This window comes from Dipodomys merriami, unplaced genomic scaffold (assembly GCF_024711535.1).
Source record: "Dipodomys merriami isolate MVZ:Mamm:240054 unplaced genomic scaffold, mDipMer1.0.p SCAF_670, whole genome shotgun sequence".
Classification (NCBI taxonomy): Eukaryota; Metazoa; Chordata; class Mammalia; order Rodentia; family Heteromyidae; genus Dipodomys; species Dipodomys merriami.
The window spans coordinates 56744-128832 of record NW_027206258.1 but is presented as its reverse complement, the minus strand read 5'-3'; the positions used below and the strand labels follow the sequence as shown (position 1 = coordinate 128832).

Here is a 72089-nt window from a genome sequence, read left to right as displayed (position 1 = left end):
CTCTCCTAACAACCCTTAATCATTTTGCTAAGTTTCCCAAGCCTGGAGACAATGGCTTAGGGTGAGTTTATTGCCCCAAGCATGGTTTAGGGGTCTTATTATTGCCCCAATCACTGAGTTTACCCTTGTAAACTTGCTATTATTAAAAACAGAGTAGGTGTGTCATTCCCCTCTGGTTAAAGAATCCATTTTGGGGCATGCACAACACCCTCTCCACATTTGAAAACATTTAAAAGTGTATGTGAATGCCATCATTTCTGAATCAGGTCTAAGTTCACCTCCCCACCTCTGTGGTTTCTAATTCACTTGTTACCTCATCTGTTCTTCTATCATGCCTCAGTGATAAGCATTGCTGCAAATAAACATCCCTTATCCTACCTCTGAGGAAAAATTCTGGCAAGTGAAGTTTCTGACTCAGCTATTGCCTAATGATCAGAATGTTCAAGCCAATTTCATGTTACCTGCCAACTGAGGATGAATATGGTGATTCTTCTTACTGATACCAGCTATTTTCAATTTTTATGCATTTGCCAATATATGATGTGGAAAACATTTTTCAAAAATGTTTATTTAGGTCTAAATGAGGTAAGGAGTATTTTTATAGCTTTACTGGCCATTTGTGTGTGTGGTGTTTATGTGCATGCATGTATATGTATGTGCTTATATGTATATGTTAGTATGAGTACATGTATGTATGGGTATATGTGTATATGCATATATGTATGTATGTGTATATGTGTGTGTGCTGCCTATTCATATTTATTTACCTTGTTAAAATCATTGTTCATTTTGATCTGAGCTAATTGTTGAAGAAATTGTTCTTCAATCTATTTTCTGTGTTACAGTGTTGTACTCCTCCTTTTTTTGACTTGATAGTTTGTTAGATGGAAGTTTAATACTCACAGGTAAACTTGTTTTCTTTATATTTCTAGATTCTATATCATACTAGAAAGTCTTTTCTACTCAGTAATATTTTTTTGTAAAGTCCCTGAAAGGATGCTTCACGTCCATCCCAGGGTCCCACCCAGGACCCACCGGGGAACAAGTCACTTACACTGCCCTGCCTTGCCCAGCACAGACTGGAACCCTAAAGACCCCAGCTCAGGAACTCCTTGATGCCCCCGGAAAAGCAGGAAGTAGTCAAAGGAGCCCATGACACCTGTTGGCTCTGGTACCTTTAAATGCTTTCCTCCAGAAAAGTTCCATTTGGAGCATAAACTCAGTTGTGGCCCATTACAGGGAAGGAGGAATAACTGGACTCAGGGCAGGAAGGGGGTGTGTAGGGTCTTTTGGGCAACTGGGTAGGGGAGAGCGTAATGGACTGGTTGGGAGTACCAGTCAGAGGCTGCTATAAATACAAATAGCAGGTAACAAAGGCAAGACTGTAGCTTTCTGTCCAGTTAGAAGGTAGACAGGTATGGACAGTAGGTGGGCAAGCAACTATTTCTCTTGATCTCCTGGCTCTGATTAATTTTGAAAGGGCAAGTGTAAAGTGACTCCATTTAGGATGTTACGTCCTCTTACTCCTCTCCATGATTTTTCATTGTCAAGACTGACTTCATCTTGGGGGCAGCATCCTCAGCGTCCATTGCTGGGATAGCTTGTCCCATTTGGCATTTGCTGGGTTTGGACTCAAGACCTGGACACTGTCCTTGAGCACTTTTGCTCAAGGCTAGTGCTTTACCACTTAGAGTCTCACAATGTCACTTTTAGCCTTTGGCTGGATACTTAAGAGGTGAAAGTTTGGAGCCATGCCTCCAGCCTGGCTCTTTGCTGACTAGCTTAGAGATGGAGTTTTAGAGGGATTTTTTTTGTGTCTTTCAACTGTGGCAAAAAGGAGTTTTGTCACAGAAACTCTTTTTATTACCAATTAAAGCAACAAGGAGATCAATGGAGATAGAGCTTACCTATAACTTGTTAACAATTGACTAACAATTACTTGTCAGAGTTTTGTAATAGCAAAACCCAGTAGATGTTTTTAAACTGCAACTGATTGGCACTCTAAGTACCACCCATTGCCTCTGGGCATCCTGTTTAAAGTGGCTTACACATATATCACTTTGAACAAATGTACAGACCTTTTCTTGGGCTATAGCAGTATAGTCTGTTAAGCACTCTGGTAGGTACATAATCTCAGTTCTACAAACTTTTTTCCTTAGCAGGTGAATTTATGTGGCTACTGTCAGCTCAAGTCACTGCCAATTAGGATTTTGAGCAGATATGGGATTTAAATTATCCCTCACATTTTACAACTTTAGTTTTTACCACCCGCTATCACAGATGACTGGCAAGTTCCTGCCCAGTTAGACAGACATGGGCATTAGGCATGCTTACAAACTACCTTCCCATGACCTCCTGGCTCTGATCAATGTTTGAAGGGCGAAGCACAAGTGACTCCAGGATCTGACACCATTTTGCCATCCAAGCAGTTGCTTATAACTGCCTCTGGATGTTCCATTATTACCAGGCCCCCAGAGGGCCTTTCTCCATGCTGGGATAAATGCATCTTTGGCATTGTCCTTGGTCAGTCCTTGGTCTTGAGCTCAGGGTTTGAGCATTGTCCCTCAGCTCTCCAGCTCAAGGCTAGCACTCTGGCACTTTGAACTCCAAGGCAACTCCGCTTTTGAGTACTCTGCTGGCAGATTAGAGATGACAATCTCACAGGGAATTTTCTCTGCCTGGTCTGGCTTCAAACCAGTTTTCAGATCAATGAATCTTTACTTATGGGCCACTTTTACTCCAATTAAAAGCAACAAATATGGCTATTGGAAGTAGTTTATAAGCATAGTCTTACCTGGAACTTATTAAGGGCCAAGGTTACATCTGACAAATTTGTCCTGTCCTTTACTGTGGGCCTGCTGGAAACTGTTACAAAAACCTATAAAGGCAAACAAGAATAAAAATCATTTTGCTAATCCTATTTTTTCTTATTTTGAAACAAACATTTAGGACAATTTTACCTTTTAAACTTTTCTTTGCCTGGGAGGCCAGCTACTCTCCACTACTTCCCAAAAGTTTTTACAAAGGGGACACCATTTTTAATCCCTTTTTTCTAAAGTCACTTTAATTTGCATTTAGATGTCCCATTGAAACACTGGGAAATACCCATTACCTCTTGGCTGAAGGCTTCAACTAGCCACTTTTTTTTTTTTTTTTTTTTTGCAGTCTGAGTTACCTATAGGAAATTAGCAGTTTTTTAAAACGCACTAGCACTGTACCAAGAAACTAGACTTAGTATCTCTTTTCCTTTAGAAATACATCCAATTGTAAAATAGCATAGAAGTCAACTTACATCCTTTGCTTACACACCCTTATGGTCTAAGTTGTAGGGATTAACATTACAGAGACAAATATCTGAAGTGGCTTCTGTTTTTTTCTTTTTTTCCCTAAATTATCAGGGTTTTGGTCATGTGTGATGGAGCAAGGCCAGAGTCTGGGTGAGGCTGTGGCATCTCCAAGTATGTATGGACTGTCACACCTCCCGCTGGTTACCTGCAAAATTCTATATAACTGGTTAAATACCCTGTTCACACTGGCTTTTGCAGGCTGGTGCCACTGGTTTAGGCAGTCGTGAAAACTTGGTTCTGTTTCCTGGGCATTTCTCATGCACAAGAACAAACTGCATCTTGAGTCACTCTGGTCCCTTGATCTTAAAGGGAGTTGATCAGTGCAGAGGGAAGAAAATGGAGAAACAAAATCTTAGCCTTAGTTTACCAGCTGTTGTCAGAGGTATAATATTTAACTCTTAGCATAGATAGGAATCAGGAATAAGGAATGACATAAATCAGAGCCAACTTAATTACCAACTTTATTTACCTTGCAAAGGAAACCATCTTTTCTAACTCCTTTTCCAAGGCCCTTTAAAGCTTTGGCTTGTAGTCAGGTCTCAAAAAATTTTTTTTAAAACAACTCAGATTAAATCACAGCTTCCATTGATGTGGGGAGCCAGGGCGAACGCAATTAGACTCTGCCCACTCCCTTGCAGCTTTGAGGTCCATATTAGGCAGTGCTTGGCGGGACGGTGGGTCCTGGGCTTTGCGCATGCGCGAGCCACGTAGAGTCCCCAGCCAATCCCGTGGCACCTGGTGACGGTGAAAGGCAGACGACCAATGATAGAACGACCCATGTTCCTATTCCCTATATAAGCGGCCATGTTTTGGGTGCACGCTCTATCGCGCTCAAGCTCTCCTACAAGTAAAAAGGCTCTCCAATAAAGTGTGATCTGAGAAGACTCCTGGTGTGGTGGTCGTTCTTCCTCGCTGGTCGAGAAGGCGTTCGCCGCACATTGACAACGATTTTTTTTTTTAAGCAAGCAGAATACATAACCGTTTACATATAGACAAATAGACAGACATGTTTGTGCACAGATCATAGAGAGCACTTAGATTTTAAAGTCAGCAGTTTAAAATTTTTGGAATTTTAGCAGTATTACTTTGCCTAATTATGATGTAACCATATGGTCAGTTTAAAACACAAAACTTTGCTAACAACAAGAAACCTTTTAGTAAAGAGGAGACAAAACGTGAACAGACTTGTGGCATGGCATAATGGTGCTTGGGCTGGTCAGGCCAGGGTGGAGGGTGACAGAATCAAATCGAGTTGGTACGAAACTGAGTTGGCTCAAAACAGCAGCTGAGCTGCCACGATGCCAAGATGGTGCATCCGCCACATGGTCAATGCCAGAGAGAAGACTGAACAGAATTTAATCATCTCCATGCTTAATAAGACCCAAAAACCTTTTAGCTAAAGTTTTTCCTTAAAACAATGTAATAATTGTTTTACACTTTTGATAATATCCAAACTTGTTGACCTTTTTTGGGAGTTTAGGGTTAAACTCATTCATTTTTTAAAAAATCTCAATGAGTATAAACAAATTATTGCTGGGCTACATTTTTCCAGGCCTTGCTTTTAGCATTTAGCATATTAAATACTTGTATTGAAAAATGCTGAGTGGGGTTTGCCTGGAGTCCAAATTTGACCGACCTAGTACTCAAATCTAGTTTTGTCCCAATTGTCTAGAGAATTTTACTTATCAATTGACCTTTTGAGTACCTTTAGTAGGAAGAAGGAAGAGGTTACCAGAAGCTATTATTTAGCCCTTACATGACAGAGTTTAAGGGTGGGGGAGGAGGGGGAGAGGAGAGAGAGAATTTTACCTGCCCGAGCTCTCACAGAAGTGAAATTTTAAATTTGGGGCCAAATTTGATTCTGATGGGGGCTCAGCAGCCCACCAAGGCCCATGTGGCCTTAATGTAAAGAAATTTAGTCGTGTCCTTTCCATGGTAAGTGACCTGGAACCAAAAGCTTACTGCGGAGAGTCTTCAGCAGTGGAATTTGGCTCATATCAGTGAGGAGCCCCCACCAGTGGGAAATGTCATCGTGTTTTCTCCACGGGGGCCCTTGGCCAAGGTAGGCCCTAGTGGTGAATTCTGGGCACTTGGCCAAGATTTCAGTCAGACTAGGGGAAGGGGTGGTGGTGGCTCGGTTAGCCCATGAAGGTCTAGGTGGACTTACTACAGGAATCCGGAAATCAGAAACCTGGAATTCTGGTCAACTGGTCACTTACCTGGGGTAGGACTTAATTAGCCAGTGTTGGATGGGCAGCAGGTAGAGTGCTCAGTCAGGAGAAAGTTACCTTTGGTGGTCCTCTGGTGACAGGCTAGGTCCTGGGGCAGTTGGTTGGACCCCCATCTGAAGTGGAGGAGGGAGCAAATCCACCGGGGAACCTATTCCCATATGGGCCACCAATGAAAGGATCCTTCACATCCATCCTAAGGGACCACCCAGAAGCAAGCAGGCACAGGAGAAAGATTATTGTAAGAGGAGCCATATTTTTTCCCAGAGGGAGCACATGACATCTGTCCCTATCCAGGTAGCAGGAGGGCCTGAGGACCAGAAGTGAGTTAGGTGGGTGCTCAGGTGGGTCTGGGCAGAGAGAGGGAGTGGCGGGTTGTAGGGCAGAAACTCCAGGGCAGGGAGGAGCTCAGGTCTGGGTGGAGCTGAGGAACAAAGTGGGCATAATGTTAATGGTCCCTCTTGTTGAAGTACTTTCAAAGTTCCTTTTCTCATTTTGAATCTTAGACATATCTGAAAGCTGTTTTATGTCATGTGTGACTTCTCTCACTTTCTGCTTGTTCACTATTGACTGTGCGGGGATTGCTTGCTTACTTGTTTTGAATTTTCAGCAACATTTTCCCAAAGCTGTGTTAATGACAGTGTTTGAATTTCACTTTAGGGGTAGTCGTTAGCAATTCATTCTGCATATTGTTTTCCCACAAACACCAGCTGACTGGAATGAGAAAACAGTTCTTAAGGAGAACAAACTGCTGTTTGCATGTGATCCACAACACACAGGACGGGATTTATTTTGTTGTTGTTGTTCTGAAGCATATGGGAAGGGTAAAACCTCTCTTTTCATCTATCTCTCCCCAGGGCATAATCCACAAGCTGTGGTTGGATTTCTTTGTGTCAGAAAAGTTAAAGGAAATTGAAGGTCAGATGCTGACAGCTAGAAAAAGTAGGGGTTGAAAGAGAGATCTTTGGAAGATGGCGAGAAACCTGAGTTGGGGGACAATAGAAACTGCCTGCCAGGGACGTGGGGAGTAGCTTCTTAGCCTGGTGATGTTTAATATATATTCTACTTAAAACTATTGCCAACATTTTTGTTTTATTTACACATTTATTTTATAATTGTTTTTATTAGCATTAGGTGGTACAAGAAGGATTCATTGTGATATTTCCATTGAACATATAATGTCACCCCATCTTTTTTCTCCCAATTTTCCCCTGTAAGGTCCGCTCCTGGATGGCTAGCAGACTCCACCCTCCCAGTACCTGCGTTACCTAGGCAACTGGCACACCTGGAAGAGGTCACATCTGCATCCGCTGAGGTCACTTCTGAATTTGATGTGGCCACACCTTTCTCCGCCCATACCCTAGATAAGGACTAGCCCAGGCCCAGAAGCCCTCTCTCTGCTCTCTTCTCTCTCTCTCTGCTCTTTTCTAGCTCTTTCTCAGCTCTCTCCTTCTCTTCTCTTTCCCAGCCTTCTCTGCTCTTTTCTAGCTCTTCTCTAGCTCTTCTCTTTTCTAGCTATTTTCTCTCTTTTCTAGCTCTCTCTTAGCTCTTTTTCCCAGCTCTCTCTCTTTCTCTCTCTTTCCCAGCTCTCTCTTTCCCAGGCCTTTCCCCACCGCGTGGAGGACCAAGATGGCCTGGTGCCAGCCTGAACGATGAATAAACCTACCCCTTACCTGAATACGATGTGCGTGGTGCTGTTCTTACTCGGCTATCTCTTTTAAAAAACCTAACATCTCCCTTCTAAAAACAATTTCAACGTGTTTCTTTTTGCTATTTTCTTTCTAGTTTTATCTTTTTACTTATTTTTTGTTGGTTGTGGAGCTTGAATCTGGGGCCCCGGTACTGTCCCTGAGCTCTTTTGCTCAAGGTTAGTGCTCTGTCACTTTGAGCCACAGGGAAACTTCTGTTTTTTTTGGTGGTTAATTGGAGATAAGAGTCTCAAGGACTTTCCTGCCTGGGCTGGCTTTGAACTGTGATTCTCAGATCTCAGCTTCCTGAGTAACTAGGATTGTAAGTGAAGTAGGATAACATGAAAACTGAGGCCTGGTATAGGCAACTCAGAAATACGGTATCTAGAAACTTAGAAATGCTATCTTTGCTTCAAAGAGAGGCAACTTAATGCATTCTTTCCTAAGGGAAGCATTTCTCGCCCAAGAATTCACAACTGCCTGACAGAATGCCCCAAAATGCAGATAGCAGGGTGTCTCCTTGTTTCAAGGATAAGGATCTGTTTTATGGCAGGATGCATTCTTACCTGGAACTCAGAGAATAACACCAGGTGTAGTTAAAGCAAAGGCAAAACACCTAACTTAAAGCCGGACCCCCTGCCTTTACTTTATAAATACTCAACAGCTCAAGGAGCTGTATGTCCTTGTGCGTGCGTGCGTGCGTGCGTGTGTGTGTGTGTGTGTGTGTGTGTGTATCTGTTTGTGTCCTTATGAGAGCACCCACACTCTGCTAGAGTGTGCTCCTGCCCTTCTGTTGGTCTGCTTTTTTTTGTCTGTTTCCTTGCTTGTTTACTTAATAAAGCTCTGCCAAGTTTTCTTACGATTGTGACTTGTCCAGAAATTCTTATTCTGTGATCGAAGTCAAGAACCCTAAGTGAAGAGTTCCTATATTTAAGGGGGAGCTTCACTAAACCTCACCTCTGTCCGGTGACACTGTTACCCATCCCTCAGTAAACCCTGTGAAATATATATTTTTTATTCATTGTCTTTCAGAGGGTTCACTGTAGTATTTCACACATGCATCTATTATACTTTACAAGATGACCACTGATTCGTAGTCTACTATCTCTATTACTCTCTCCATATCCCTCTATTATTCCATAGCTTTCTGTGAGTTTCTTTATGTCATCTTCATACACAGACACAGTTCATTTCATTATGTACTCTCTGACATTCTTTTTTGTTTCGTTTTTGTTTTTCAATTGTGAAAATACAGAGGGGTTACAATTACATGGACAAGATAATGAGTACATTTCTTATCTCTGACATTCTTGCACCCTTCCTTCTCCCCCCCTCCCTTCACATAGTCCCCCAGTTACAATCATGTTTTGTATGTATACTATCGATGTAAACATCTAAAGAGTAGTATCACTGGGTCATATGGAATTCTATTTTAATTTTTTTCCATGGGGGAGGGGCCTCCACACTGTTTTCCACAGTGGCTGCATCAGCCCTGTATTAGGATTCCTTTCCCCTCTCATCCTCCTCAGCCTTTGTTGTTGTTTGTGTGCTCGATGGTGGCCATCTGACTGGAGTGAGATGAAATCTCAATGTTGTTTTGATTTACACTTTCTTTAGATTTACACTTTCTTTATTGCTAGGGATGTTGAGCATTTCTTCATATATTTATTGGCCATTTGATCTTCTTTTGAGAATTGTTTAGTTCATTTACCCCTTTAGGAATTACATTGTTGATTCTTTGAGAGTTTAGGTTTTAGGGTTTCTTTTTTAAGTTTTAAAAACATTTGTTTTGGATGGTACTGGAGTTTGACTCACAGCTTTGAACTTGTTAGTTAGGCTCTCTACCACTTGAGCCATGCCTCTCTCCCTGTTATGCCTTGGTGTGTGTGTGTGTTTACAAGTTGGTATCAAACTTGGCCTCATGTTGTACCTGGGCTTTTTTTCATCATTCTCGTTGCTTTACTTCTTGAGCCATACCTCCAGACCAGTGTTTTTGCTAGTTAATTGGAGATGAAGTCTTACAGACTTTTTTTCTGCCTAGGCTGGTTTTGAACTATGATCCTGTGATCTAAGTCTCCTGAGTTGATAGTATCATACACATGGCCTGCCACTGCCTGGCATGCCTTGGTTATTTTTCAGGTAGGTCTTCTAGATGTAACCCCCCCAGGCTGGTCTGGGCTGTGATCCATCTACCTGTGCTTCTTCAAGTTTCTGGGAATGATAGGCTGGTAAACACTGTACCAGACCATCGTACTTCCCCAGTAATGGATTAAAAGGCACATGCCACTGTGACAAGCTATTGAGTTAGAATCTTATGAATTTTTATGCCTTGCCTACCTTGGAACCACGATCCTCTAATTCCCACCTCCCAAGTACCTCACAAGCTTGACTCATCAAACAGCTTATTTTTTATTTTTAAATGTGTAGCTGAGAAAGATCTTTTGCCCCATTCTGTAGGCTTCTTTCCATCTAGCAACTGTTCACTTGCTGTGTAGAAGCTTTTTAATTTGATGCAATCCCATTTGTCAATCCCTGCTTTTATTAGCTGAGCTAATGGAGTTCCATTCGGGAAGTTATTGCCTATGCCTACCTGTTCTATTGTTTTCCTTATGAGTTCTTATAGGAGTTTCAAAGTTTCAAGTCTTCCATAGGTCTTTGATCCACTTTGGATTGGTATTAGCATACAACATGAGGCAGGGATCTAGTTTTAGTCTTGTATACATGGATACCGAGTTTTCAGAGGCTTAGTGAAGAGGCTATCTTTTTTCCAATGTATGTTTTTGGTGCCTTTGTCAAAAAGCAGGTGGCCGTGGATTGTGTGAGCTTTATTTCTGGGCCCTGTATTCTGTTCTATCGGTCTACGTGCATGATTTCTCTTATAGTACCATGCTGTTTTTGTTAATATTGTTCTGTAATATAGTTTGAAGTCCAGTATTCTGATACCTGCAGTATTGCCACTTTTGCTCAGGATTGCTTTGTTATTTGAGGTGTCTTGCACTTCCATACAAACTTTAGGATTAATTTTTGTGTCTCTGTGAAGAATGTCCTTTTTCGAATTGTGATGGGGAATGAATGTATAGATTACTTTCATTAGTATGGCCATTTGTACAGTATTGACTCTCTTGACCCATGCTCATGGGAAGTTTTTCCATCATCTTGTGGCTTCTTCAATTTCTTCCTTCAGTGATGTAATTTTTCTTGTAGAGGTTTTTCTGTAGTTAATTCCCAGGTTTTTATACTTTAGGCTATTGTGAATGTTTTGCTTATTTCTTTCCCAGTCTGCTCAGTGTTGATGCATAGAATGACTACTGAATTTTATATATTGGCTTTATATCCTGCTGCACTGACAAAAATGTTTACCAGCTGTAGGAGTTTTGAATGGAATTTTCAGGGTCTTTTATGTATAGAATCATATCAGCTGTATAAAGGGATAATTTTACTTCTTTCTTCTCTATTCCAATCCCCTTAATTAATTAATTAATTAAAATGTTTTTTGGTTGGCCTGGGAGCTGTCCCTCAGTTCTTCAGCTCAAGGCTAGCACTTGAGCCACAGCACCACTTCCAGTTTTCTGGTGGTTTATTGGAGATAAGAGTCTTATGGACTTTATTGCCTGGGCTGGCTTTGAACTGAGATCTTCAGATCTCAGCCTCCTTAGTAGTTAGGATGACAGGCATAAGCTACTGGCACTTGGCTCTTTGTTTTTATTGCCTTATTTCTCTGGCTAGGAATTCCAAGGGTAGAGAGAATAGACATTTGGCACATTCCTGATTTTAGAGGAAATTGTTTCAGTTTTCTTCCATTCAGTACAATGTTAGTTATAGACTTGTTGTATATAGTCTTTATTATGTTGAGGCATGTTGTTTCAATTCCTAATTTCTTCAAAGCTTTTATCATAAGAGGTTGCTGAATTTTGTCAGACTTCTTCTGCATTAGTTGAGATGATCATATGTTTTATGTCCTTAATTTGGTTATGTGAAGCATTATGTTGATTTATTTGTATATGTTGAATCATCCTTACATCTGTGGAATGAAACCAACTTGATAATAGTATATGAATGCTCTAAGGCATTGTTGGATTTGATTTGAAACTATTTTATTAAGAACTTTGCATCTGTATTGATCAAGGAAATTGGTTAATAACTTTCTTTTTTTCTGTTCCATTATTACCCAGTTTTGCTATTAGGGTAGTACTGGCTTCATAGAATTGGTTTGCTAGTATTTCTTCCAAATTGCTCAGATTTTATCAGGTAATGATGTCCCTCTGATATTCTTTGTCTTCTAGGAAAGCCTGTGACATGTATCAACTTGTGAGGCTGGTGATTCTCAATGATTTGGCAAAGCTATGATTGTTCTGCATTGAGATGATAAAGTGTGAAAGACATCTGTGAAAATATTCTACTAAGATTAGAAAATTGCAGTCAACTTGGTGGGGCTCAGAGTGGGGGCTTTTATTCCAAGATGGCTAATATTTTGAGGATGATTAACTACATAGAGAAGATAGGTCATCTAGATTCTTGGCCTCTGATTCTTTGAGCACACATATCTTTAGATACATTAAGTGCCCATGAGGCTGTCCATAAAATGGAAGTATAATATCTACTATATTGGATAGGTATAGGTGAAGTTTAGAGATTATCTATAATTACTAGCTCTGTACTAGACACACAACAAACACTGAATAAATAGTAACTATTAAAATCACACGTTTTTCAGATATGCTTAGAAATTATATCTAGACAATCATTATACAAGTAGATAGTTCAAGACAGTCTAGAGAGGAAGATTATTAACATATCAACATAGAATTGATATATGTAGTAAATGATATATTTGATATATATATATGATATGTCATATATGATATTAACATATCAACGTGATTGGGACTTGTCCTCTCTTCTCTTATAATGAAGCCAGGCAAGAGGCTGTTCATTCTTGCATTAGAGATATACTAGATACAGAATGAAGGGTGCACCCTTCTCCAAACTGCCCCCTGTCCAATCCCAAGAGGCAGCTCAGCTGGTGGGGCTTGACGCCCCACCCCCTACAGCAGCAAGCCCCACCCCTTTCGGCAGCATGCCCCGCCCCTCCAGCGGCACTCCCTGTGGGGTCATGACGTCAGCCTGGATGCCCCGCCCCTCGGGTGGCCTGGTCTGTGGAGCAGCAAGCCTCACCTCTTGATGCCCCGCCCCTTCCAGCAGGCGGGGCCTCAGGGTCACGCTGATTATCGGCCCCGGTGGTTGTTAGGTCTTCCTATACTTGTAAGTATTTCACAGTTATCCATCTCCATCACAGATATTGCGATGGCTAAAATGCAGATTTATAATCTCTATAGCAATCTGAGACTACTATTACATTGCCAATCTTAAAGAAAACATTCACACAGTGTTCTTGAATTCAGTAATTCCTTATGGTTAACAGTTTACTCTGTTTACTATAGGTTAAGCCATCCATTGTTGATTTTTAGCCATCCATTGTTGATTTTTTCCCCTATAATAAATGGTAGGTTTGTCTGCCATCTACTTTTATGATTTTATTTTGGGTTTCATTGTGATAGTTTCATAAATGCATATAATGTACTTGAATCAAATTCATCCCCTTATTAGTCTTGTTCCTCCTCTCTCCTGTTAACCAATTTTGAATGGGTTTCATATATGCATACAAACCACGATAATCTTAGTTGTTCTCATTATTCTCTTTTATACTCCCCTGAAGTGTGTGTGTGTGTGTGTGTGTGTGTGTGTGTGTGTGTGTGTGTGTGTGTGTGTATACATACACATATATGCCAGTGGATATGTGTATCTTTTAGAACAATGTGATATTTGGGTTTTTGAACTTGGGTTAACTCAATATGAGAATCTCTAGTTTCATCCATTTTTTTTTTACTGGTTTTATTTTTTTTATTATTTTTATTTTTCTTTCTGTTTGCACTTTCCTTCTACTTTTGTGCTCATGGCTGGTGCTCTACCACTTGAGCCACATCTCAGCCCAGCATTTTGCTGCTTAATCAGACTTAGTCTAGTGGATCTTCCTTCTTGGGCTGGCTCCAAACTGTGATAATTCAATCTCAGTCTTCTGAGTAGCTAGGATTATAGACATGAGATGCCAGCACCTGGATCATTTCATTTTTCCTCTTCTTTATGTTCTTTTTCTTTTCTTTTTTTTTTTTTTTTTTTTTGTCGGTCGTGGGGCTTGAACTCTGGGCCTGGGCGTTGTCCCTCAACTCTTCAGCTCAAGGCAAGCACTCTACCACTTGAGCTACAGCGCCACTTCCTATGGTCTTTTTCTTAAAAAAAAGAACTTCAAAAAATTTAATGTAAAGAATTAAAAAGTTGTTATTGTAAGGGTGATGTACTGAGATGTTACAGTTATATAAGTCAAGTAACAAGCACATTTCTTGTTTTGTTTTTGTTTTTGGGTCCGGTCGTGGGGCCTGAACTCTTGGCCTGGGCGCTGTCCCTCAGCTCTTCAGCTCAAGGCTAGCGCTCTACCACTTGAGCCACAGCGCCACTTCTGGCTTTTTTCTTTTTGCTTATGTGGTGCTGAGGAATCGAACTCAGGGCCTCATGCATGCAAGGCAAGCACTCTACCACTGAGCCACCTTCCCAGCCCCGAGCACATTTCTTTTTGAACAGTATTACCCCTTCCCTCTCTTTCTCTGTTTTTCCCTCCCATCCCACCCACAAGTTGCATAGTTCATTTTCAACATATTGTCTAGTCAGTATCACTACTGCACTTATTCAGCCTTTGTCCTACTATTTCTGTGCTCCCCCTTATCCTCTCCAAAACAGATAAACCTACAATCAATACAAAATGTAAAGAAAACAAAGACAGCAACAAAGGAAAAAAAAATCACCAAAACCTCCTGTTTCCCTTTCTTGGAGTTCATTTTGATAAATATACAGTTTATATGACCATAAGGATGAAGAAACGTCCAACATCTCTGCTCATAAAAGAAATGCAAATCAACATTGAGATTCTATATCACCCTAGTTAGCATGGCCATTATCAAGAAAACTAATAACAGGTGCTGGTGGTGATGTGGCAAAAGGGAACTCTACTACACTGTTGGTGGGAATGTAAACTTATTTTTCTTTATACTTGTGCAATATTCCGTGAAATGTGCATATACACATATAATATATGCTTATATCAAATATACATACAACCACACACATGTATATATGTATATGCATATATTTACACATATATACACATATAGTGTATGAATGCACATACATATAATCATATACATATACACACAATATACATATACACATATGTATACACACATACATGTATATATGTGTGTTTATATACATATATGGTCACATATACATATGTGTCTATATGTCTATATATGTTTATATGTATAGACAATATATATACATATAAGTATACATGTATTATATACATGTATATATGTGCTATATACAGATATACATATCACATACAATTATATAATACATATTATATATGTGTGTATATATTTATATACATGGATTATATACACATATATACTTATGCATTATATATCTATGTATATATATTATAGACATATGTATACATAATGTATATATACATATATCATTATAATGTATATATAAACATATATGACATATATATGTATTTCTGTATATTAATATACATATATAATAAGTATATAAACAATTAATAAAGTCATTGGTTGCTTGATAATTTGGCTGATTCCAGTTTGGCTACTGTGAGCAGAACTACAATAGATATGGATATGCAAGTGTCTTTTTTGTATATTGATTTGGATGCCCTTGGTTATATTCCTAAGAGTGATATGGTGGATTCATAGGTAGGTATATTTTTACTTTTCTGAAGAGTTTCCATACTCGTTTCCATAATGTTTGCACTACTTTACATTCCCATGAAGAGTATATAAGGAATCCTAGCTTCTGCGATTCTGATCAATATTTGTTTTCTTGATAATTGCCATTCTGACTGCTGTGAGAATCTTAATGTTAGTTTTGACTTCAAGCAAAAGATGTTGAATATTTCTTCATGTTTCCAGTAGCAGTTTATATTTCTTTTTCTGAGTACTGTTCAAGCTATTTTCCCAGCTATCAGTTGGGCTATTCTTTTACTGTTCAGTTTTTTGAATTCTATATATTATAGATATTAATCCTTTGTCAGTTGAATAGCTATCTAAGATTTGCTTCTATTTTCTGGGTTGTCACTTGATTCTGGCATTTTTTTTTTTTTATGTTCAGAGGACTTTTTAAGATGCCGAAATTCCTATTTGTCAAATATAGGTCTTCTTTGCTAAGAAATTAGGATCTTTTCCCCAAAATAATTACCTGGGGCAATATCTAGAGTTTTTCCACAGTAGTTGCACGTCTACAATAAGATCTCCGATAGATTTAGAGTTGATTTTTGTCATGGTGAGAAACAGTGGTCTAGTTTCAGTCTTCTTTATGTAGATAACTAGTTTTCCCAGCACCATTTGGTAAACAGCGTTATCTTTTCTCCAGTGTAGGCATTTAATTCCTTTTTCAACAAATCAGATGACTGTACTGTGTGGTTTTATTTTTTGGTCTTATATTCTGTTCTGTTGGTCTTCAGGTCTACTCTTGGTATGCCTGCCATGCTGTTTTTTTACTATGGTTCTATAGTATAATTTGAAATTCAGTTTTATGATACCTTTGGCATTATTCCTTTTACTCACAATTACTTTTGTTATTTGGGGTCTCTCATGCTTTTATATGAATTTTAGGATTGATTTTTCCATTTCTGTTAAGAATGGCATTGGGATTTCAATGGAGATTGCATTGAATCCAGAGATTGCTTTCAGTAGTATTATTAGTATTCCCATGATATTATTTCTGCTAGTCTGTAAGTCTGAGAAGTCTTTTTATCTTCTTGTGTCTTCTTCAGTGAATTTACAGTTTCCATTGCAGATGTTATACCTAGGTATTTAATTTATTTTTTGAGGCTATTGTAAATGATATTTTTCCTGATTTTTTTTCTCAGTCAATTCTTTTTGTATATAAGTTATCTACTGAGCTTTTTGGGTTGATTTTTTATATTTATGTCATTCTCACTTTTCTTGGTTTAGATTCCACATGCAATATTGATCTTTCTGAGACCAGTGCATTTTTATTTAACATGATAATGCCCAGTTTCATCAATTTGCCTGTAAATGATGTAACTTTATTCTTATTTATGGCTAATTAACATTCATATATATATCCATTTAGTAAAAGGATGGGCATAGGCTGATTCCATAGTTTGGCTATTGTGAACAGTGCAGCAAAAAATATGGTACACTGATATCTCTATTGTATATGTATTGTATATCTCTATTGAATATAACTAAGCAGTTATATTCTCAGATATGCATGCTTGGGAGTGGTGTAGCAGAATCATATAGTAGTTTTATTTCTAGTTTTCTTAGGAATCTCCATGATCTTTCCACCGTGGCTACACTAATTTAATTTATACTCCCTCTTCCTTGAAAATTAGGGAAACAATAGAGGCATTTTTCAGTTTTCTGGCACATATGTTCTTTTCTGTGGGATATCATTAATGATTTGGAAAGATTTCAGACAAGAGACAAAACTCAAAAATAGATTTCAAGGACTTCAAGGGAATGAAGATCAGAACTTAGAGGCTTTGCTTTAATAGGTTCCAAGCATCATTATGTTTTGAGTTCAGCCATAAGAATAAGACTCTCAGTCCATTATGAAATTTGTGTGTATTCAGCCTTTGTCTTGCATCTGGCCCTTCTCCTTTCAGTCAGATGGTTATTTTATAATAGCATAACTTATTGAACTTGGCACCATTCATATCCTTTCCTATATGCAAGTCATGCTGTTTCAATAGCTCTTGCTGATTACAGCTACCTAGAAAGGTAAGGTTAAAAGAAAAGAAACATAAAAGGTTTACCTGATAAAAGGCTTCGACTATTCATCTTCTGAATTTTTTTTCATTCCTGTCTTTTATTTTAAAGAATAAAAGGTCTGGGGAAGGCTTAATTCCCGGTGCTCAGCCTTGGTTTGACTAAATGCTTAATTAAACATTTTGAAAATAACGCTGCAGCAACACTAGAGTCCGCAGTGTTGGCCAAGTCCCTCTTTCCTGCACTCTATATGATATTTTAATTCATATTCTGGCAAGGAGAGACTTCAGAGTTTACTGTTTAGATCCCAGGAGTCAGGAACTTGGAATGAATTATGTCATCTCTTTCTAGAACAATGACTAAACAGATCACCCCAGGCCTGGATGATTTAGCATTATCTGGGCTGCTTTTTAAAGTATCAAGATCAAAACCAGCCACCTAAGAATTCCTGACATTGTTGAACAGATGTGTTTGTGAGAGATTGATAGAAACGGAGTTGTCAATTGGGTTACATTTTAGAACTCTGATGACTCCATAGTTAAATATAAGATCTTTCTGTTGCATTGTAAAAGAAAATCCTCTAATATGAATCTTCTGTTTAAATATAGATTTTCACTTGGTAATTTTTCCTAAATACGTATGTCAATTATTGCTCTTATTTGTCAGGCAAATGGAGTCCTATTCTGAAAATAAAATACATATGCTTAGAAAGCCAGACTCTGCTCCTTTAAGACTGTGAAAACAATGGAGCACTCTGTGCTCCAGTATTTAAGGGCCAGATTCTGTGGCTTTTGACATTTGGCACTGATAGTGATATAAGTATCTTAGAGAGTAACATTGCCCCATTTCTAAGAAAAACATACATTATGTTACCATTGTTTTGCCTAAAATCATTAGTGATTTGTTTTGTTTTGCTCATGGGGCTTGATCTTAGGGCCAAGGTGCTGTCCTTGAGCTCTTTTGCTTAAGGCTAGTGCTCTACCACTTTGAGCCACAGCACCATTTCCAGTTTTTTGGTAGTTAATTGAGGATAAGGGTCTCATGGACTTTCCTGCCCAGACTGGCTTTGAACCATGATCCTCAGATCTCAGCCTCTTAGTAACTAGGATTACAGGCATGAGCCACCAGCATTCAGCCATTACTAATTTTTTTTTTTAAAGATAAGATGTAGCTATCTGGCCCAGACTAGATTTGAATTCACTTCTTAATCTTCCTGCCTCCTGCCTCCTGAGTTTTTGTTTATACTGTTTATTTAATTTGCTGGTACTGGGGCTTGAACTCAGGGCTTTGCTCTCTCACTCAGCTTTTTCACTTTTTCACCACTTGCACTACAGTCCACTTCTAGCTTTTTGGTGGTTAATTGGAGATAAGAATCACCTCGATTTTCTTGCCTAGACTGGCTCCAAACCGTGACTTTCAGATCTCAGCTCCCTTAGTGGCTAGGATTATAGACTTGAGCCCTTAGTGCTCAGCTTTAGTTTTCAAATCTCTTTACTACCTATAGTTCCATTATCTTAATTCAAAGCAAACATTTGTAGCTTCTTATCTGTTTCTTGTACCAGATTTCCACCTATTTCTACCTCTAAGCTTTCCACTGGCATTTCTCTATTTTCAGTCTTCTTCCTTAAGTATAAAGCAAATGGCATCACAATCTATGTTGAAGTTAAAATTGCTCTCTGAAGCTGGGTGCTGGTGGCTCATGCCTGTAATCTACTTACTCAGGAGGCTGAGATCTGAGGATTGTGGTTCAAAGCCAGCCCAGGCAGAAAAGTCCATGAGACTCTTATCTCCAATAAACCACTCAGAAAACTGAAAGTTGCGCTTGTGGCTCAAATGGTAGAGTGCTAGCCTTGAGCTGAAGAACTGAGGGACAGTGCCCAGGTCCAGAGTTCAAGTCCCATGAACAACAAAATAAAAAAAAATTGCTCTCTAATTTGATTAAACCAATACAGTAAAACTTCAGCAGTGTGCATGCACTCTCTGTGATCTGACCTTAGCCTATCATATTAACCCCACTCCCGGTCTCTCCCACATACCATACTCCAGTAACACTAGTCTACTTGAAGCTACCCAAGTATACGTATTCACCAAATTTTCTGTGTGGTGAAATCCTGTCCATCTGGCACAACTCGAGAATCATTTTGTCAATGCCATTGCCTCTGATGCCTCCTGACTATCCTCTAGAGCTGGTGGGAACGCCCATCTTGCTCTTCCCACCATACCCCTCTTCTCTACATCCTCTGGCATTTTAATATGAAAACCTTTTTTTTTTTTTTTTTTTGGTGGTTCATGGGGCCTGAACTCTGGGCCTGGGCACTGTCAGCTCTTCAGCTCAAGGCTAGTGCTCTACCACTTGAGCCACAGCACCACTTCCAGTTTTCTGAGTGGCTTATTGGAGATCAGAGTCTCACAGACTTTCCTGCCCAGGCTGGGTTTGAACTGAGATCCTCAGATCTCAGCCTCCTGAGTAGCTAGGATTACAGGCATGAGCCACTGGTGTCCAGCCTAATATGAAAACTTTTAAATAAACAAAAAAAGGGAAAATAATTTTTCAGTGATTCTACAGTTAGCCCTTTGTGGGGCTTAGTTTACATCTCTTGCCCTTGTTATTCCATAAATCCATATTTTGCTACATTCCAAAGCAGGCTGAAGACAACAATGTTTTTTTTGTGCCAAATAATTCTGCCCATCATTATGAATTCCTGCACAGCCTACACAATTCTAAATTTGTCTGAAGATCTTTGTTATTTTCACTGCATTGCATGTAAAGCTTTTGTACAAATTATGCATAAAATTTAGGTGCACATTTATAAGAATTTATATGCAAGTTATATATAGAATTTATATGTAATGAGATGCACAAATATTTTAAATTATTCTTAGCTTATATAAGTTATATGAGAGGGTATTTCATGGTTGCATTTAACACTTTTACAATATATTCCAGCCCATCACCTGCCCTCTATCACTTTCCCTTCCCCTCTTTGCAAATCAATTTCAACAAGTTTTATTGTTCTTTTCATAGATGCAAACAATCTACTTAAACCATATTGATTTCTCTTGTTACTCCAACCCCCTCCTAATAATAACCACCTCCACTGAAAATGTGTTGCATCAATATTTGGTGCTGTAAGACTTTTTGATTTTAACTATTTGGGCAAATGTAAAGGGCTATCCTATTGTGTAACTGGAAGAACTGAAAAGAGGGATTCATTGCTGGGCTCTGGTGGGCAGATTTTCCATGTTGGCTTCCCATCTTCTCTCTCTACCAGCAAAAAATAAATGACTATTATATTGTCTGCCTCCCACTGTTAGACTAATTGCTGGAAATTTGGTGCCTAGAATTCAATATCTTTTTATAAATAATGAGTGTGTGGAGTTTTGAGAAAAATAAAGGTTTATTTTTCTGGGAAAATGAGGACTTAATGAGCTAATGCCTCAAAAAACTGTATTTCCCACTTTTTTTTTTTTTTTTTTGGTTAGTTGTGGGGCTTGAATTCTGGGCTTGGGCACTGTCTCTTAGCTCTTCAGCTCAAGGCTAGCACTCTACCATTTGAGCCACAGTGCCATTTCCAGTTTTCTGAGTAGATTATTGGAGATAAGAGTCTCATGGACTTTCTTGCCTGGTCTGGCTTTGAACCATGATCCTCAGATCTCAGCCTCCTGAGTAGCTAGGATTACAGGCGTGAACCACCAGCGCCTGGCTGTAGTTCCACTTTTGAGAACAAATGCCCAGTATTTAAAGGAGAATTCCAGGAGGGTAGTTTTGGAGTATGTGATGAGGTACCAATCCCAGAGCAGGAAGTGATCTTGGTTTCATATCTCCTGGTTTACTGATACCACATCCCTAAAGTTGCATGTCCTATTTGACAAGAGCTTAAGGTGATAACAGAGAGATAAGAGGGAAGTAGTTGTCTAGTTTATTTGAAGAATAAAGATAGTTCTTCTTGGGAACTCAGATTGGGGAGAAAGGGGGAAAATGACAGGTTGAATCTTTGACTAAGCGGGCTACAGGCAGATTTTGTTTTTGTAGCCCTGGTTATATATTCTCAATTGTCAATTGCTTTTCTCCATGAGTGTCAAAATCAGCTCACTACCTCCTGCCTTCACTTAATTAGTGGGCCCACACAAAGCATCAGTGTTCCTCAGCAAAAGCAACTTTTAAGGACCAACACCATCTCTGAATCTTCCCTTACCCAGCACTACTGGGTAAACACTGTCTATTCTACATTCTTTTCCCCTTATTAAAGAAATCAGAAATATAGCCCATCTGTGATATCTTAAGACCATGAAAATTATGTCCTCATCCTATAGGGCCAATCTTAACTCTGTTGCTGGCTAAGAAAGCCCCATAGTCCTATTCTGCTTCCATGTAATACTGAAGGCCCATAGTGACGGAGAGCAGATCTATATAACTTAACAAAACTATAATTCTTAAGTATGTTGATTTCTGCAATTAGACATTTAACACTGGATACCAATGATAGCTTCAGAGAAATAAAATATTTGCTCTCTAAATTGCCATCTTCATGTAATAGGCAATTAGTCAAACTAGTAATAAAATTCTGAGGATTTATTTATTTAGCAAGAGTCTCACTATGTTGTAGCCTAGGTTGGACTCCACCTCGAGATCCTCCTGCCTTAGCCTCATGAATACTGGGATTATAGGCACGTTACTACTGAAAGAGCTTTGGGGTTTTAAAATAAAGACTGTCTTTATTTCAGTTTTAGTGGCTTATTTGTATCTGTTACTCTGAGCTGCCTCAAATTTATTTTTAGGAAGATATGCCTTTATATAAAGAAATGCATTTATAAATACATTTAACTATATACATTTAAATGTATAAACACACACACATATATATCTATAAATTCAAGTTTATATATAAATGAGTGGCTAAAACAAATTCACAGAGGAGATGTAAGGTTTACTTCCCCCACTCTGAGATCTTGAATCCCTTACCCTCCACTCTCAGGAATCTTACATATTGGTTCTTTTCTGGAACAAATAGAACAGGAATGTGGTAGAATTCACCAACTGATTTTATCTTCTTTCCATTGTGTATTCCCAGAGGACTATAACTGAAGGCAAAGTTAGAGAGGCTGATTATGTTTCACAGTTCCAGTCACTGAAGAATTTCCTATTGAAATGACAGAAATGTCTGTGATGGAATAATGAATGGAGAGTGGAGAAAAATAAACAAAAATATCCTCTTATCAAAGTACTTAAGACGTCTTTCTTTAGAAGAGAATGGGTTAGTGTCACTTACATAATTTTTGGCTCATGTAATTCTTCTGTATCCAGCATCTGACAAGAACCACAGTATCCTCAATGTATGTTTTCTCCCCATCTCTCCTCTCCTCTGACTTCTATGTAATTACAACGCCCTTCCTCTGATTTCTGCAGACTAGTTTATTCTCATTTCACTTCTATGCTTTGCCCTAAGAATGAAATAGAAAAGATAAGAAAATAAAAACTGAAGATTTAGTTGTTTTAAATTTTTATTGTTATTATAGCAGTGATATACAGAGAGCGTCATAGTTACATTAGTCAGGTAATGAATACATTTCTTTTTGGACACCCTTTCCCTTACTGTCTCTCAGTTTTCCCCTATTGTTCCCACCCACAAGTTGTATAGTTCATCAGTTGCTGCATTTGTTCACCCTTTGTCCCTCCATTTCTGTGTCTCCTCCTTACCCTTCCAACGACAGATAAGTGAACAAACAAGACAAAAGAAACAAAAACAACAAAGAAAAAACCTTGTTTCCATTTCCTGGAGTTCTTTTGGTGAATATTATTTTATATGATCAGAGGTACATAGGCATTGAGCCTTTGTGTTTCTCCTCTAAGAGCATTCTTCTTTGGTCTCACTGTAAGTGAATGCTTAGAGTTCTATATAATTTACCAAATCCTGGTGTATTTTAGATCTAGCTTCTGTGAAAAAACATTCAGTGTTTGGCTTACCTCACTCAACATGATTTATTCTAGGTCTATCGATTTCTCTGCAAATGACATATTATTCTTTCTAATGGCTGTGTAAAATTCCATTGTCTAAAGGTACCCATTTTTGTATCCATTCATCTAGTGTAGGGTGTCTGAGCTGTTGCCATAATGAATCTATTATGAATAGTGCAGCAATGAACATAGATGTGAAGTATTTTTAATATCTCCTGGCTTGTGATGTTCTGGGTAGACGCTCAGGAGGGTATGACTGGGTCATAAGGGAAGATCTATGTTTACCTTTTTGAGGAACCTCCTGAAGATTTAGTTTTTGTGATTTCACCAATAATTCATTGTTACCTTGCTAGAATTTCAATCATAGTGTGGTAGGTTTTGAATCATAGTGAAAATCCTCCAGCCCAGTAGGGCTTAGGGACAGCTATTGATTTTAAGATTATATTTGAATATCATCTTACAATGTAGCAGCTATATGAGCTTCACAAAGGCACTTAAAATTCCTACATCTCTGTTCAACATTTATAAGATGGGGATAATATTAGTCTAACCACCTCACAGGCTGCTGCATCAAAGTGCATGTAAGAGGACCTGGTATGGTAACCAGAGTAGAGTGCTACCAATCACCATCATCCTCATTTTACATGAGAAAACTGAAACTAGCTGGAAAGGTTAAGTAAGTTCCCCAAGGACAGTTTGTTAGTCATAGGGGAGGAAGAAAGCCTCACTGTTTTTAGTTTTATTTTTTTCCCATTTACTTTTCCTAAAGTACTTTAATTTAAATTTTTTAATGGTCCTAGGACTTGAATTCAGGGTTTCTCACTCAAGTTTGGCTTTTTTTTTTTAAATTAAAGGTTATTATTTGAATCACAGTTCCAGTTTTGGCTTTTTTGGGAGGTTGGGTAATTGGTGATAAGAATCTCATGGACATTCCTGGCTGGCTGGTTTCCAAGCATGATTCTCAGATCTCAGTCTACTGACTAGCTAGGGTTACAGGTGTGAGCCACTAGGTCTCAGTTTTAGTGTCAAATCTTTAAGAATCTCATTCCCATCTCATTTGGCATGAGTGAGTTTTACTGACTCTCAAATAAGGTAGAAATTTAAATTGTTTTTCTCCTTCACAACTTTAGACATGAGTTTGAGATGCCTGTTAACTCTCTGCATTCAGGGAAAAGACAGAACTCCTTTGGCAGTGCATTTGTCTGGTGGCTGGGGCTTGTTTGTGTTTCTCAGGGGTGGGGGTCATGAGTCTGGAGAACTAACCTTTCCTGTGGCTGTCATCAATCAGGACAGAGAATAGGAGAGATAGGATGGCAGATTTTCAAATTAGCACAATTCTTGTAAGGATCTCCCAAGCACCTGTTTAGTTCAAAACTTCGGGTTTAAACCACCGTGTTCTTTCTCTCAGGTGAGCATAACAGTGCCCTCTTGATCTAATGTCCTGTTCTAAGGGAGAGGTGGGAATAAAATGGAAGTGGGGGGAGGAGGGAAGCAGTAGGAGGAATTCATGCTACGTCACCAGAAACTGAGAAAAATCCAAAGTATGCTTATGTAGACAAATTTGGTGGGAATCTGTTTGAAAGTGGTTTGGGCAATATCATTAATATCTTAGCTGGAGACTCTGGTATCATTTTTGTTTCCCATGGGGTTGTATCTGCTCACTGATTATTCAAAAGGGAAGTTAGAATTTGGGGCTTACCTATTCAACCTCACAGGGAAAAGGGCAGGAGAGATAAAGGCTCCTACATGAACAAATAGGTTTCTTTAGGAAACACAAATGCATTTTGGGGAGGCAGAATGTGTGACACAGTCTGTGATATTTATTTCCACAAGTATGGATGGTCTTTTGAAAAAAAGTTTCATGGCTATTATATTTCTGCCAAAGAGGTTGATGATAAGTTTACTCCTGGGATCTCTCTTGGAAATGGACTGTCTGAAAAGGGAATTTATGGCCAAGTTCATTTCTCAGGGATTTCTGTAATTAGTCAGATTAGGGAAACTCTAAGAAATCATTTCTACAGCTATTCAATCTCAACTCTGTTCAGCTTAAAGCAATATTTATTATAACAACTCAAAACAAAGTCTTTATCCAGCTTCTCAGTAGCTGAATTTTGAATCATAAAATTTGAAAAGATCAGCCTATGCGCTTGAGTGGATTGAGGTTTTGTAAATCCTCCATCTAGACAGCCTTCCAATGCCTTTCAACAGCCTTTCCCATTGTCCTCAGTAGGAGGGTGGGTTTGGAAAGGGCCTCCTCTGTCATTGCAAGAAGGGAACCATTTTCAGGTATGGGTTGAAAGGTCAGGGAAGGGTAATTTCAGTCAGGGGTCCCGGGTCTGCTAGTGTCTTGACAGCCTCAGGTGTTGTCAGCTCTTCACCAGCTTGCAAGGGTTGTCTGACTTCTACCTGAGTTAGTCCCTGGCTCAGTCAGATGGAGGTCATACAAAGACATCCTTGGTTTCCTTTAGGAGCAAAATCACTGGTGCACCTCCCACTGGAGGGTTTTGAAACAAAGGAACAGGATTTATAAAACCACTTTGTCTCTTACGGGCTGCTGTAGACCAAGCCAGCCCGACAATACAGTGTGGGAGTTGTTACCCTGTCTCTATCTGCTACCAGAAACCTCTGCTCTTCTTACCTCTCCTCTCCTTTCCTCACATCCCAGTGTTGATCTCTGTGACCACAAGGTTCTGTGTGCTTAAACACTCCCTTAACATAACATTTTCTTTTTCTTTTTTTTTTATTGTGAAAATACTGTACAGAGGGGTTACAATTACATCGGCAAGATAATGAGTACATTTCTTATCAAGCATTGTGGCCTCCTCCTTTGTTTCCCCTTCCCATCCCTTCCCATCCTCCCCCTGCCCCCCCACCCAACCCTCCCCGCCCCCCTTCTTTTCTTTTCTGAAATGAAGAATATATAGTTTATTTAGGATCATTCAACTCTGGGGAAAGGCACTCTGCTTTTCATATATATATATATATATATTTTTTTTTTATTGTAAAAATACTGTACAGAGGGGTTACAGTTACATGAGTAAGGTAATGAGTACATTTGCTATCCAGCATTGTTACCTCCTCTTTGTTTTTCCCCTGCCATCCCTTCCTTCCCCACCTCTCCAAATTACCACCCCCACCCCAGCCAAAGTTGTAAAGTTTGTTTTCAACATAGTGTCTTGTACATCTCATTGTTATAATGGGTCAACCTGTATCCCTATTTAAGCATTTTGGTTTTTCCCTTCCCCTTCCCACATTAGAAAAATATATATACAAGATGCAGGGCACAGGAATCAAATACAGTGAAATGAGTTATAGCGTGGGGGAGGAATATACAAAAGAAACAAGAAAAATCACACAGTACATTATAAGTACATTAAGAAGAACAGCAACAAAGATACAACCTCTTGTGTCCCTATCTTGGGGTTCATTTCGCTTAACATCATCTTATATGGTCAAATGTACATCGCTTTTGACCTTTTCTGCTTGTCCTAGACATATACTAGTTATTGCAAATAAGGGAAACAATGAGACCTATGTTTCTTTGGGTCTGGCTTACTTCACTTAATATAATTTTCCCCCCATGTCTTTCTATTTCCTAACAAATGGGGCAATGTCATTCTTTCTGATGGAGGCATAGAATTCCATTATATCTATATATCTATATAGATGTCTACAGATATCTATATAGATATAAATCTCTCACATTTTCTTGATCCACTCATCTACTGAGGGGCATCTGGGTTGGTTCCATATCTTAGCTATGGCTAATAATGCTGTGATAAACATAGTTGTGCTGGCAGCTTTAGTATAGCCTTGTTTGTGATCGTTTGGGTAAATGCCCAAAAGTGGCAAATCCTCAAAGAAACAACTGCTTGATAAATAAGTGGGCTAAAGACTTATAGAGAAACTTCTCTGAAGAGGAAATAAGAATGGCCAACTTCTCTAGCCATAAAAGAAATGCAAATCAAAACATTGAGATTCCACCTCACCCCAGTTAGAATGGCTAGAATCAAGAAATCTATTAACAGCAGATGCTGGAGGGGATGTGGCCAAAAGGGAACCCTACAGCATTGGTGGTACGAATGTAAACTTGTTCAACCACTTTGGAAAGCAGTGTGGAGGTTCCTCAAAAGACTCCACATAGAGCTCCCCTATGACCAAACATAACATTTTCTGATTTCCTCTTAACAGGGGACTGGTTCTCATGGACATATTTGTACATATGATTAATAAATTGCTTTAGCCATTGTTTATCATAAGAAGATCTATTTTTTGAATGCTGATACTGTGGCTTATACTCAGGGCCTGGATACCATTCCTTGGCTTTTTCACTCAAGGATGGTACTGTGCTACTTGAGCCACAGCTCCACTTCCAGCTTTTTGTTAGTTATTTGGAGAGTAGAGTCTTAGGACTGTCCTGCCAGGACTGGCTTTGAACTGCAACCCTCAAATATCAGCCTCCTGAGTAGTGGGGATTATTGGCACGGGCTAACAAGATCTATTTTATAACTTGGTGTCATTTGTTACTAAAACATTTCTTGGAAGCTGATGTCTTTGAAGAAAAAAATACTTTGCTACTTTTTTTTTTTTTGGTCAGTTGTGGGGCCTGAACTCTGGACCTGGGTGCTGTCCCTCAGCATTTCAGCTCAAGGTGAGCACTCTACCACTTGAGCCACAGTGCCACTTCTGACTTTTTCTGTTTATATGGTGCTGAGGAATCGAACCCAGGGCCTCATGCATGCAAGTGCATGCAAGGCAAGCACTCAACCACTAAGCCACCTTCCCAGCCCGAAAAAAAATACTTTGAAATCCTACCTTTGGCTATTAAAAATGATACTCGGGAAACTCAATTGCATTTTAATCTCTCTGAAGACTTCTTTACCTACTTTATTTGAGCCTAAACAAAACAATGAAGTTAATAGGTAGGTCTGACTTTTTCCACATTTCCAGCAACTTTTACCACCTGTATCTAGTCTGCCAATTTTTTTTTACCCTAAACATCACAGAAAGTATTTCAGATATCAAAGTTATAGTTCTATGTCAGCTATAGGGATGCTTGCCTATAATCCCAGCACTGGTAGGCAGAGTAGGGGGAGGATCAGCAGTTTGAGGGCAGCCTGTGCTACATAATGAGACCCTGTCTCAAAAACAAACACAAAATAAAAGTTAAAAAAAGTTATAGGCTCACACCTGTAACCTAGCTACTCAAGAGGTTGAGATCTGAGGATCACAGTTCTAAGCCAGACTGAGCAAGAAATTCAGTGAGATTCTTACCTCCAATTAATCAACAAAAACTCAGAAGTGGAGCTGTGGCTTAAGTGGTAGAGCACTAGCCTTGAGCAAAATAGCTCAAATACAGAGTCTAGGCCCTGGGTTCAAGCCCTAAGAACAGCATACATACAAGCACACATACAACACACATACAAGTTATATATCTATCAGGAAGAATATTATGTCATTTGCAGGGAAATGGGTGGACCTGGAAAACATCATGGTAAGTGAAGTAGGTAAGACTCAGAGAGACAAAGGACACGTGTTTTCTCTCATAGGTAGAAGTTAAATCTAAATGATAAATGTACATGTAAACATATACAGGATAATATGCACATAAACACGACTATGTTATCTAAAGTAGGTATATTCAGGGGAGGATTGTAATGGTGTAACTCCTTTGAACAACTAATAGGTTAACAAAATGAATATGAGGAAGCTGGAAGTTGGGATGTGTATGTTGAGTGGGTGGGGGGAGGAGCTGGGTGCTGATGGTTTATGCCTGTAATCCTAGCTACTCAGGAGGCTGAGCTATGTGGATCACAGTTTGAATCCAGCTCAGGCAGAGAAGTTCCCATGAGACTCTTATCTCTAATTTACCCCCAGAAACTGGAAGTGGTGCTGTGGCTCAAGTGATAGAGCACTAGCCTTGAGTACAAAGAGGCTCAGGGACAAAGCCCACACCCTGAGTTCAAGCCCAACAACTGTGTGTGTGTGTGTGTGTGTGTGTGTGTGTGTGTGTGTGTGTGTGAGAGAGAGAGAGAGAGAGAGAGAGAGAGAGAGAGAGAGAGAGAGAGAGAGAGAGAGAGAGGAAAATCAAGAGGATAGGCAGGTTGGGAAGAGAAATATGAAAGGGGTAACACTGATCAAGATGCATTGTACTTATAAACTGATATGTTGAACTGGAACCCCTCTGTACAACCGTTCAAGATAATAAAAAGTCATACATTATAATTATTCCCTTAAAAAGAAGATACAATCTTTCAGTAATTCACCTCATCCTCCAATCCTTATTTGCACAGAAATAGTAACAGCTAGCATTTATTTCTTAGGTCTCACATCTTCTGTAGTACATGTCTCTGATTTCAACTCATTTCATGAGGGGCTGAGAATTTCAGGTCCAAAAATGATCTGGTTTGTTTGGGTTGTAAACACTCCTTTGGCTTAATGATATACTTCAAATAAGATCATATCACAAAGGTGTCCTACTTACAAATGACCTACTACCTATGTACCCGAGAAAGTTGCAAGAACAGGAAATAATAAATTACAAACCAATAACTACTTTGAGCATTCTGCTGAAATGCTTAAAAACTATTCAGATCTTGAAAGCATAATAGGAAAGCAAAGTGTCTTGGAAGCAATAAAAAGCATAATTTATTCAGAATAAAGAATAAGTTACAATGAAAACATATCTCTAAGGAAATATCAAGTAAGAGATAAAATGTCCAAAGATGAAATGTAATGGGAAATTGCCAATAATTGTAAATCAATTGCTAATGAAGTTAATTTATGAATATAATTATTCTCTGAGCACCAACTCCTAAGTTCTGGTATGGGTGACCAGAACCACTACAGCAGCTCTCATGAGGAGATCACATCCTAGGGCAGGAAGGTGGATGATAATTTAAAGATATGTATATCAAATGGTAGGTGATAATAATGTTATGGGGGAAAATCAATATTGGGATAAGGGTTAGAGAGTCTCTTTGGTTGGGGGCAGGTTGGTATATACAGGGCTCTTAGGAAGGGCTTTGTTGATAAGGAACGGAGGCAGAAAGCTTTTTGAATATGGAAGAAGAATGTATTAGCCACAGAAAACAGTAAGTGAGAGCCTGTAAGGCTGCAGCACATGTGAGAGCCGAGACAGTATTCCTGTAACAGGGTATGATCACAGGTAGAGAGAGCCCAGATATCGGGCAACACAGTGCTAGAGGTCATGGCAAGGCCACCATGAGGAATATGGTATATGCACTTCTTAGGTTTGAGTGAAGGAATATCACAATCTGATTTTTCTTTAGACATGAAGTCTTTCTGGCTGCAATGCCAGACTACAGGGACAGGCAAAGACACAGGAGTTCATATATGATGACTCCTATATATAGCACACCTAGCGTGCTACTTTAAAACATTAGGAAATGCCGAAAGTAGTAGTAGATGTTAGAACAGAGAAGGGGGGAGATTTCTTTGAGGTTTTAAAGAAGATTGAAAGAACAGAGTGGCCATTTACTAGGATAGGAAAGACAATGAGAATAACAGGTTTGGATGTGGAATCCAAAGAGGAGATGGCTGTATACAGTAGAAATTCTAGGGAAATAGCAAGGAAGAAGGGAAAAGGTGGGACTTGTTGCTATATACCTGTGGTTTAAAATTTTGAGACTGTATGAGGCCTTAAAGAGATTTGAGTAAATGGAGAAGGAAGAGGACCATCAACTGAGTCTTTGAGAATTGCATGAAGAATTGCATGTCTGGAGAATTGCATGAAGAGAGGAAGTTTCAAGATAGGAAAATCATATATGAGGCTGGAAGAACATCAAGATAGAGAGGTGTCTTTGAAACTAATTGGAGAAAGCAATTATAGAGGGAAGATTTGATCAGTGAATCACATGCTATGTGAGGTTGAATGAGGCCATTAGTCTTGAGATCACCAATGATATAGAAAAAAAAAACAGTTGCAATAGAATGGTAGGGACCAAATACTGCCTGAAGTGGTGTCAAGAGAGAATGAAGGACTGGGAGTATTGGCTCACACCTGTAATTCCAACTATTTAGGAGGTAGAGACTGGAAGGATTGCAAATTTGAGGTCAGCTGAGAAATAGGTTATTGAAACCTCCAACAAATGAGCTTTTAATAATGGCTCACAGCTCTTATATAAGATATGGGGGTCATAGAAAGGAAGATCACCGTTCAAGGCTGGCTCTGACAAATCCTCAAGACACTATCTGAGAAATAACAAAGCAAAAAAGGACTGGGAGGGCTGGGAAGGTGGCTCATTGGTATAATGCTTGCCTTGCAGGCATGAGGCCCTGGGTTTGATTCCTCAAGCACCACATAAGCAGAAAAGGCTGGAAGTGGTGCTGTGGCTCAAGTGATAGAGTGCTAGCCTTGAGCTAAAGAGCTGAGGGACAGCGCCCAGGCCCAGAATTCAGGCCCCATGACCAGCAAAAAAAGGGCTGGGAGCATGGCTTAAGTGGTAAAGCACTTTAGTAGCAAGAATAAGACCCTTAGTGTATACTAAGTGTATACTAGTGTATATTCATGGAATGATACTGCAGTGAGAGGTAGAGGCAGAGGCCACTTTCCAGGGCAGTGTGGTTAGTGGGTGAAAGAGGAGGTGATCCTATGTACAATCTGGGCTTAGAAAGGAGCTAGCTGCCCACTAACTATCCACATGGATGGATTGTATGCTTTCCAGAATGACAACTATGGTGATGGAATCATATGGGAGTTCTCACAGTGACATTTCTTGTTGAAATAGGTCATGAGCTGGGGAAGGAAGGATGCTGGAGGCGAAGGAGGAGGTGTGGTCAGTGGAGTGGGGAAATGCAGTGGGGTTGTGAAGCAATAATGGCCTATTTGAGAAGGTATCAGCAGGTGGTGTGCTTTCCTTCTCCACCCACATGCAGCTACAGGTGCAGAGTAGGTCAAGGTTGGAGTTACCTCACAAAGAGTTGTAAGGAAGAAGGAGGGAGAGAGCGGAGAGAGAGGGGTCAAGGAGTTGAGAGTATGGTAGGGAGTGATAATAATAGTAATGATCTTGAGGCAACTACTGTGTCAAACGGATAGGCAAAGGAGGCATAGAATTAATGGGTAAAGTAACAGCCTAATATTATGGCTGGGGAGAGGTATCTTTGAAGCTAATTGGACAGCAATTATAAAGGGAAGACATGCTCAGTGTATCAAATGCCATTGTGAGGTTGAATGAGGCCATTAGATTTGAGATCACAATGACATAAAAAAAAAAAGCAGTTGGTGGGGACCAAATCCTGCCTGTGGTGGTCGCAAGAGAGAGTGAGGGGATTCTTACAAGTGACTGAGGTGCAGTGGAGAAGGAGATTGGGAAGCAATGGCTAAAGACCTGAATTGACAAGCCAGAGACTGGAAGAATTATCATCACATATACAAAACTGTCAAGTAACACATTAGGAATAACATGTCAGGTGACACTGGCTTGGTGCTGATATTCTTGAAGAGATGTTAGGGATGATGTAGAGGTCTTTAGATAGCTACAGTACAGAGGAGTCTGAGGACTTGATTTTCAAAACAAAACTTTGAAGGAAGTGGTGTGGCAGTGTGAATGAAATGACAGTGAGGAGCAGGCAGACAGGGCAAGGTCAGATAAGTTGATGTTAGGGAAATGAACCCTAAGATATGTATTCAAATGTTTTTTTTCTTTCATGCGATTGTTTCTAACACATTTATAAGATTATTTCTTTGTTGCTTTGTATGTCCTTCCCCCAAGGTATAACCCCTGCTTTCACTGTATTTGATGTTGTTATAATTTGTGGAGGGGAAGGGAAAAAGAAAATCACTTAAGTAGGGATACAGGTGGACCCATTGCAACAATGAGACGTACAAGTTGTTATGTCGAAAATGAACTTTACAACTTTGGTGGGGGGAGGAGGGTTGGGTGGGAGGGTGGGGGTAGGATAGGATGGGAAGGGGAAACAAAGGAGAAGGCTACAATGCTTGATAAGAAATGTACTCATTATCTTGCCCATGTAATTGTAACTCCTCTGTACAGTATTTTCACAATAAAAAAAAATCTGAGTGCATGTATTGTTTTTTAAGTAGTTTGACTTTCAACTACCTCAGTATTAACACATAGCTTTTCTCTGAAAACTTGATCTGACTGTATGCTCACCGGTGATTGAGTGAGTAACATTGGGAATTCCATAAATAGCACACTTTTCTTTTACCATCAGATTCTTGCTTCATTAACAAAAACTGTTTGCATAAAACTTAATTTTCGGGGCTGGGAAGGTAGCTCAGTGGTAGAGTGCTTGTCTTGCATGCATGAGGCCTTGGGCTCGATTCCTCAGCACCACATAAGCAGAAAGCCAGAAGTGGCGCTTTGGCTCAAGTGGTAGAACATGCGCCTTGAGCTGAAGAGTTAAGGGACAGCGTCTAGGCTGAGTTCAGGCCCCATGACTGACAAAATAAAACACCCAAAGCGAAAAAACAACCCTTAATTTTTGTAAATCCATCTAATTTTTTTTCTTACGTCAGTACTGGGGCTTCAACTCAGGACCTGGACACTGTTCCTGGCTTTTTGCTGATTAACAGAGTCTCATGGTCTTTCCCACCTAGGCTGGCTTTCAACTACAATCCTCAGATCTCAGCCTCCTGAGTAGCTAGTCTTACAAGTATGAGCCACCAGTGCCAAGTTTCCATTTTAATTTTTACAACTTCATTACTTGATTATACTCACCATAGGACAATAATATAAAAAAGAAAAGAAAAAATATCCAGTACATGACCTTTAGATATAATAATGAAAGATTATGTATTTTTCCTTTGATTTTTTGTACACTGATAAAGCTAGTATTGCAAAACACTTATTTTTTCAAATTGCATACTTTAACCATTTCCTTAGGACATTAAATATTTTGTAAATATAATGATGAGGTATGTAAATATTATAAAAATGCCATCTTCAGTTGATTGTTTCACAATCTAATTATAACTAATTCAACTTAGCTACAATCATTGGATATTCATATTTATTTGAGTGTCAGTTATTAGAAGCAACACTACTTAACATCCTTCTTTATACAGAGTTTTTTGTACGTGTTTGATTAATTTTTTCTTTTCTTTTCTTCTTTTTGCTGGTCCTGAGACTTGAACTCTGGGCCTAGGCGCTGTCTCTGAGCTTCTTTTGCTCAAGTGAGCAATTGAGTCACAGCTCCATTTCCAGCTTTTTTGAGTAGTTTATTGGAGATAGGAGTCTCAAGGACTTTCCTGCCTGGGCTGGCTTTGACCTGTGATCCTCAGATCTCAGCCTCCTGAGTAGCTAGGATTACAGGTGTGAGTCACCAGCACCTGGTGATATGTCTGATAAATTTTAAAGAGAAGTTTCTAGAAGTTCTCAACAAAGTGCATAATGACTGTCAAGCACCAAATATATTTTAACATACTGACCTCTAGAAAGATTGTATCAATTTTTTTGTCAAATACCATATTATAAGGTGTTTTTTTTGGTGGTTTTTTTATGGTCAGTTGTGGGGCCTGAACTCTGGGCCTGGGCACTGTCCCTCAGCTCTTTAGCTCAAGGCTAGCGCTCTACCACTTGGCTCTACACAGCGCCACTTCTGGCTTTTTCTGCTTATGTGGTGCTGAGGAATCGAACCCAGGGCCTCATGCATGCAAGGCAAGCACTCTACCACTGAGCCACCTTCCCAGCCCTCAATTTTTAATCATATCAAAACACAGCCCACGCCTCACTTTCTTTCTTATATTCCTGGTCAACAAAGAACACAGGATACTGTCTCCAACTTCAGTGTTGCAAATTTAATGGAAGGAGGTAAAAACAGGATCTTCTTTTGTTTCCCCCCCCTAAAAATGTAAGCTTTTCCCAGTTTATTGGCCATTTGCTTCTCTTCTGTGTCCTGAAGCAGTGTCAGTCTTTTAGGTGGAGTATTGTAATACGTTCAATGTCTTGTCTTTCTTACCACATCCTTCTTGTTCTTTTCTGTTCTGCAAGTTAAATAAAATTGTCAAAAAGATGAGCAGTAGAAAGTCTTCTTTCCTGAAGGCAGTCTTGCTTTCTTTTCATGTCTTGTTAATAAAACAGAAAACTGGGTCATGTTCTCCAGGTTATGGAGGATTTCTGACTGTTCCGTGGACTCTATCTGAGGTATGACATAGTATGCAGTAAACTTTTAGTTTTATTGGCATTTTCCTTCGTTATAACTGGGTCCACTGAAACTGCTTCTGCATGCTCCTTCCAGCAATCGTAATCGGTTGCCATGGGGATGCTTGCTTAACAAATTCCAGCCTCCTGAACAAGAGTCACCTCTGGAACTGTGGTCATATTGATGACATCTGCCCCACAGGTGGAAGAACATGAAGCTTCCTTCTCGAGGGCTAAAATGAGGCTCCTCGCTTCTGACCATTGTCCCTTGAGTGGCACTGAAGTCCTAGCTTCTTAGCAGTCTCTAGAAGGACCTCTCCTGTTTGGGGGAGAAATGCCTGAGTCACTGGAATATGACACGCTCCTCTTGCCCAGGAATGACTTCCATCATAGAAGGCAGGAGGCCTTCTCCAGGTCTTGTTGATGAACTGACCAATAATGGTGATATCACCAGGCTGACTCTCCATCAAGAAGCCTCAAGCTGTGGCCCTTACATGTGTGCAGCCCACTTCCTTCAAAGCCCAGGTGTTTGCTGCTGGTTGACTTTTGAAGGTATGATGGTGTGCTGCCGTCCGTATTTTGCAAGGAGGACACAAATCAACTTTTTTAGTCAAATCAAGGCATCAGATGGCTTGCCAAATGGAGCATCCTCATATTCCTCAGTTCTTCCTTCTAACATTTCTGGATCATCCAGGCCTGTGCCACCAGTGATTCCAATATCAAAAATAACAAATGCAAAAATGAGGCTGGAGGTGTGGCTAAAGTGGTCGAGCACCTGCCTAGAAGTATGAAGTTCTCAGTTCATCTCAGTGCCATCATCATTACTCCATGGAGGTGGGGTGGGGAGGTTAAGGGTCCTGGGGGGTGGGGAGGGCAGCGGTGCCAAGGCCGTGTCTGGCAGGGTGGAGGTTGCAGGGTGGGAGGGGCAGGCGGTGTGGGTCACCAAATAGGCCAGGAAGCAGAGACCAGGAGGAGGCACGGCCAAGATTTTTATTTTGTATTTTTTTTAACATGCTCTAGTTATTTCCAAGTTGGCCTCAAACTCTTAATCCTTCTACCTCAGACTCCTAAATGCTGGGATTTATAGACGTTTGCTACCATGTCCAGCTAAGATTCAGGATCTTGGAGTTTTAGGAAATGCTGTCCTTATATTTAGGGAGATAATTTTACATTTAGCACAGTTTAAAAGTTAAGTTCCATTTTGATGAAAATGCTTTGAAGCAATTTGCTATTTCTCTCTGCTGTTCTCTTGGCATTTTACATGAATTAATTTCCTGAATTAATCCTAAACTAAATTTCAAGAGCTTTACTTCTTGCTGCCAAATAATATTTTCTTCCTTCTAAATGAGTTTGAACATCATTATTAATGGAATATGCGATATGCAACTCTAAGCTTATAATCACAGTGCTTGTTTTTGGAGAAATGTACTTGATATGGCAAGAAAATTTATAATTGCAACTTTCACTATATAGTATCCAAACACAGTCTTTGTGTTTCAAGATCAAAATGTCTCTACTTTTCTAAGTTTCTTTTTACATTTTAATGGCATGAACCAATTATTCTGATAAATTGATGGCAAAATACCTTTTCAAGTATATTTTACCAAATGTAATGATTATTTGCATCATATTTGTAATGCCACCATTCAGTTTTTCCCTCAACTAACTACTTCAGTATGCTAGCTCATCAATAGCATGATGTTTATTTTCATGCTAAAAGAGTCACTGACTATTGAAATGGCAATCAATTGATTCTGTAAATTCCTTCTTTACCAAATAAAATTTTATAGTTCTCATACATCCTGAGAAGACAAGAGAACTCTCTTGAGAGCTCTTAGAGAAACTATAAAGTATTGGAGGTAATAAAATAGTTGTTTGGATGTTGTTATATACTACATGACTTAATTTTATTACTTAAGGAAGGATAATGTTTCAGTGGTGGTCTGGCATATTCTGGGCATTTAGTTTTATACTACCACTTTAGAACTGAATACTCTGCCAGGATTAGATTCCAAAGGCAATGTGCAGACTAAAGAGATAGGAATTAAACCTCCTCCCAAAAAGAATTAGCCCACAGATGGGTGGCAGCACCTGAGACCTTATTTGGAAAGCACATTTTGAGATGGACAGGTACCTAGGAATGTGGTTCTTAGTTCTCTAAAGACTATGATGTTCACTCAGGTTAGTGTAGCTGCAGCTTTCTCCAGTCATGCCTAGCAGAAGGCTTGATGGCTTATGTCATGCTGCTTTTTGCCATCCAGTTCTGCAGATATTCCTATTGTTCCAAATTTGAGTGAGCACAGAATTATACCAATATAGGATTTATCTTAGTCCATTGTGAAGCTATAACAAAATACTTGAAAGGATGTGATTTATAAAGTAGGAGTTTGTTTTCTCAAAGTTTTGAAGGCTGGGAAGTCTGAATTTTAAATAGCTGGTAGAAAGCCAGGCTCCAGGAGTTCAAAGCCAATGTGGGCAGGAAAGTATGGGAGACTCGTATCTCCAGTAAACTACCTAAAAAGCCAGAAATAGAGTTGTGACTCAAGTGGTAGAGTGCTAGCCTTGAGCAAAAGAAGCTGAGGGACAGCACCCAGGCCCTGAGTTTAAGCCCTAGGACTGGCACACACCTACAAACACACAAAGTTGGCAGAATCAGTGCATTGGGTAGCCTCCCTCTGCTTCCAAGATGGTGCTTTGTAGACTAGCAAGAAGAGATGAACTGTCTGTCAAAAGGCAGCATTGATCTATTTACCAGTGAGAGCCCCAGGGATGTCTTAGATGATCAACCTTCCAACATTAAGACTTGAACACGTGACTTTGGGTAACACACTCAGATCACAGCAGCATTAAATCCATGAAACTATTTAAGGTCTTTCTTTTCTCCCAAAGTCTTGTTACATTTTTTCTCATCGATGTTGACATTATGATCTAATTTTAGTACAATACATAATGCTACGCTATGATTATTATTACAACATTCTGATGTGCTAGAATAATCAGAGCTTTGTGGACATTGAAATAGTGCTAGTTAACTGAGAAGTAAACTGAAGATGCTCTTATCGTCACCATAACTGTTGAAGAATTTCCTGAAATATATCTTTTTATTTAGTAGACTATATCAAAACTGATAGATTCTTTTTATTTTTGTACTGGTACTAGGGCTTGATATAAGGGTCAAGGCACTGTTTCTTTGCTTTCTGAGGCTGGTGCTGTACTACTTGAGCTATATATCTTTTCTTTCTTTTTTTTTTTTTTAATTTATTTTGGATCCAGTCATGGGGTCTGAACTCTGGGTCTGGGCGCTGTCCCTCAGCTCTTCAGCTCAAGGCTAGCGCTCTACCACTTGAGCCACAGTGCCACTTCCGGCTTTTTTCTTTTTGCTTATGTGGTGCTGAGGAATCGAACCCAGGGCCTCAGGCATGCAAGGCAAGCGCTCTACCACTGAGCCACCTTCCCAGCCCTTGAGCTGTATTTCGACTTCAGGCTTTTTGTTAGTTAATTGGATATAAGAGTCTCATGGACTTCCTGCTCCTGCTGGCTTTGAACAACAATCGTGAGATCTTAGCCTTTTGAGTAGTTAGGGTTACAGGTGTGAGCCACTGGCACCTGGCTTGATGTTGCCTATTTCCCCTTTTGTCTCCTCCCCTCCCTTCCCCTCCCCTCCCCCTGTCTTCTCTCTCCTCTCCCTTGTCCTCTCCTATCTTTTTGTCTCTCCTCTCCCCTCATCTTCTCCTGTCTTGTCTTCTCTCCTCTCTTTTCCGTTTTTTTTCTCTTTCCCTGCTTACTACTTCTCTCCTTTCCTGCTCTCTCTCTCTCTTTTGGTAGATGTTTCTTTGATAGTTTGAGATAATGAAGTTTCAAGATAATCTTTATGGATATCATGATGCACTATTGTTGATAAATAAATTTGGTATTGGGGTTGGGAAGGTGGCTCAGTGGTAGAGCGCTTGCCTTGCATGCATGAGGCCCTGGGTTCGATTACTCAGCACCACATAAGCAAAAAGAAAAAAGCCGGAAGTGGCGCTGTGGCTCAAGTGGTAGAGTGCTAGCCTGAAGAGCTGAGAGACAGTGCCCAGGCCCGGAGTTCAGGCCCCACGACCAGACCTAGAAAAAAAAAATTTTGGGTATTAATTGGCAAAATCTCCACAGATGAGGACATATTTCAAAGATGTAGCAAATGACTTGTCAATTGACAACAATAACATATAATTATTTTTTCAGTTCTTTTGGGCAAATGTCCAGAAATTTAATGATATACCATATGGTAGATGCATGTATAATTTACTTCCTTAAGTTTGAAATTGTATTAAAATACATTTAACGTAAAATGTAACATTTTTAATGGTACTGGATATTAAACCCAAGACCTTGTGTTTGCACAACATGTGCTCTGAAATTTAAACCACACCTCCACTCCTTTTTGAATTGGTTATTATATTTTTTGTACTGAGTTTGGGGCATGACTCAGGGTCTGGGTGCCGTCTCTGAGCTTTTTTGTAATAAAACTATCACTCTACCACCTGAACTACAGTTCTACTTACAGCTTTTTGATTATTAATTGAAGAGTCTTATAGACTTTTATGCCTAGGCTGGCTTTGAACCGTGATCCTCAGATCTCAGTCTCTTGAATACCTTGGATTACACACGTGAGTCGCTGGTACTTGGCTTGACTTGGTTATTTTTGAGATAAGGTCTTGCTTTCTGTCCCAGTGGGACTGAGCTGTAGTCTCTGACTTGTGCTTCTCTGGGATGACAGACACCAACCACTATGCCCAGCTGCCATCATACCCAGCCATTAATTGACATGGAGTCTCATGAACTTCATTTTGCTCTGACTAGCTTCAATATCCATCTGCCAAGTAGCTAGGATTATAGACGTGAGCCACTATGCCCATCTTCATTTAACAATTTTTAAGTGTACATGTCATTGTATTGAAATTCATCATAATGAGCAATCATAGCTTCTACCCATCTCCAAAACTTCTCATTTTATAGAACCATTAAAGGGCTATCTTCATTAAGTAATAACTCCCATCACCCCTTGTGATCACCATTCTCTCTGTGATTCTGACTATGCTAGATAAGTGTGATCATCTACTGCTTCTGAGCCTCTGGTTAAGATTAAGTATAATACTGATTTCTTTTCAGCTGAAGTAGAATCGCTCAGTATTTGTCTTTTTGTGACTAGCTTACTTAACTTACACAATGTCCTCTAGTTTCCTCCATATTGTAGCTTATGTAAGAACTTTCTTCTTCTTCTTCTTTTTATTTTTGGTCGGTTGTGGGGCTTGAACTCTGGGCTTAGGCGCTATCCCTCAGCTCTTCAGCTCAAGGCGAGCGCTCTACCGCTTGAACCACAGTGCCACTTCCAGTGTTCAAGGGGTTTATTGGAGATAAGAGTCTCACGGACTTTCCTGCCCCGGGCTGGCTCTGAACCTCGATCCTCAGATCTCAACCTCCTGAGTAACTAGGATTACAGGTGTGAGCCACCGGCGCCTGGCTTTTCTTTCTTCTTAATGATGAATAATAGATGATGAATAATAACTCGTAGTATGCATTTATCACATTTTGCCTATTCATTCATCCATCAATTAACACTCAAGTTGCTCCTATGTTTTAGTTATGGTGAATAATGTTGAGATCAATACAAGTGTACAAACTTCTATTTGAGTCCCTTATTTCCTTCAAAAAAATTTTTTTTGGGGGACACACACTAGTATTAAGCCAGTTTTACATCTCTGTAATAAAATATCCAAGGCAACTGGCTTATAAAGAGAGAAGGTTTGGCTTGTTTTGGAGCTCTAGTCTAGAGGTTCCAGTCAGGGCCTCTGATAGGGCAGTACATCACATTGGGAGCAAATAATGAAGCAGACATCTTATTTCAGGAGCCAGGTAGCAAAAGGAGAATGAGCACCCACAATGTCCTTCAAGGTCATGTTCTCAATGATCTTCCCCCCATGAGACCTCACCTCCCAGAAGTTCCACTTTTCCTCCCCCAATAATACCATCCTGGCCACTGAGCTTTGTACAGATCTAGCACACCAAGGAGTAGCATTTCTGAATAATATGGTATTTCTACATTAAGATTTTGAGGTACTGTCATTCTGCTTTTTTTTCAGAAGCTATCTCATTTTGCATTCTAAGCAGTGCACAAGGTTTTAAGTCATTTTAAATTGTCTACAACACTTGTTACTTTCAGATTTTTGATAGTAGGCATGGTAATGAGTTGGAGGTGGCAATCCATTGTAGTTTTTGCATTTCACTAATGGTTAGCAATTTGGGCCAATTTTTAAACGAACTTATTGCCCATTTATATTTCTTCCTTGGAGAAATGCCTATTCAAGTCCTTTGTCTATTATTGAATTGAGTAGTCTGTTTATTTCCATTGTTGTTGAATTTTTAGATTCTCTCCAAGGAATCTGGATATTAATCCTTTACCACATCTATGATTTAAGAAATATTTTCTTTCACTTCTGTTTCTTGTCTTTTTGTCTTGTTGGTAGTATTTAGAGAGCATAAGGGCATTAATTTTCATGAAATCTACTTCATCTAATTCTTCCTTCTGTTGTCTGTGTCTTTGGTATCATAGCTAAAAAATCACTGCCAAAACCAGTGTTATCAAGACTGTGCCCGGTGTTGGCTTCCCAGAATTTTGTAGTTTTACATTAAAAACAGCCAAAACCATGATCAAACTGGCTTTATTTCAGTGATGCAGGATGGTTCAATATTTGTATATCAGCACATATAACAGAGTAAAGGGTGAAAATAATGTGAACATCTCATGATGCAGAAAAAGCCTTGGCAAAAATCCAACATCTCTTCATGAGGATACCAGAAATTGAAGGAATATACTTCCACATAATAAAGACTATCTATAATAAACCTACAGCCAACATCATAATAAGTAGTGAAAAAACTCTAAAGTCAGGAGCAAGACAAGCATATCCGTTCTCTCCACTCTTATTAAATACAGTGCTTAAATTCCAAGACAAGAAAAAGAAATAAATGCAAATAGAAAGAAAATACAGTCAGCATACAATAAAGATCTCTGCACACAGTTGAAAGTAACACTACTCACAATAGCCAATTTATGGAGTCAGTATAGAGCCCATTAACCCAGGAATGGATAAAGATGGTGATCTATCTATCTATCTATCTATCTATCTATCTATCTATCTATCTATCTATCTATCTATCTGTCTATCTATGTTGGAATTTTACCCAGCCAAAAAGAGTAATGAAATTATGTTATCTGCAGAAAAATGGATGAAACTGGAGATTATCATAGTAAGTGAAATTAGCCAGATTGAAAAAGATGAAATCGCATGTTTTCTCTCATGCAGAGTATAGACCTTAAGAAAAAAAAGAATAATGTGTCACAGCAAGGAAAATTTTTTTTTTTGTGGAGAGGAACCAATGGGAGCTATGGGGTGGGCAAAAAAAGAGGGTAATGGGCGTGGGCATAATTGAAGTACTTTATGTGCATCTATGAACAGAATTACTGCAATTCATTGAAACTGGTTAACAAGGAGAATAAGAGAATAAAATAGATTAATAGAGGTGATTTGATCAAAGTACATTATATTCATATATACATTAAATACATATAATAAAACCATTTTTACAATTAATATACTTTCTAAAATAATTTCATGGTTTTAGGCTTTATAGTTAGTCATTTTTCCCATTTGAATTAATTCTTGTATATGGTAATGGGTAAGAGTCAAATTCATTATCTTGCATATGAATATACAGCTTTCTCAGTCCCATTAGTTGAAGACTGTTTTTTTCTCCAATTGAATGTTCTCAGAACTCTTGTAAGAGTCACTTGATCAAATATGTTTGTGTAGTTATATTCTATTCCATTGACCTATAATACGTCCGTCTTTATGCCGGTATGCTTTTGATTATTATGGTGTCATAAAAAGTTTGTATTTCAGAATGTATGAGTCTCCTAATTTTATTTTTTAAATTATTTTAGATATTCCCATTCCCTTGAAAGTCCATGTAAATTTAAGGATGAGTTTTCCGACAATGTCATTGGGATTTTGGTAGTGATTCCATTGAACATGTAGTATTTGACTGCTTTTCTGGTGCTGGTGATTGAACATGAAAGATTAACAAGCTCTCAAGCTACAATCCCTGGCCTACCACTTGGCCATGTAATAGTGTTGTCTTCAATTCCACAAATATGTGATATGTTTATTTATACCATATTTAACTTCCTTTATTACTTTTTCTTTTGTTGGTTGTGGGGCTTAAACTCTGGGCCTGGGTGCTGTCCCTCAGCTCTTCAGCTCAAAGCTAGCGCTCTATCACTAGAGCCACAGCACCACTTCCAGCTTTTTCTGCTTATGTGGTGCTGAGGAGTCGAACCCAGGGCCTCATGCATGCAAGGCAAGCGCTCTACCACTGAGCCACCTTCCCAGCCCTCATTAATGTTTTAATAGTTCTTACTTTAATAGTTCTTTTACCCTTTTGATTAATTCCTTAATTTTATTTTACTTGATTAGTGTCGCACTATGCCATATTACTTAATATTATTCTTGCATGTTTAAAAAACAACACAAAGTAGGAGAACTGAGGTCCATGGCAGCCGGTGTAAAAACATGAGACCTTATCTGAAAGTTAACTAAAACAGAAAGAGCTTGAGGGCATGGCTGAAGTTGCGGAGCACTTGGCTAATCAGTTCAAAGTCCTGAGTTCACACCTCCATATTGCCTCCTAAACCTTGTATTAAATTATATGTGATGCTCGTATTTATTTGTACTTGTTTTTTACCCTTCAAATTTGTATTTTTATATTTTTATTGTCTTTAAGTAGTTGTAAAAGGGAGTTGCCATCAGCAAAGCAGCTTATGAATACAATACATCTCTCCAATCCACCCTTTCCCTAATTTTTCTTAATTTTATAGGATATGCATTGAATTTTTGACTGCATTTTACCCCCTTATTCTCATCATTTGCCTACATATTTGTATTTTTAATATTTGTCCACATTGGTAAAAGTAGCTGTACTTTCACCATTATATAGTATTCTATTCTTTATACCAAAATTATATGTATATAATTTATAAATAAAAACACATTTTTGCCAGTCTTGGAACTTGCTTTCAGGGCTTGTGCACCATCCATGGGGTATTTTGCTGAAGGCTAGCATTCTACCACTTCAGCCACAGGCTAGCATTCTACCACTTCAGATAAGAGTCTAACAGACTTTCCTGTCCAGGCTGGTTTTGAACTATGACCCTCAGATCTCAGTCTCCTGAGTAGTTAGGATTACAGGCACTAGCCACCAGTGCCGAGCCAAAAAATTACTTATTTTTGGTATAATATACAAGAAATTATTAGGGTGTGAAACAAGGAAGGTATGAGGGGGAGTTATTCTGTCAAAGATTATGCTTTCTTTAATTTGAAAGACATTACCAAAAATCTTCCAGAAGCTCTTTCATGGTGGGACATTTATCTCTAGACATGATGACCATAATCTCTTTAGGGCTATCAGATGTCTACATCAGTAGGAATAAAGCACTCATAGGTACACCTGGAAACTGTTTTTTTCTTTTTTTAAATCTGTGTTTCTCTGAGCCATTGCATCCTGTGGAAATAATTCTTCCTCCTTGGTTCCCATCCTATATATATATTTTTTTTTGGTCAGTTGTGGGGGCTGAATTCTGGGCCTGGGCGCTGTCCCTCAGCTCTTAATCTCAAGATTAATGCCCTACAACTTGAGCCACAGCGCCACTTCCGGCTTTTTTTCTGCTTATGTGGTGTTGAGGAATTGAACCCAGAGCCTCATGCATGCAAGGCAAGCACTCTACCACTGAGCCACCTTCCCAGCCCCCATCTATACATTTTGATCTCTTCTCTATCACCAATCATTATCAACAACATAAAAACTAATGCTTATTAACTCATACTTTTTCTAAACGTGACACAGAGTGCTTTAGGTGCACTATTTCACTTATTCATAACAAAATTATGAGGTTGGTGTCATAAATTATTTCCAGTTACAAACAGAATTTAGCCAGAGACTGTCACAATGGAGCTTCTAAGCTGTCATCCACTCTATCATATTGCATTTCTCTGTTACATAAATTTTTTAATGTGCAAAAGGAAAAGCTAGAGGTCTAAAAATGTTGCTTAGGTAGCACCAATGAAAAACCAGGAGTTATTTTTGATAAAAATCACTATATTGTGATTCAAAATCCTTAGACATTGATCAACTTGGGCCTAGGATGGTATGGTCATCCTTTTCTTGTCTCTCCTTTCATCTTAAGAAATATAAATAGGAGAAAACAATAAATGTAGCCAGAAGTTCTGGCCTAAACAATCTGGAGAATACATTCTTTAAAAAATTTTTCAGATTCACTGCTAGAAGTATGAAGGATTACTAATCAAAAAGGCAACTATAGAATTAAGCTAAACTATCAAACTCATAAATGTGTGTGTGTGTGTGTGTGTGTGTGTGTGTGTGTGTGTGAGAGAGAGAGAGAGAGAGAGAGAGAGAGAGAGAGAGAGAGAGAGAGAGAGAGAGGGATAAAGCAATTCCTTTTAATAGTGCTGGTGTGTAATTGAACAGTCATATACTCTTCATAGGCATGTAGGTTTATCATGGTTCAAGATGAATCTATTGGTTTTTTGTTTTTTGTTTTGCCAGTCATGGGGCCTGAATTCTGGGCCTGGGTGCTGTCCCTCAGCTCTTCAGCTCAAGGCTAGCATTCTATCACTTGAGCTACAGCGCCCTTCCAGCTTTTTCTGCTTATGTGGTGCTGAGGAATCGAACCCAGGGCCTCATGCATGCTAGGCAAGCACTCTACCACTGAGCTACCTTCCCAGCCCTCAATCTATTAGTTTTAAGTGGGATACATTAGGGGAAAAGAAAAGCAGAACTATTTAAAAATAGAAAGCTTTAATTTACCTGATTGTAGAATATTTCTCTTCAGAAAAGGCAGGATACATGCTTTTTCAAAATACACAATTTTGAGTCAGGACTTGGTTGCTACTTCAATTATAGCCTGAAAGTGGCAATTTTTTCCTTTACTTTGCTTCCAAAAAAAGTATAAGAGAGATAAGAAAGCATTCACCATTCTTGGATCTTCAACAAATTCCAGATCAATGTAAAAACAACAACAACATTGGCATATAAAACACTTCCTCTTGGGGACTAAGCCTTCTTTCTTCAAAACAGAAGCACTGGATTTTATTGAAGTACAACTTATTTGGTACAACTTATTTGACTGCTTATTTCCTTCAGTGTGAACATTCAAATTTTTCAATACTCCAAGAGTCGGGAGAGGAGTCACTGAGCACTAAGAGCTTTTTTTTGAAGACTTTAAGATCTAGGGCTATTTTACTTTCAGAGTTCTGAATAGGTAATTATTTGAAAATTATGGTAGTATTATTGATTGAAATAAAATGCACAAATTATGTGTTAGCATTTGCCTTCATAGTTCTAGCCCTTAATATTAAAACATAGGAAGATTTCCTTATGTAAAATTTCTTTTAAAAACAAGAAGTATGTACAACAAAGATTATTAACTAATTTTAATAGTAATATATGTATGGGCATCTCTTAAAAATGTGAAAATATGCCATAATAGAACTCATTTTTGTATGTTTCTTATTTTTTCAATGTTGAAATGTGTGGAACTTAGCTTTCTTTTAAAGATTGTATAATGAACATTTTTCAGACTACCTAATCTTCATAGTGATTATTTGAGCAGAAATGTTATAATTTATTTACTCAATCATCTATTATTGGACACATTTGCATATGTTTTCTTTTACCTGGGTTATTTTCTCAAGAGAAGTTCCTTATAGGGAAATGATTGGGGTGCTGGGTTGTTCTTCCTACCATTTTCTGATCCTGGTTAATATAGAAGCATAGATAGAAACAAGAGTACTGAATGAATGAGGCACCTGAAATCAGCATAGCTCAGCGTCTCTGGAGATAGATCCCTGATCCATCAACTTACTGCCTGTGCTTGATGTTCATTAGAGTTTTATTTGCCTAATGTCATCACTTTGGGGGAATTTTCAATGATTATTCCAATGGTCAATGCAGAGAGCTGTGCTGCACAACCCCATGTCCATCTGTATTTTATACTCTTTCAGCTACAATATGTTCAGTGTACATTTTAACCATGGAAATAGCCATCTCTTATTCCTCTGGAAAACAATATTTTGCTAGCATCCATCAGAGGACAAAGCCAAATAAATAGTAGAAAAATAGAACACGGAGACATAGAGGAAGAGTAATGACATGCAGATGATCTCTGCCCGACAGCCTCTAGGCTGCTTTGCTGCTGTCTATTACATGAATGTATCAAGGCTGCTCAGGTGAGCACTCAGCCAGGTACTTATGATTTGGTAAACTGATTTCTAGGAGAGTTTGGACAATTTATGACAGCACTAGCCATTTATGCATGTGCTGAGTTAGGCAGAGCTCCTCCAGTTTGAATTAGAAAGTCCTCCCTATGATTTGCCTTTTTGCTTTGTACCACATTATAATGAGCGCTCTCTCTCTCTCTCTCTCTCTCTCTCTCTCTCTCTCTCTCTCTCTCTCTCTCTCTCTCTCTCTCTCTATATATATATATATATATATATATATATATATATATATATATATTGCTTGCCAGTCTTGGGCTTGAATTCAGGGTCTGGGCACTGTGCCTGAACTTCTTTTGCTCAAGGCTAGCACTCTACCACTTGAGCCACAGCACCACTTTTGGTTTTTTCTGGGTATGTGGTACTGAGGAATCGAATCCAGGGCTTCCTGCATGCTAGTCAAGCATTCTACCACCAAGTCACATTCCCAGCCCCTATAATGCTTTTTTTTAAATATGAAGCTTAGAATATTTTTCCCTCCCCTTCCCCTAAATGCAAGCATGCCAATATCAAAAGGATGGCGATTGTTAGCTAGGCCTAATAACACCTTGCTATAGTCTCAGCTGCATGTGAGAGTGAAACATGAGGATCAGTTGCCCTTCAGCATAGCCAGCTGACCTTGAAGATGGACACCACACCTTAAGGCAAGCTGCCTTTCTGGTCTATAGTCATGGCCTATGCTGAGCTCCCTCTGTCTCCCATTCATCACTTATCCCTTGCCCCAGAACCTTGATAAGCAACTCCTGAGTCATTGGGAAGCACATTTTGCTGAGCTCTTGGTGGAAACTGAAGTCTGCATCCCATTACCCACTGACGTTTTTAGAGATACCAAACTTAAGATGGGAAGTAGTGACGTCAGGCCCCATATAGTACTTCTTGGCAAGACAGTTTGAGTGTGAGTGTTTGGTTGTTCCCTAACTTCACCCTCAAGGGACATAAGTGTCAAATGTTGCTCACACCCTGCCTAAGCCCACCTGCTCTTTCACTAGTGAGTCTGGGATCAAACTGTGCTGGTGCGATCCACCTGTCCCTTCCTTTGTGGTTCACTAATGGGTTTGTCTTTCTGAACCAAAAAGCCAGGAGTTGGATTTCTTTAACCTTAGTTCTGCTTTCCTTGAGCATGTGAAGGTTTCACGGTCTGTGACTCATGAAGGCAGTGGTCACAAGGTAATGATGAGGTGAGAAGAAATACCGACTAACAGATGACATAAATACCAGTGCTGATTTGCTATTTCTCACCTCTGTGTTGAAAATAAGGATGCCACCCGTTTTCTGCAGCTATGGCTTCAGCTCATCATAGAGTGAGGGCCTGGTTATACTGCTTCAAGGCAAATGCCTCTCTCATTTCAACCTGGCCCCAAGTTCTTGCTATGCTGACTTTTGCTGACCTGGCCAGTGTTTTTCCTGGGTGGGTACAACCTTGGGCACCAGTGGCTGAGGATCAGAAGTAGCCCCTGTTGGGTAAGGCATGCACCTGCCAGTGCACCGAAGGTACCGCCCAGGCCACAGTGCTCATTCGATAGATAAATTTAGCTCAAAGCAATTTGAGTGTGCAATATGTGAATAAGCTCATTACCCTTTAACTGCATGCCTGCAGTAGCTGCTCACCTGGTGTATATCTTCAGTTCTTCACCTAGTATTTCTTAATTTGCTAAACTTACGCCATCTTTCTTGTTGTGACTCTGAGCTAGTTGCTGCCATTAGGACTGGTGCTTTGTGGGGGTGCAGATCTTTACTGGTCTGCAGAACTGAGATGATTCTAACTTTGCAGCATGTGTAAAGGCACCTGCTCTGGGGGCTGTGTGCTGTCAGATAGGTCTGGCAGAATAGTTCCTGGGCTCTGCATAGTTTGCTAACAGTCCTGCACTTCCACACTGCTAGATACTCCTGCCTGCTCCATGGGAATTGGGTTAGGGCAGGTCCATGTGGCAGTACCATGCCATTTCTGCATCTCAAATCCTGTGTTTGATTCCATGTTTTAACCTTGAAATGGAGTCTGGCTTCCAATATGATGCTTTTCTTTCAGAGACCTTGAAATTGAATACTTTTTTTTTTCTTTTTGAGACAGGGTCTTGCTGTGTAGTCCATAGTGGTCTTAAACACATGATTCTTCCACCTCAATCTTCTGAGTGCTGGGATTACAGGTGTGTGCCACTGCTAAGTCTGTCCAGTAGATAAGAGGCCCATGGAATACTAATTACTCAAGATGAAATTAAGTTGAGAGAGATGAGAAGGAGCGATTCTGCCACTCTCACACCAATCTCCAATGCTGTGTTTATTGAGTAGGCACTATCTCTTATGACATACATAGCTAAATAAGATAGATGAAGTATTTTGGCCACTTAAACATTACTCATGGCTCTCTGATGAGCTAAAGGTCAAGATCCCATTTCTGCCCCTGGGTTTGTGCTTTATTTATGTGGTGAAAACGGCATATTCAGCACACAAATATTCATTATATTTATGCTTTCCAGACCTTTGGCTGGCTTATAGACAACCCCCCCCCCCCCGCCCACACACATAGCAGCTTTCTGATGAGGGTTTAGATTCACAGTCTTTGTATTCATACTCACCGTATCCATTCCTGCTGGATCCTACATATCACCTTGCTCAGCCTTGAACATTTTTCGATTTGGTTCTGTTGGTTTTCCCTGTGTATTTCAGAATCCCACTTGTGGTTGTCAGGAAGCTTTTCAGCTTCCTGAGGAGATGGAAATGTCATAAATATGGAGGCGTTTCCTGCCTTAGCTCCATAGACCTGAAAGGTATTTCCTCAACCTCAGCCCAGACACCATGCCTTTGATATGCAGGTGATAATACTCAAGGATATATCAGGCCCACCTACTGGGGAACACATACCTAAATGAATTCTAGTAGAAAAATGAGTCTGGCCTCCACTGGGAGGTCATACCAGGAGGTAAGAATATTTATCAAAGAGACAAGGCACTAACATCCTAGGAATAATGGTAGCTTTCGTTAGATGTTACGTACACTGGAAGAAAAGAAGACAGGGAGAGACATATTTTGATGGACTCTCAAATGATCTTTGTGCCAATGGGGGGGCAATATATGTGTGTGTGTGTGTGTGTGTGTGTGTGTGTGTGTGCGTGCGCGTGCGCCAGGATTAGCTCATACTCAAGGCTGGTGCTCTACCTCTTGAGTCACAGCTCTACTTCTGACTTTTTGGTGATTAATTGGCGATAAGAGTCATTGATTTTCCTTCCCACATTGGCTTTGAACAGCAATCCTTAGATCTCAGCCTCCTGAATATCTAGGAGTACAGATATGAGCCATCAGTGTATGGCTTGAAAATGTCTTTTATATTATTAAGGGAATCTGTGATATACTTGTGCTGTCATTGCTATCATTGTCATCATCATTTGCGATGACCACAGCAGTGTCCCCTAGCGATGACCATCATGGCCGTGGTGTGTCACAGCCAAGTTGGAGACCTGGCTCTGTCATTTATTGCATAATGTCTTTTTTTATTGTGAAGATGCTCCAGAGAGGGCTTGTAGCCACACAAATGAGGTGGTGATTACATTTCTTGTCAAACATTGCTACCTGCTCCTTTGTATCTCTCCCACTATCCCTTCCCTCCCCCATTCCTTTCCCCGCAAGTTGTAAAGTTCATTTCTGAACAGTGTCTTGTGAGTGTCATTGTTGCCTTGGGTCATCCTGTGTCCTTGTTTCAGCATTTTGTAATTCTCTTGCCCTTCCCCAAATTAGATAAACATATCTACAAGTCAATCATTTAAATTTCTACTGACTCCTTAATTGTTAAACTGGTAGATAAGAATACTAACTTGATAGAGTTCTGTCACAGGTTAGCTGAGGTAATTTGTTTAAAGCCTATACTTTTGGCATATAATAAGTGTTCAATATACACAAGCATATACTGCAGATGACAGTAATAGCAATTATTGCTACCATATATTGCTTCCTGGCTTATCAAGGGCATCATTTATTGATACATATTATATTTCTGATATAATTTTATTACCTTTATGTCTTTCTTTTGCTTATTTTTTAAATCAGTTTTATGATATGTTGATTAACTCAAGATAAAAAGCTGGTAATGAGCTGAGGTTTGGACCCATATCAGTCTGATCAGAATTTTCCCCTAGTTGTCCAATATTCCACGTGATTAACTGTGGGTGAAGTATGATTGGTGATAGTGACTTAGTTTTGGTAATTATCAATGATACTTTTGACTGGCTATTCAGCAAAATGTCTATGTGACCACCAGGTGGCGCTCCACCAAGGTTCATTAAGAAGTGAAACAATTCGCCAGTTTCCTTGTGGATGATTTAGGAAAAGGCAGCAATACATCCCCAAAAGTGAGTGCATTTACTCTTGCAAGGGACCTGGCTTCTAACAGTATATGTGAAAAAATAGGGAATAACTTTGGATTATTTTGGGACTTACATCCTTAGGCAGGCAATTTAATGAATATAATCCATTTGGATATATTCTAATCAGCAACTGGTTTGATAATTTAGTTGGTAACCTAGAACGTAATCTGATTTAATTAGTTAAGTATTTGAAAGTATTTAAATATTTAAGAATTGAGATTGATGGTAGATATAGATGTTATTTCTGCTACAAAGCAAAGTCAGGATGCCTATTTTATTGTGCCCTAAAGAAATCAAACACACATGCAACTATGATTTATAGATATACGTTGATTACATCAAAGGAAGTATGCTTTCATTTAATGTGTATTAACAATGTGAGCTTGTGGAGGTAACGATATTGCTGTGGACCCTGGTAATGATGCCAGTTTCAAAGTCTACAATAGCTGATCTAAGCACTTCATTAATGCATAGTATTTTGTGTCACAATTTGTACTTGCAACCTGCTTAGAATGTTTGCAGTTTAAATCTATCAAGGGAGAAATTGCCCTTCAAAGATAATGGCAGGGGGCGCTGGTGACTCACGCCTGTAATCCTAGCTACTCAGGAGGCTGAGATCTGAGGATCGCTGTTCAAGGCCAGCCCGGGCAGGAAAGACCATGAGACTCCTATCGCCAATAAACCACCAGAAAACTGGAAGTGGCGCTGTGGCTCAAGTGGTAGAGCGCTCGCCTTGAGTTGTAGGAGCTGAGGGACAGCGCCCAGGCCCAGAGTTCAAGCCCCATGACTGACAAAAAAAAAAAAAAAGATAATGGCAGGAAAATGTCTGACTTGCAGGATCTACCACTTGATGCTCTACCACTTGAGTCATAGCTCCACTTTTTGGTGGTTTATATCTCATTTACTTGATAATCATAAATTACCATGTAGTTTCATAAAAAGATGTTGCATGGATAACTGAGCAAGGGTTTCCTATGTGTTAGGCACAGCCCTGGGTACTGTGAGCAGTATTAAATAATAGCTCACATGGCCCCTGATCTCTATGACGTTGGTGATGTGGTTGGCAAATCAGAAGCACACATACAACTTTGAAATAACACAATAGTTAACCAACAGTCAAGGTAATGTACAGAGGGGGCAATTGCATTCTATCTGAATACCACAGAGGCTGAGAGCCATGAATTTGCAAGCAGGGATGTCTGTGTATGACGGTGGTCAGGGAAAGCTTTATGGGGGAGGAGAGAAACAGGCTGGACTTAGGGTATGGAAAAGTTGGTAGAAGAAGAGGGTACTTCCAAATGGTGAAGGAAATAGGAGACGAGAAGATGAAGTGGAGTGAATCAGTGAAGATGTGAATGCACAGCCTGTGGGCTACAGGAAGCATGGGGATTCAGAGAGGAACCCAGGCCCTGTATTTTTTGGAGGAAGCCATCATCTCTCTGGAGGAACCCTAGATCTTGCAGTGTAAACAAGGTGCATTTTCTTCAGTGAAAATAGAAGAAAGCATGCAACACGTTGCCTGAGGGGTCTCATGGAAGAGAGCTGAAGAGATCAGAAGGGTAGGGGCTTGTCCAGAGTTGTATAACTTGTCCACAGGACAAGTCTAACTGGAAAGAGCGTGGCCTAGCTTCCTGGCCGTGGTCAAGTGTTTGCTTTGCTTTTGCTCTACTGTTATTTCCTTTATAGCATCTGACTGCCTGTTCGCTCCTAGGCCAAAAAGTAGTCAGAGAAAATATTAAAAGCAATTGGAACAAGCTTATTATTATTAGCTCTCCCCCTTTTCAATGGAGGACTCTTTTATGAGGATTAGAATAAATGATATCAGAGCTAATGGCAAATTGGAAATTGTATAGTTGATAATGGCAATTTCTTGAGTGTTCTCTGACCCTTCAAGTCACAGAGATAATAGAGTTGAGTACAAGTTAAACATGTACCACAATGATTTTTTTTTTTTTTTGGTCCATTCGTGGGGCCTGAACTCTGGGCCTGGGCATTGTCCCTCAGCTCTTCAGCTCAAGGCTAGTGCGCTACCACTTGAGCCATAGCTCCACTTCTGGCTTTTTTTTTCTGCATATGTGGTGCTGAGGAATCGAACCCAGGGCCTCATGCATGCAAGGCAAGCACTCTACCACTGAGCCACCTTCCCAGCCCCCACAATGATTTTTGACAGGAAACAACTGATCCATTTCGTCAAGAGGTTCTGGATGAGTTTCAGCTACCTTCACTACTTTTCTGCACTCTGGAAAATGCCTTCCACCTACACCTATGACCTGGCAGCGGAGGGAATGTGGAGCCTCCTGTGGGTAGGTTGAATTTTGTTTCCTTGTCCCAGGACAAACCTCTGATGACATTTACAGCATATCTCCCCAGCAGAATGATTTTACAGATTGAACGAAAATCTAGATCACGTGACTGAGAAATGCTAAATAATCCATATCCACAAGGTAAGGATAGAGCTGTAACCGCGCCTCCCCTCCCCCCCAGCCCTCACAGTCTGCCTTTTAAATGTTCCTGAAGAGAGGAGAGAAAACCAAATGATGACATAATATTCTGGCAAATTGTGAGAGCCAGTGTCATAGGAAACAGAAGCCGATATCGGAATGTCGTGTCAAGGTGGGAGCGAGCACAGTGTTCTGACTAGCACACATGGAGTGAGAAGCAGGCCTGTGGGTCTGATCGGTTCCTCTCGAACTGCACTGCAGAAACAGTGACTGAGAATGGTTCCCAGACATCCTGGCTCTGTCTCCCTTCGTTCTCTGAGAATCAGAACTGTCTTCTCCAGATCCCTTCTGAAAGCTCTCAAAGGGGTGTTTCACCAGTGCATTTCCCATTGCTGCGCTAACAAATGACCACACATGCCTAAAACCACCCATGTTTATTATTTACAGCTCTGGAGATCAGAAATTAAAATAGGCCGCAGGGCCAAACTCCTCACCAGAGCCTTTACCACCCTCCTCCTCCTCCTCCTCCTCCTCCTCCTCCTCCTCTTCTTCTTCTTCTTCTTCCTCCTCCGCTTCTTCTTCTTCCTCCTCCTCTTCCTCTTCCTCTTCTTCTTCTTTTTTGTCGGTTGTGGGGCCTGAACTCTCAGCCTGTGCGCTGTCCCTCAGCTCTTCAGCTCAAGGCTAGCACTCTACCACTTGAGCCACAGCAGTACTTCGGGCTTTTTATGCTTATGTGGTGCTGAAGAATCGAACCCAGGGCCTCATGTCTGCAAGGCAAGCACTCTACCACTGAACCACCTTTCCAGCCCCCCTTTTTTTGCTGATCCTGGGGCTTGAACTCAGAGCCTGGGCACTGTCCCTGAGCCTCTTTGTGCTGAAGGCTAGTGCTCTACCACTTGAGCCAAAGTACTACTTCTGGCTTTTTTTTCCCCCCGAGTAGCTTATTGAAGAGTCTCACAACCTTTCCTGCCCAATCTGGCTTTGAACCGTGATCCTCAGATCTCAGCCTCCTGAGTAGCTAGGATTACAGGCGTGAGCCATGGGCACCTGGCCAGCTGTTATTTTCTTCTTCTGCCTCTGGGTCACCACATTTCTGGCTTCACTTGCTGCCAATGCCTCTTGCCTAGCAATGGCAAAAGAAACAACAGGGTCACAGATGTCCCCAAAGGCACTGTGTCCCTGCAGATAGTCCCCACCCATCTATATTGTTGCCTCCACTCCTGACTCAGCCACCACTGGGAAGGAGATCATTCATGTGGACTTGCTTCAAGATTCTCTCCATTGCCTCTGGAACTCAGATGTGACTGAGAACGAAGCAAGCAGACGATCTGAGTGACAGTGCCCTGCTTTGTTATATCCACTGCACCTCACCCCAGAACTAGTCCACTGGCCTGGAACCAGCATCTCCCTGTTCTCCTTGGAGTCAGCCTGCCTCACGAGGCTCCTGGTCCTGCCTCACAGGCCCAGCTTCCCTTGCAGGCTTGGGAATTTGGGATCCTGGTGTTAACACAGCTGGGACTCAGGAGGCTGGCACTGCTCCTCTGAACACACCTTCCTAGGTGTTTACCTCCCAGGCCCAAAGCGCTCGGGCTCCCTCTGGAGACTCAGGGAGAGAGTCAGTACCATTCCTAATTCCTCACACTTTCTACCTAGTGTGGGTGGGGTGTAGCATCTGGATTCCATTGGAAGCCATTTGTCCTAATTTAGTACTTCCTATTAGTTTTGTAAAGGATTACTATGGAAATACATAATTTACCAACTTCAGATTTTACAAGCTACATCCAGCACCATGCCCAATAGGTTTTGACAATTTGATTACTGTTGAAAAGGAAATCTTTGAGCTCCTTCTAGTTACTGTTGATTCATTTCATATGAAGGTGTGTGAAATCCGAGTTATAGAATAGAATATATTTCTCCCCCTCCCTCGATGTGCTGGGAATACACGTTCTCACCTCATGAAAGGAATAGTGGAAGACTTTTCACGATTTCAGTGTTTCTAGTGAGTTTCGTTCCTAGTGATGGAATGTATAAACATCTTACATGTCTTCCCAGGAAATAGAGGAATCTAAGATCTGAAACAATTTTTTCAGGGCATGGAATCGAGTCTGTAGCTGCGCTGCTTACTGAGGCTCACCTGGGCAGAAACTGAGGCTCAGTGAGCCACTGACGTAGAGAGGATTTGCTGGCCTATCACCAGCTTCTTCACCTTAGTGGTCAGGCCATAGATTTCAGATGACTCGGGGAGGTATCGACAACTTTAAGGAATAAGAAAGAAGGGGAATGAAGGCAAGGTATCGTGGATATGGTGAGGGTCACTGAGGTAAAGACAGGTTTATTAAAACAGCATCTGGAGACATCATTTTCCTAGAGGTCTTCATTGATAGCTAAGATGAATCTTTTACAGATTTGTGTTGATTGATTGTTGCTAGTCATGGGGCTTGAACTCGGGGCTTAGATGCTGTCTCTCACTTTTTTTCACTCAACACTGGTACTCTTATCACTAGAACACAGTTCCACTCTGGATTTCTTGGTGGTTAATTGGAGATGGAATCTCATGGGCTTTCCTGCTCACGTGGGCCTTGAACTATGATTGTCAGGTCTCAGCTTCCCGAGTAGCTAGGATTACAGGTTTGAGTCACCATTTCCTGGAGTCATTTTGAGATTTATGGCAGTGAGGCCTAGACATATTTGAATGTAGTTCCCTATATCCTGGAAATACATTTTTTATTGTTCACTTTGTTAATTATATGTATATATTTTCTATCCATTTGGGAGACTCAGCAGCAGCTGTGGTCTGACACAAAGAACTCTTCCGCCACCTGCTGGTCACTTGGAGGAACTCACAGGATTTTTCCACAGGAAGCGGGAGAGTTTGATGAATTTCATTTCAAATTTACTTCAACAGTTGAAAATTTAGCCAAGTATTAAACAGATTAATTTTGCCTTTGTGACGGCTTGCATGCCTTTGATCATTCGGTCCTTTTAATGAACTCAATGTGGTTGTTTCCGATTTGGCCTTGAAAGTCTTGGCAGGTGGCCGTGGTCTGTGTGGGAGCTTCGCCGCCTCCAGCTTGGGTTCCTCAGCTTTGGCAGAACTTTCCTTCCCACTGATTGAAGGTTTACAGAGAGAGAGAGAAAAAAATCATTATATCTGACATTCTGCCAGGGTACATCATTGTATTTCCAGACTGCCATGTATTGTGAAATTCTGTTTGTTTGTTTTTAAATTGCAATGCACCTGTTCCTTGGGCAAACTACCTTGTCATATGATAATATACTTTTAGTAAATTAATATATTTTAATTTTATTTATTAGGGCTTACTGCTTGGGTTTGCTTCCCTTTAGCTTCCTGCTCTTGGTGTTAAGTGTGATGTGTGCTTCTAACTGTCACCCTTCTACCCTCCATAATTAGCCCAGAGATGTACAGGGGGCTTCTACCCAGGATGCTTCGCGTGGTACTATTCATGGTCATTTCCCCCGTGATTCAGCAGCTCTACTATCTTTAGAGTCTTGTCTCATCCCACACAAAGCCCTTTTCAGATCCAGTTTGGCATTCTGATATTGTACCAGGGTTCTGGGAGGTCAGAGAGTACAATGTGGCAATTCAGTGTCTGCCTTACAGCAGAAAAAGGACATTCAATGTCCCCTGGAAGGGCAGGCTGATGACAGTGAAGGGACAAGGGACCCATCAGCAGATTTTGCTACTTGGCTTGGCTAGGAGCAAAATACCTTCCACTGAAAAATGGCTCCAGAAGTATGTGAATTCTTTTCTCTTGTCTCTGGGCTTTTTGACATCAGACCTAAGCTGCTTGGGTATGATTATCTAGGACAGGCATTGCTCTGTGGGGTCCCTTCTTGGTCTACTGTTTTTGTGGGAAGTCAGTTGACACAGAATTCACTGAAGGCAACTCGAGTGAGGGAGAAATTCTGCCCAAGTTGTTGAATATTAAAGTTTGGGTGCTATGCTTGGCGGCTAAATTATATTGATGGCAGGCTTTCCCACATTTTATCCTCTTGTTTGCTTTGACTGGTTTCTGTACCTGGTCCAGTTTAAAAAGCTATTTGTGGTCATATCAGATGTGAGAATAATAGTGCACTCAAGAAAAGTGGGTTATAGGGTTTGCTTCATGGAAGATTTCATACCTAAGGTAGCTTTTCATTCCAGAGCGATTTTAAAGCTGGGTCCTCCCTGGGGGAACACACTTCTGGCTAGACTGTGAAAAGAATCAGTTCTTCTGGGCATGATTTACAGCCCAGGCCCTTTTAAGAGAAAAAGAAATGACAAGTCACAGTTGTCCTTAGCTTGTTAACATTCTGTTTCTTGCTTTTATTGACAAGCAACACCATCAGCAGTAAAATCTCCTCCGTCTTCCTGCCTTTCTCTGGGAAACTTGGGCTAAGTAAAATTTTCTCCTAACTTGACTGTCTCACTGTGGGTGATCCAAACAAGTGAAAATGTCTATGCTATCTGGGCTTTAATAAGCCCCAAATTGTGCCAATGTTCTTAGGAGAGATTAGGAAGAAGTGATCATTGCACCATTTCTGACGATGCCATTTGCTAAGTAACTTAATGTGATCAGGAAAGGCCTGGCTGAGCTGCCCTGAAGGTTGTTGGTGCCTTCTATCTGCTGCATTTTTCACTCACTAGCATGTGGTCTCTTTAACCTCACCTGAGAAGTGGCTGGTATAATGATTTTTGTAGTCCCTTCCAGTCTCAGAATTCTCTCATCTATCTTTGGAAGAAGAGTAGTTGTAGAGTTCCTTTCTACCTGTGGACTGCATGCTAACAAAAATTGATCTTGTTTGTACATTTAAATATCATCTATCTGCCCATGCACGCAATTCTGGGTTATCAATTGGCAGATTAGGCTCTGCTTGAGTGGTGGTGCAAAAATTGTTTTCGAAAGATATGGCAATGAACACATTTTAAAAAGCCTTATCAAAACGATCATCCTGAGGAAAAAATTGGCATCATTAGATGCTCTTGTACTCATTTCAGAGCATATATTGGAAATAATAGTCACATGGTTTTCATTCATTTCATTTTTATTGAGACTGGGTCTCACTATGTAGCCCTGGAATTCAACATGTAAGCCAGGCTGGTTTTGAGTGTGTGGGTGCTCAGATTTTGGGCGTGTGCTTCAATGCCAGGTGTAAACTATTTATGTTTAGGGCTTCTATGAAATCTTAGTGTGGGGACGCTATGGCTATCTCAAGCTCCTCATCTATCTCTCGATCTCTGACCCTCTTCCCTCTTCTCCCATGTACTTGTGCCATCGGCCAGATACCTGCGGAGTCTTTTCCATGGGAGGGACTTGGGGATTGTGGTTGACTTCCAGTATCCATTCCTTTCATTTCCCATCATGTTCTGCTCTCATGTGGAGATGCTATCCTACATGTTGAAGTGTCTGAAGGTCTGCAAACAAAGATGGTCCAAAAGGGGCCAGGGGCATTTGGATAATTTTTTTAGACACCTTCGTGTCTTGAATATAAATGAGTACACATGACATCCTGCAAGCTTCTTGCAGCCATCTTGCCATTGCATTACAGCAGCCTGAGAATGGATAGACGGTTCACAGGGCAGAGCAGACCATGGAAGGAAGCTTACATGTAGTGGATGGCTGAGTTGCCACTGGAGCCATCACTGAAAGCCAGGGGAGTCTTCCACCGCAGCCACTGAAGCCTAGCATGACATAAGACTTGCATTTCCCTTACTTACTTGGCCTTCATGACCTATTACCAAAGGTGTACCCACTGACGTACAGAAACTCTACATCCATGTTGCTGACAAAACCAAATCTCAGACGGGCGAGAATGTGAAGCTACACTGATCCTGTAGCAAACACGCAGAGACCTATAGTTAGGATGAGACTAGGATTGGAATCCAGGTTGGCTAACACCAGAGGCAAACCCTAGATATTATTTATTTCATAGTTATTCACTGTACATGGGGACTAGATCTACAATCTGAAGAAGTAAAGGGAGGGCCAGGCACAGGTGGCTCATGCCCGTACTCATAGCTACTCAGGAGATTGAGATCTGAGTACTAAAGGCCAGGCAGGGAAGTCTGTGAGACTCTTATCTCTAATTAATCACAGAAATAGCCAGCCCATAGTTCAAGCTCCCTGGTGGGGAGGGGGATGGGGAGGAAAATCAAGACAGGAAATATTTGAGCAGACTTGGGCTGGATCGTCTATGGGTTATATTCAGTACCTCTTCTCCCCTTTTCTACTAATAACGCTCCCATCTCCCCCTCCCCCCCCACCTGTTTCTGGCCACATGGCTCCCAATGCCAAATTGATTCCCTCCCCCACCCCACTGTGAATGAAGCTGCCATCTGTGTGAGTGGCCTAGTGAGGAGATTCACAAGCTCTTCCTGAGGCCTGGCTGTCATCTGTTTATAAAAGTCTGTGAGCTCTCCCACATCCTCCCCACACATTCCTTTTTGCCTTACATTACCCACAGTTGGTTCCCATTGCTTTTAACAAAACATCTTCAGCGTATGTTTGTCAATATTCTAGGCTCCCTTCTGCAAGCCACTCATGCTTTTGATATTTGCATAACGGGTCTTCTTAAGGACTATGAGATTGTGTCCACTGATTTCAATGAGAAAAATGGTACCACGTGGTCCATTCAGACTTCCATTTTAGTATCATTTGGGAAGATTCTTCTAAGTGGGGCTGGGGAAAGTTCCAGTTTGTTGAAAAAGCACCTTGAGTGAATGAATTATGCATTTCATTCTTAATAGTCAATGTGGATGTGCTGTAACTAATTATAATGTTGGGAGCATTCTTATTTTATTAGCATCCTCAGGCCTGCTCAGTTCTTACCATTGGGTAGAGACAAAGAATTGGATCTTTGTGCTGATTTTGGACTTTTTCTTACATTACTCCCTTCATGAGTTTCACAGTCAAAAGATATCAACAGTTCCTTAGCCTTCTACCCTCAGAGTCTTTGGAAGGATTGTTTGACCTGAAGCTCAGGACTAGAAGAACTCTTTTTGGGAATCGCATAGCTAGTAATGCAAAGTCCCTGGACAGCAGTCGGATCCTTTCTCTGAGATAGTATCCCTCTTCATTAACAGTTCCCCCTCTATATTTCCTTCTCTTCCCATGCCTCAGGCTAGTGTCAACCTGCCCTAGCTTTTCTCACCTGCTCCCAGTATAATGGGTTGTTGTTCAGTTCTTGAATTTATGTGGAGAAGTTCAGAGAGCATAGCCATGTATCAGCAGCCAAAGGAGGAAGGCCAGACTCAGGATGAAATGGTGCTCCCTTCCAGCGAGGTGGAGCATCCTTTGTCCTTGTTGAATCTGCTTGAATCTTTTCCTCTCATTGAAAATCATTATTCAGGAAGCTTGATAGCCTTTACTGCCATCTAGCTTCAATAAGGGGGTACCGTGGTCCCCCAAAGAGTTTAAGAACTTAAACCTTCAGATTGGGTTTTCTCTTCTTTTTCTCTTTTGAAAGGCATCTATTTGTCATCAATTCTTGGATACAAAGTGAAACTTCCCCAGAAGCATCTGTGCTTTGAGTTGTATGGCCGAGGCCTACTATTGGATTCTTACAGTTTACTACAAGCTATCTGAGTACACTGCTTCTCCAAAGCCAATGTAATGCCTCACCTCACACAGGCAGCCGAGTTCTCTATTTTTATATAAAGACTTAATAGAGGATACTTAAAATGGACCTATCAGAAATATCAGCTTACAGAGATTAGTTAGGAATATCAAGGTAGCTACAATGAAAAGTAGATAATAAAAGACCTGGAAAGGTTTGCTGCGGAAAAATTTGTTATCCAATCCATAGGTATAGTTCTTAAACTTAAAAACGTTATAACTTTGAAGAAAATGAACTTTTTTTATGATAGTGGGGTTTGAACGCAGAACCTTTGATTAACTCCTTGAGTGAGACCCCAGACACTGATACAATATGTATAATACAATATAGCATACAACAAATAGAATATATACACATACACACACACACACACATACACGCAGACATATATACATACATCACATTTCTCAAAGATGGCTACAACAGCACTTCCTGTTCTGTGTGTTTTTCTTCCAATGTGACCTGGCTCTCTTATCGACAGGTTTGGATCTATATCTTTGCTCCCCTAGCTCTGGTGAGCCTTGGGAATTCTTTGACCAATAGAAGAGAGTAGAAGCAATGCTGTACCAGTCCTCTTAACCAATCTAGTTACCTCTGTTGGAAATTGGAAATCCGCAGTAGTTCCACCCCAAAACCACTGTGTGTGAGAAACCCTGAGCCAAGAGAAGAGGCTCTGCAGAATGAGACTCCATGGAGAGAGTGTGGGGGGGGGGGTTGGTGGTGGAGAAGATGCGAGACAGACAGAGATACAGAGATACAGAGAGAGAGGAGAGTGTGGGACTGAGAAAGATGAATAATCAGGCTTTTCTGGAAAAAGCAGAATTAATAGAGTATATATATATGTATATATGTATATATATACATATATATATATATGTTTTTTAATTGTAAAAATACCATACAGAGGGGTTATAATTACATGGGCAAGGTAATGAGTACATTTCTTATCAAGCATTGTTGCCTCCTCCTTTGTTTCCCCTTCCCATCTCTTCCCATCTCTCCCTCCCCTCCCCCTCCCCTCCCCTCCCCCTTCCCTCTTCCCCCTCCCTCTCCCCCAGCCAAAGTTATAAAGTTCATTTTTTGACATAACGACTTGTACATCTCATTGATGCAATGGGTCCACCTGTATCCCTATTTAAACAATTTGTTTTACCCCTTCCCCTCCAACATCAAATACAGTGAAAACAGGGGTTATACTGTGGGGGAGGGACATACAAAGCAACAAAGAAATCATCTTATAAATATGTTTGAAACAATTGCAAGAAAGAAAAAACATTTGAATCCTTATCTTGGGGTTCATTTCACCTAACACCAACTTATCTAATCGTTTCTGCTTGAAGTAAGCCAGGCCCAAAGAAACATAGGTCCCATGGTTTCCCTTATTTGCAATTGCCAGTATATGTCTGAGACAAGTAGAATATATTTGTATGCTATCATTGTATTTTATATATATGTGTGCCTATATAATATAATATAGCATATATAATTATAAAATATGTGATATATTATATATCATGCTATGTATACATTTATATATATGATATGTGATATATAATATAATATTATAGGCTCACTTAATCAGAGGGTTCAGTAGTGCTCATCTCCAGGCTGAGAGCTAGAAAGACTACCCAGTCCTACAAGTCAGAAGTCTTAGAATGAAAGCAAGCGCCATATGCAGCCCTAGACTAAAGCAGAAGACCTGGACATCCTGTGGAGAGCAGGCAGTACAAATTACTGTCAAAAGCAGGAGTCTGATGGGTCTGGTTGGGAAAGGTGGGTGTGAGCGACTGAGCTAGCTTCTTCCTTTGCTTCTCCTTTCCTGAGGTAGAATGGAGAGCGCCTATAGGCAGATGCTGGCCACTTTCAGGGCAGGCCTTTCCCCGCTCAGATGCCCATCTTCCCTGGAAATGTTCTAACAGTGTGCTTTATCAATCCCTTAGACACTCTCTATCCTGTCAAATTGGCAGTCCAAATGAATCAGTCCAGGACAGAGAGGATTTGTGTCACTAGAGTGCCAGAACTGATGTTGGGTGTTCTGCATCAACAGCCCCAGCTGAGAGCATGGAGATCATCCATGACCTTACTGCTCAGACGGGATCCACGAACCTCCTGACAGCATCATTAGCATTCAAGAAGAAAGGAGCCAATCAGGCTTTTGCTATCAAAAGAAACAACCACAGATCTGAAATGGGCTGTTTATTATTACAATTTTTTAAAATTTCCCAAAGTGAGGACTGACCCTTCTGTTTGAATTCACACGACATTCATTCAACCTTTTGCTGACTTTTGTTGCCATGGGTTAGGTGCCCTATCCTATCATGAAAACAAATGCATCAAAAAAGGCATTTCCCGCCTCCATTATTATTTTTTTTCCTTATTTCACCCTAGCTTCTCCAACATGAAGGTTATGCAGATCTAATTTAGAAGGAGTGATTTTTAAATGCGTTAGAGTTTTGAAGGTGTCATTTCTGACGGGAGGAACAAAGGAAGAGATTGCAAAACAGAGCCTAAAAACAGAGTTCCAGGGAGACAGTAAGCAAAGAGATATTTATGACATCTTAGATTTGGGGAGAGGAGATGAAAGTGACAGATGGAGAAATAAAAGAGGCTCCAAGCGCAACAGAATAGTACATTCAATGACTTGAGGCAAGTTCATCAGAAAAAAAAAACTTGAATGTGAGGAACAGCCCCAGGGAGCTGACCTGGGGTTGTTCATTCCAGAAATCGGAGAGAAATTGTGGGTATGGGGGGGGGAATGCAGGAAAGGGAGAGGGAGAGGGGAGGGAGAGAAGAAGAAAAGAGGTAAAGGCGGAGAAAGAGAATCAGACTAGGACAAAGAGATTTTGGTTAGTGGGAGAAATGAAATGAAATGAAGAAGATCAGTCTCAGAGCACAAGGGAATTTTTTAGATCTTAGATGATTCTCTAACTCATATGCTCTTCCAAGTCCTATGGTGAGAAAGAGCTTCTCTAGTAATAAGGCAGACTACCCAAATAGGACAAAATGAATCAAGAAATTGTTAGCAAACTTTAGGAAAGCTAAAGCGGGTAGCACTTCAGCACATGGACTAGGTGGTCAGATGTTCAGGATTTTAATTCTTATTTTACTAGCTGATCATGTGATTTGGGGCAAGTAACTTATGCATCTCTGACACTCACTTAAAAAATTCTCCCAAAGTAGGATAGGAGAATAGGTTTCAGAGGCTATTTGGAATATTCGGTGAAAAACTACCTGTCAAGTACTCAGCAGGGGCCAGGTACATATTAAATGATAGCTTCTGTAGTCATCAGCACCTCTATCTTCATTGAATTGGATCTGGATTACTATGCCAGATGAAAGCACTGATTCTAGGAAATTCCTGCCAGAACATTATAATTTCCTAGGAAATTCCTGCCAGAACATTATAATTTCCAACCACCTTTGCATTCAAGGGACCATCTGACAGAGTCTGGCCAATAGGAAGCCAGAAGTTTTGTACATCATTTCTAGACCTAGTCTATAACCACTTTGTCTGTGGGACACAAGCCTCCATTCTTGCCCATCTGCTAGCTGTGGAGCAGTGGTCAGGATGACCTGGGTAACCAACCCTATGTTAAGATGGCAGAGGCTTTGATTCTCGAGTGACCATGTAGACCAAAGGTTTCAGAATGTATCTGAGACAAAAGCTAATGTTAGCTTAACAGCAAAGGCTTAGGATCATCCACTCAAGAGTGCCATAGCTTGGTCATGTCTGAGCTCAGATAAACACCAGAGGAATCAGCCAGAAAGAAGTGTGTTTGGTCGATCACTGGGATGGTAAAGAAGGATCGGTGGCCCAGACTAGAAGACAAATTGTGGCTGATCTTTATGCTTGTAAATTACACATTTCATTCAGCGTTTTGTCACAAAACTTTGTACTTTGTAGGAAACTGGACTGAATGTTTGCCAAGCCGAATGTACAAATCCCAGAAGAGATGAATGAAGGGAAGGTCATGGCCTCAGCGGGAGAAAGCCCAATTTTTGTGGGTGACTCATACCCAGGAAAGCTTGAATTTTTGGATTCTTTATTGGTTGATTTAAAGGCGCTGCCGGCCGTTGTACACTGTTTGGTGAAGGATTTGTGTTCTCTTAAAAACAGAGATGTCTGAAAATTATGAATATACAAGTTTGATGTCTAGGACTTGGCCAGTTCAGATCATTTTTAAGGAAGACTCAGTAGCTAGGGCATCCAAGTCATTCAAAGTGAGTTAATTTTTCTCTCTTAGTTGGTAACAGCTATTATTTTTTTTGAGAAAATAAAACAAAATAACACAAAAAGAAAAGAAACTGCCATGAGTACAAACCACATCAGAGTCAAGTGGCCTATTCTCTTCTTGGGGAGTCTGGTCTATGTCTCAGAGCAAGCTGAAATCATTGTGGAGGTGGAAATGGGTGCTGTTGTTCCCCTTCGTTTGGAGAATGCTGGGAAGGATGTGGTGAGTGAGTGGTAAGACAGGGAATTCCTGAATCTGTGCCAAGGAACTGTGGCATAGTTGGGGAGGATTGCCAGGGAAGGCGGACTCCCATTATGACCTGTTCCTGGTCTTTCCCTTCCCCCTCTCCCAAATGCTCTCCACATTTCTGTTCTCTCTTTAGGTTTGTGTGATGCTGGGCTTAATGGTAAAGCTATAAAACTAGTTGATAGTAAAATGATACCATGGGAATCACGTGTTTGGGCCCCCATCGCTGGGGCAAAGCTTATTTAGTTAGAAGGGGGGCAGAATGTCCCAAGAGCGGCCGTGGTTGCTCAGTCCGGAAGTGGGCCTGCCATGCCCCAACTCAAGGCTACTGAGGCGTGGATGTCAGAAAAGTCAACTCTATCATTTGATCCAACCCAAAGACAAGTGTATTTTGACAGCTGCAAGTTCTATACCACAGTCTTAGCCAGAATGTTTAAGTGGGCTGGAAGTTGAGAGTCGGCAACTTTAGGGGCTTGGGTAGATGAAAACTCATTTTAAACTGAGTTCTCTCATTCACCATCCTAAGGCAGATTTAAATTAATGGATTCTGAACAACGATGGGGAAAAAAGAAACCTGCCCCACCCCCCACTCCCAACTCTTTTTAAAGACACTATGGAAAGTCGTTATGGAGTGATCAGGAAGATGGTAAACTATTACTGGGATCCTGGAAAAACAAACCAGAAGTTGAAGGCATAGAGATGTTATGGTGTGTCATGGTTCAATGACAAGAAAGTAACGTGATTTTGGTTTCTCCTTTCTAGAAGGTAACACTGAGGCACAGGGAGACTAATGTCTTGGCTTGGGAAGGCCAAGAAGTAGAGGTAGTTTGTTTTGTGGGGAAGACAAATTCTAAGATAACCCTAGTGATGTGCACCTGCACAATGCCCTCCCCTTGCACAGGGACGTGGCTTGTGACTAGGATGGGATATCACTCTTTTTTTTTTTTTTTGTCAGTCATGGTGCTTGCAATCTACCACTTCTGGTTTTCTGAGTGGTTTTTTGGAGATGAGTCTCAGGGACTTTCCTGCATGGGCTGGCTTTGAACCATGATCCTTAGATCTCAGCCTTGTGAGTAGCTAGGATTACAGGCGTAAGCCACCAGCACCTGGTTGGGAGATTACTCTTGTGTTTAGGTTTCTCATCAGATGACTCTGAGCTAATCAAAAGATGTCATCATTTGTCTGTTATACTAGCTGACATACAAAACACCATTATTTAGGAATGTAGGGTCAAATGAAGCCTTGGAGAATTCTACCTCGTCAGTGACATAGCAAAAGGTTGTAGCTTAGAATGTAAGAGAAACTGTCTGATGTGTATACTTGAATATTGTTATCATATTCTATGTTGAAATTCATTATGATAGTAATGAATATGATTATCATTATTATCATAGTCAATGTTGAAATTCACCTTGAAATTACTTTGTCTTAAACTTTGGTACTATTGCCTAGCAGACCTGTCACTTTAGACAAATTCCAGCAGAAAGAAAGGAAGGGAAAAGGCAAGGCCTTTGCAAGAGAAAGCCCATTTCTTGTTTTGTGTCAGTTTGACCATTTTCTAAACAAAAAAACATCAGAGAACTTTCCATGATGGCCCATGAAGGAGAATGTGATGAATTGCTTTTGGAGAACCACTTGGAGGGTCTTCTAAAAGACTAAGAGAACCCTGGCTAATAGCAAGCAAGGAAACAGGAATTTCAAAGCCAACCACCTAGACTGGCTTGGGAGAGAATGGAAACCCAGTTATGCTTTGAAAATAGCATTGTAGAAACCTAAGCAGAAAACCCATAATGCTATGTCCCAGGACCCCTCACTCACAGAAGCAATGAGACAATAAATGGGTGTTTCAGTCAAGAAGCTTGTAATAATGTGCTATGCAGCAGTAGAAAACTAATATACTGTTTATCAACATACCTTTCCTTTGGAGATCTAGAAACTCAGCAATTTCCCTGTATAGTGCTAGACCTCATTTCACTGCAACACTATTCCTTAGGATAAAACAAAAAGCATAATTGCCTGCTTGTCTTTGAAGAAGTTATCTCAGTTTTGCATTTCTTTTTTTTGAAAGAATCACTGTAATAATAACTTTAATTTATCTTGCTTTTTACAGAAGTCTATGAATGATTTTTAAAAAGCACTTCCTTACCCCATCATGTTTCTCTGACCGTTGTTAAGTAGGTAATGAGTATGTCACCAGCTTGAGCATCGGCATCTTGCAAGGATTTCAGATCAATCACCTACCGAAGAACTTGGCAGCTTTTCTATCTTGTTTTTAATACAATGGTATATCCACTCTGATGATAAACCTGTCCAGCCAAATCTCTACAAAACACTTTGCAAAATCAGTGGTGATTAGCAAATTAGTTAGTTTTGACACAGAGCTGTGCTCACTTGCCTGTGACAGCCTGGAAGTCGGTTTTGATACTGGCAACAGAGCATCAAGAATGACAAGTTTCACACTGTAAGAAATAGAGTCGGGTGTCCTTCTGCAGGATTGTGTCCGGTGACCAGCATGTATGAAAAGTAACATATTCCTTGATGTATCTTCTCAAAACATTTTCTATCTGTTTCTGTTGGAATCTTCCTTTGAATATAAGTTGGTTATTACCATCTATAGAGCCGCTTGTACCCAATTCTGCCAATAAAAACGCAGTTACTTGATGCAAAGATAATTTGGGACTCTCCTTTGAACTTTAGTGCAAATGCCTTTAACCCTTTGGTTTTAAATTACTACAATGCAGATCTTATATTTTAAAAGTTTTCGTGTTTCAAACTTTTGAAACCATTTCAAACCTATTGAGAAGCTGCAAGAATAATACAAAGAACATTTGGATCCTCTTCACCCAGATTTCTCAAATACTAATGTGTCATTGAATATTCTCTTTTGATTTAACCTATTTATTTTTTTGTTCTGACATGGTGGCCTGTAACTCTTAAGCCTGCCCGACATATGGATCCTCTTCTTCTCAGTACCATACAATTCTCATAACTAGGAAGCTGACATTGGTTCAATGTAGCTATCCTGTCCTCAGACCCCATCTGCCTTTGTCTCCTTTTGCTGTAACAAGACACATGAGGCTTGCTAACTTGTAAAGACATTCCTTTTGGCTTCTAGCTCCGGAGGCGGGGAAGGTCAGGATTAAGTGGCTGCAACTGGTAAGGATCTGGTGCTTCATTCTAACATGGAAGGTCACATGGGGGCAGAGTATAAGAGGCAAAACACAAGGCCAGCCTCACTTCATGCCAGCGGTTCTCTTCTTTAGAGGCAACAACCCGAAATTTGCATTCAAATTAAGGACCATGCAGAATTGCAAACAATCCTAACCACCTGTCTCTCTCATCTTTTTATTATTTTCTATTTAGATTTTATCCAGGACCACATACTGGATTTGGTGTTCATGTCTCATCTGGAATGGTTCCTGTCTTGATGAGGATAGACCTTGTATGACCCCATACCTCAATCTGAGTTCCTTCCGCATGTCCATACAGCCAGACTCAGATTATGCTTTCTTGATGGGAGGGCCACAGAAACACTGTTGTGCCCACCTGGACAAGTTAGTATTTTCCCTGTTTGGGTAAAGATTTTGTGCAGTTAGTCCATATTGCAAAATGTATACTGTCCCTAAGAAAACTTAGACGGGGCCTCCATTGGTGTCTGACCCCCTATCTGTAACCAACTACCATTCCGGTGATTGCCAAGTGGTGATTATCCTATTCACATCATTTACCTACATTTTTTCTACTGTCTGGAAATGCTTTCCCTTGTTTATCTTTTATTTGTATCAATATGATCTGAGAGAGTTCTATTTTACTTCATGAGAGATAACTTTGTATATATAGTTTTGATGTTCAAATTTTCTAGATTTGGCCAGAGCAAATGCCCTCAAACCAGTCCCTATGTTCTTTGGGCAGGTGCCTATGCCATTTTTGAGGCATTTTCTATTTTTCTGGCATAAGGAGATGGTTTGCTTTATGACTTCTCTGTCCCATACCTTTTTTTTGGGGGGGGGGTCCAGTCATGGGGCCTGAACTCTGGGCCTGGACGCTGTCCCTCAGCTCTTCAGCTCAAGACTAGTGCTCTACCACTTGAGCCACAGCACCACTTCCGGCTTTTTTCTTTTTGCTTATGTGGTACTGAGGAATCGAACCCAGGGCCTCATGCATGCAAGGCAAGCACTCTACCACTGAGCCACCTTCCCTGCCCTGAAATCAGCCATTTTACACAAGAAAACCTGCTTCCTAGGTATGGATGATGGTGTTTAAAAAAAATCTAGATTTTCATGTTAGATGTGCTTATTACTGTTGTGGTATCATTGTTCCTTGACCTTCTCAGTGGACAGATCAAGGATTCTGTATAGATATTAATTTGAATGAATTATATATACCTTAAAATATGAAGATCCCAGTTTGGTATACTAAGTGTCAAAGTTTATAGGAGATAATTGATGTGTTTTTTTAAAAAATTAATTTTATTAAGCTAGTACTTCAGGCTTTATATTGATTTGTTTAAAAATATCATCTTGGAATTTATTATTGAGAGTTGAAAATACAGAGGCATAATGCTGGAGACATTCATCTGTTGTCTACTAGGTTAGACAAAACTTGACATAGGATTAGCATTATTGAAGAGAAGCCCATGTACCTGGGAGAATCTTGTGAACTCCTAGAAAAGCAACTTAAAGCTCTGGACCATTTACCAACCCCAAACCAAAGAAAAACCAAAACAATAAAAAAAAATGACCCCCAACATCAAAACTCACTCTGTGTCTAGAAACTAACTTCACTATAGCATTGCAGTATCTACTACTGCCCATAAGAACAATGTAAAATCCCCCAAAATACCAGGGGTGTGTGTGTGTGGAGCGGGTGGGGGGATGGAGATGGGAAGGGATGGGAAGGGGAAACAAAGGAGGAGGCAACAATGTTTGATAAGAAATGCACTCATTTCCTTGCTCATGTAATTGTAACCCCTCTGTACAGTATTTTCACAATAAAAAATACTAAGAGAACTTTATTGAGTTAAATCAAAGTTTCAATTTTAAGCACATGGAGATTTTGGAAATAGCCTAAGCCACATAGCAGCCCTACAACAGCAACTTACAAAGATTCTGAACTTAATAGCTTAAACATAATATGGTTAATACAACATATATCATGTACTTTTATCTCTTTCAGGTAAGATAAGTTTTAAATTGACAGTTTCAACTTCTGCTTTGAAGAACGATGTCAGTATTCTAGCAATAATGAGGAAATCCTATTATTATAAATGTAGAACCTGCTAATGTACACATCAATTTCACTTACACTTAGAAGAAATAATTCTATGTGCATATTTTCAATGGAGCAGGCTTATTATCACAGTTGGCATAACAAATGTGTTCTGACTTCTGAAAACAAATGATGAAAACACTTCCTAAAAGTGCACAAAGTCAGTAAGAAGTAGGCGATATTGGTTCTCTTTTATGAATGATGTGCTTTATAGAGCATTAATTCCCAAGGTACAATTGTTTCTGAACCATCCAGTTTACATGCTCTTCTTTCAAAGGCAGTTTCCATCTGTTTGACAACTTCATCAAACAAACAAAACAATAAACAA

The 72089-nt window shown here is 40.1% G+C and overlaps 2 pseudogenes; both read right to left on the bottom strand.

Annotated features, from left to right (window-relative positions):
* Positions 1-35076: 35076 nt before the first annotated feature.
* Positions 35077-49268, bottom strand: LOC138815807 (S-methyl-5'-thioadenosine phosphorylase-like; annotated as a pseudogene).
* Positions 49269-71953: 22685 nt separating this feature from the next.
* The window catches only part of LOC138815806 (coenzyme Q-binding protein COQ10 homolog B, mitochondrial-like), a 4641-nt pseudogene continuing 4505 nt past the window's right edge, over positions 71954-72089 (bottom strand).